Source organism: Lycorma delicatula, chromosome 5, assembly GCF_047948215.1.
Source record: "Lycorma delicatula isolate Av1 chromosome 5, ASM4794821v1, whole genome shotgun sequence".
In the NCBI taxonomy this organism is placed as follows: domain Eukaryota; kingdom Metazoa; phylum Arthropoda; class Insecta; order Hemiptera; family Fulgoridae; genus Lycorma; species Lycorma delicatula.
The window spans coordinates 118,366,463-118,438,551 of NC_134459.1; the positions used below are offsets into that span (position 1 = coordinate 118,366,463).

The 72,089-nt window shown below is 27.9% G+C and overlaps 1 protein-coding gene across 1 annotated transcript; it reads right to left on the reverse strand.

Moving 5' to 3' along the window:
- Positions 1 to 6,594: 6,594 nt before the first annotated feature.
- On the reverse strand, positions 6,595 to 33,283 carry LOC142325329 (uncharacterized). Its single transcript, XM_075366943.1, has 5 exons — positions 33,057 to 33,283; positions 22,855 to 23,037; positions 19,921 to 20,103; positions 13,202 to 13,380; positions 6,595 to 6,799 (listed from the first exon to the last, which is right to left on the reverse strand). Exons 1-5 carry the CDS (start codon positions 33,241 to 33,243, stop codon positions 6,788 to 6,790), a joined length of 744 nt encoding a protein of 247 aa, XP_075223058.1. The 5' UTR covers positions 33,244 to 33,283; the 3' UTR covers positions 6,595 to 6,787.
- Between the last annotated feature and the right edge of the window lie 38,806 nt (positions 33,284 to 72,089).

Genomic DNA, 72,089 nt, shown 5'->3' on the forward strand with positions numbered 1-72,089 from the left:
GTAGACAATATGGTGTAGGATTTTAAGAGTTTGTAATATATCTGAATATTACTTATTGGATACATACTAATAAAAATAATAAAAGTTAATTAAAAGTTTATTTTTATTTATGATGAATCATTTTTAAATCTGTTATAACTCTAATGACCGTCAGATTGTAATTAGTCATACAAAGTTTGTTGTGAGATATTGTATGTATATATGTTACTGACATAACATAGTGGCTGTATGCGACTTGATATAAAACACCTGTCACCTATGACAGTCATTCGCAGATGCAAAATAAAAATTAGATGCCAGGGTAAATAAGGAAAATGAGAAGTGATATGATTTCCCGCTACCTTATTCTCTGAGAAAAATTTATAGTTGCTTACCAAATTTCCAATTCCATTAAAATGTAAATGATACTCATTCTTACAAGTCACACTTTCACTTTATTCTGGTATAAAGGAACTGGCTTTATAATTAACATAGGAACTGGCTTTATAATTAACATTAATAATTTCAGAGCATGTTTCAAAAGTGTAAAAGAAATTATGCCCCTGAAATTTCAATAAGTTTAGTGTCTGTAAAAAATGGGTTTTCCACCACCTAACTTCAAAGAACAAAGAAAAATAATTACCCAAATTACTTAACTTCAAAATTTTGAAATAAAAGTAAAACTTTTTAAGTTTATTTTTAACTGTGATTTGACTTGAGTCTACCAATTTACTTCTGAATTTAATTAAGAAAGTATGCAATGGAAAAAGGTCTTTCCTATACAAAGCAAAAATAAAAGTAATTTTTTCAGTAGATAAGGATTATCACTATTGTTTTTCAGAATTTAAAAATAATTTTTTATCATGAACTCCCTACTACTTAAAAAAATGTTCAATTTTAATAATTAGCATAAACAAATAATAAATCAAAATTCAGTTTTGTTCTAAAAAACAATCACTTTCATGTTTTTGGTCTTTCAGTGTCAACTCTGCCAACTTGATGAGTACAGTGAAACTGTACAGAGAATTAATATATTTATTTGTTTTATATTTTGAAGATCAATGATCAACACCAGTAAAATATCAAAATTAAAATTAAACTTTTTACTTAAAAAAAAAATAATAAAATAATAACCATAGTGATAATCTTTTTCCACATTTATAAAATCTATAAATTAATTTTAATATAAGAAAATACTTGTTTGTGCGATAAAATGGCCAAAAATAAAATTGTTCGGAAAAAACTTTCAAAAAGAAAGTTGCCCAAAAGTAGAAGGTTACATCCAGGAAGCGATAGAAGTACTATTTCAAGGCAGTCATTATTTTCAAAAAGAGATCTTTTAAGAGATGTAGGCAATTCAACCAGTTCTGAAACATCTGTTAATTATAATTTAATCAAATTCAAAAGAAATCTCAATAACATAGAATGTAAAAATAACAATACATTTCCAGCTTGGGGAAGAAATTCAGAAATTGTTCTCAAACGAACTATTCCATTACATCATTTGAAATATTTTGAATTGGCTAATAAAATGGATGTTGATGAAACAGATAGTTCATCAGTGGAAGATTCTAATCCAGAATATTGGAGTTTTCAACAAGTAACAATACTGAAACCATGTCCATCAGAATATATAACTAGTACCGAATCAAGCACAATAAGTCTAGATGGCAATAGCAGTGTAACGAATACTACTAGTCTTGATTCATCACTACATTATTGAATTATATAATTTAAAAAATATGCAACTGCATTATTGAAACTGATATAAATTATAGTTGGTGAAAAAATGTATATAATGTTTTATGTAATTTTATTGTTTACAGATTCTGTTTTGACTGTCATCTGCTTGATAATTAAATATATATATTATTTTATAAACTATTTGTTTCTTGTCACAATCTTAATTGCTAAATAAATAAACAAACAATAAAGTAACTGCCATAATAAGCTGCCACATTGCTGTAACAATAAAGTTAACTGTCTGCTTACATTCTCTAAAAAAAAAAAGCACAAAATTTTACTTGTCTTTCAATATTAATTTTGTTTTAGCTTAAAATTTTCTTTTTTAGAAAGATGATATAATCTTGTTAATCATTTTATATGATAAGCAGCAAAAGATTTTATGTAATTAAAAAAACTTTCCTTATTTCAATTGCATATATTGTGACTGAAATTAAAATAGGGATTAATATTTTAAGATTAATAATATTTTAGTTTATTCTGTGTTATGTTACATCTGGATATGACATTAGATTTGAGAATAATACTGAGAAACAATAAGAGTAGCGTATCAAAACTAACTAAAATGTTTAATTCAGTATGGAAGTTATATATATTGTTAGCCTAAAGATAAAGTGAGATAAATACCATTTACTATAAAATTACCGTGTGATACAGAATTAATTTTGTATTGTGAAGATAGCACAAACATATCAGTCAACATTATACAAGTAAACTTAGATTTGAGAAGAGTTCTTCAGTATTTAAAAAACTAGCTGTTTTGCAAAATTAAGTTTGTTCACAGATATAGCCTAAGAATATAATCAAGGTTATAGTTCTAGCAAGTTTCCATAGCTTTGAGCTTGTTGTGTGACTAGAATTAAAGTCACCTTGGTGAAATTTCTTTATCAAGTTACTGATCTCCATTAAGATAAATATTAACCATTCTTGAGGTACAATGATGTGCATGTGATTATACAAACAAGCACTCATGGCAAAATAAAGGAAAATTTTGTAAAAAACTGCTATAGTAGAAATTAATAACCTTACATAATTAAAAGAAATAAAATTCTTTTATTTCTTTTAAAATAAATTAAATAATTTCTAAAAAATAAAAGAAAAGAAACAAGAAAAGAACATAAAAAAATAAATATATATAATAAAGCTTCACATTTCGTTACCATTGAAGAAATAAGTGCATGAAGAGATCTCCTCAATGGCCTACAATTTTTCTACTCTGCTCTTGATAGCAAAAATTTGGAAAGCAGTCTAGTAGTGTTGTTTTGCATTCTTTTGGAAACAAATCATACAATGGAGGATGGGTGGAATACACCGCATGTTAGCTATCATGCAGTGAATTGCTAGATAAATGCATAAAAAAGAAATAGAGATAAAGAAGTACATAAATATAAAATAAATTATATTGTAATGTGTTAAGTAAGTAGATTTAAATAGATAAAACTTAAAAATGAATAAATTTTAAGTCATTTTATCAAACAAATTTGAATAAAATAAAATGCTATACTAAATCGCAGAATACCCAAAAGTTTTTAAATTTTGTTTGATGATAAATATTATAAAAGTGCTTGAACAAAATTTATTTCAATAAATTTTTAATACCAAAGGTGATTAACCCAGAAGTATTTTACATAATAAGATTCTTTCATCTTCTTCTTCTTTGATCCCTAGCTGGCGACTGGAGGGGGGCTGGCTGCACAAACAATACCCTGCTGTGGGTGCCGCAGGATCTTAAATAACTTGGTTCAAAATGCTTTTTCATGCTCTATGGTTTATAACGATGATCCTGGTCTGGTCAATTTGCTGATTTCTCAGGTCATCTCCAACTTGTTTCACCCAAGTTTTTTTTGGCGCAAATCTAATCTTTCACTGAGTAGGACATTGCCTACCAAAGAGTCAGTGCGGCAAGCGATCTGGGTCCATCCGGTACACATGAACAAACCATCTCAGCCTCTGAGTTTGTATCTGCTCTTCTACTGTTGGTTGCTGCCTGCATCTGGATCTGATGATTTCATTTCAGATATGGTCATAAAGTGAGACCTGTATGATCTAGCACAGGCATCACATTTTAAAACCTCTAGCCAGTTCAAGTCTGTTTGGAGGAGGGTCCAAGTTTCTGATCCATAGAGAAGAATTGGGATAAGTGTGTGGAAGAGGCAGATTTTTGTCTGGATTGTAATGTTTGTCTGCTTCCACAGGCACCATTTTAGTGAGACGAAAGCTGTAGCCCAATCCTGGCATAGATTTCAGCTGTAGATGCCACTTTCTTTTCTTGAACCAGTGCAGTAATCCAAGATATTTGAATTCTTGAACTTATTCAATCAGAGCTCCTCAAAGGTAAACAATGGATTGTGAGCTGTTATATATTACAAACTAATATAACATTATATATTAATTAGCCATATATTTATATGATTGATTAATATTAATAAATGTTTATAAATATGTATGTATGTCCCGTGTTTGCAGGACAAAGATATTGATATACTAACAAACTAAAAATTTCTTATATGAGTAAATACAATTTATTATTCTTGAGACATATAAACAAATAAATAAGAAAAGTAATAATAATAAATAGATATAACATACAGAATAGTAATTCAAATAAAAAGGAAAAGATTTGTTTAATGACAGTTAAGTTGTAAAAATCTGATTACAGTCCAAATTCAAAAAATGTTATAATGACTGATGGAAGCTAATATTGCATTAATAAGATAACACTAGAAAAATCTAAAGTTAATTTAATTCAATTTTTGAAAGTATAATTAATTCTATTGTTTACAATAGAACTACTCTACACTTTATGAGTAAATGGAATACTGTCACTTTCACTATGTCCTGCATTCACCCACTGTCTACTCTGGAATACTCAAGACATACTCTTCACTCGTTATTACCACACGCTTAACGGACATCGCCGTCATCGTAACCGTGTGGAACTCAGGCTTGCAAAACTATTCCATCATCACTTGTTATCACAAATACCCCGAACATGGCCTCACAAAACTAGTAACCCTCTCTGCTGGTTCCTGGCAGGATTATACATCCTGGCCTGTAAAACCAGCCTCACCCCTTTAATTGTACTAATTTTCGTGTCTGCCAGGGAATCCAGATGAACCATGATCTTCTTCATTCTTGAACTGCGTTGATTTCTGTAGATTTTGTCATTGATTCTATTCAATATGGTGTAAGATTCATCCCAATAGATCTACTCAATCTATTCGGACATCTTCCGATTGTCTTTACAGCCAGACTTAGAAGGTTTTTAATTGAGCAGCTATGAGATTGCTGATTGATCAGTGCGAAATGTGAAATGCCTTCATTATAGATATTAGTAGACATGTTCTTCTGTTTTTACTTCAGCAAGTAATTCTTGACAAGTCACACAGTAGTGACTCAAGTCACTAAAGAACAATACTTATTAAATAATCTGTTGATTGAATAAAAAGAAGTTATAAGGTCACAGAACTCTTTAAAATACAAAATAAATCTTTACATGTATTCATGTCTGTACTATTATACAAGATTAAAATCAAAATTATTAGTTTTGAAAGAAGGAATGTGCTTATTTTCATCGTTTTCAACCATTTCAAGATCATACAGTAGTTGAAAGAGCTGTTCTTTAGTTTAATAAGACCTTTTCAGTTAGAATTTCATTCATCTCTTACTGTTAAAACACACATGGAAAAATTTAAACCACACCCAAAGTTGACCTCAAAGATGTTAAGTACCCAAAGTTAAGGCACTTGACTTCTAATTAGGCTTGAAGACGTTTTTAAAACATCATCTTCTTTATGGAATGGATTTGAGGCAAAATCTCAAGTATTTTAATTCTAGTTAGTTGTTTTACTATATATATAGATAGATAGATAGATAATAGTACTACATAAATAAAAAACTAGTGTTAACATTCACATATTGGTTTGCAGGAGGCCAAGATTCATAATGGACTATAGCGCTGGTGAAAGAAATAGAAGAGTACTATATAATAAAATAATATATCAAAAATATATTTAATTATGTATATTTTTTTGTCCTAATTTTAAAATTATTCTTGCATTGAAAGTTGATTTTCATCTATTCAAGAAATCTAGGTGTTAAGTTTAATAATACTTTATTAAATTATATATTTTGTTTTTGAGTTTTTTATACTTGTATTGTTGTGTAGTATTTAAGAATATAGTGATTATAATGTTATATCTCCTTATGAAAAATTAAAACAAGATGTAAATTTTATAAAAATTGACTTTTTCTGAGTACATAGAAATACACTTTCAGAAGATCTTATGAAAGTATGATACAATTCCTACTGCCATTGAAGATAATACAGGCATCATAGGTACCAATAAGGTCTTCTAGAAGCATATTCAGATACTGAAAAATAAACTGCCTTTTAACATCTTTTATGAGAAAAGTTTATTCCTGTAAATTAGGTTGTATTCTCAAAAGTAGACAATATATACAATTGATTTTAGGAATTTTTAAATTTATCTCAATATTACTTATTGGATACATATTAATTTGAATAAAAAGTTAATTAAAATTCTATTTTTATTCATGATGAATCATTTTTAAATCTCTTCTTACTCCGAACATAATCATAATCTGTAGAAAATAGAGTCTAAAGCTTAAGAATTTCCCTTTTATACACAACATAATTTATGTGGTGCTCACTACCTCATTGATGACGGAAAAACGAGAAACTCTTATTTACAAAGATTTATTTTTAAAAGAAGTTTGATGAAAGAAAATAAAGGAACAATTATTTGTTAAGAGGCAAGTATTTTCAGGATAAATAATAAATTATAAAAACAAAAAATGAAAATGTATTTTATGGCATAAAAAATATTTTTACATAATTCGTATACAAAATAATTCACAACTAATTTTTATGTTAATTCTGTCTTTATGCCAATAATTTTACCTTGTAGAGTTAAATTTTAGTTCTCTATTGGTATTTCAAAAATGTTATGGTCCATAAATGATAATAGCATTTTTCATAATAATGTTCATAAAATAGTAAAAGAAGATTTTTGTAGTATAGCTGTGAAAAGGCATTTTTATATTATGGCCTTCCCTGTAACAGAAAATTTTATTCACATCATATTAAAGACTACATTTTTTCAGATAGCCATTGTCTGGAATCAATAGAGAAACAATCACTGCACTAGATTTTGGTATGCCTATCTGTCTATTTATCAAACACACATTGTGTAGTAATTTACTACACAACATTTACGTGTTCTGTAATTTTTTAATACCATTTTTAAAGTATTTACAGACATCAGACTTTATATTTAACATTAATGCTTTCATAGAAAGTAGTCTGGTTAATATGTCTGTACCTTAGTTGCTTATACACTGTATATCTGTTTCAAGCTAAAAAACATAATAAATAAGATTCCCATGGATTTCTGTATTATCCTAAGATATTACAGTATTTTCCAGTTCCAGATCATAAAACAAATTGAAATTTACCTTTATTAAATAAAATAAAAACTAAAATATAATTCAGCTTAAAAATTAACATAATTCCTTTTCTGTTAAAAATACTTAATCAAGATAACATCAGCATTATCCTCAGTCAATTTAAACACAATTCTCATAATTTCAGATCATATTTTAGTTTGAAGAATAAACTTAATTTTTGGGAATAAATAAATCTAAAGTTTTCTGCGATTTAATTCATGCATTCATCATATACAGATTCAGGATAGGCTATTTTGAATTATATACAAGGGCCTAATGTTTTAAACACAATATTATTATTTTTAAAAACTTATACTTGAAAATGATTTACAGTAAAATTAATTATCACTATTGAACCAGTTATATCTATTTAATCTGCTTGATAGTCAATCCATGCATTGAAAATAAATTTTTATACAGGTTTTTTTTTTACTTTTGGCCAGATCTCTCTTTCATGTCTATAGTAAAAGCAATTAATTGTATTCAGAATTATTTGCTGCATAAATTGTTTGGAAAGGAATCAGAAGCTACTTTGTATGTTTCCATTCACTTCCATTTATACTGAGAAAAATTTGGATGGAGAAGACATTATTATTCACCAGAGTTTGGATAGCATGAAGATGCAGTTGGAAGAGTATTTCCCAGAAGATAAAAATGATTTCTCGTAGAGATGGGTACATAATCCATTTACTGAAAACATTGTTGCAGCTGCTAACCGGTGGAGATTCATGACCAGTTCATTGATATATCTGTTATATTCTGTATCACTGAAATAATGTTACAACTGCAATTCACATCTGAATAATTAGATACATTTGGCTTGCTGTTTTTCATCTTTGGTTCCGTTAAAAATTAAAACTAAATATGTTATCTTTTATTACTTGAAAAATATCTGCTTTTGTGTGTTTCTAACGTATTTATACAGGTTTTTTTTTTACTTTTGGCCAGATCTCTCTTTCATGTCTATAGTAAAAGCAATTAATTGTATTCAGAATTATTTGCTGCATAAATTGTTTGGAAAGGAATCAGAAGCTACTTTGAAGTAAAGTTGAAAAATTCCCATAACTATAGAAAAAATGCATTACAATCAATGGGTGCTAGTTTGAAAAGTAATAGGTGGGAAATTAAAATTATGTTAATAAAATTTATAGAAACAAATTGTTCTTTATATTTAAAACATTTAAATGTTTATTAAACAATTAATCATATTAAACTGCTGAGTACAGTGAAAATCTATAAAGAATTATGTGTATTTTATTGTTTTCATATTTTTTAAACATTAATGAAAGATCAACAAACCAGCAAAATATTTTGTATAAAATATCAAAATTAAACTTTTTACAAACAAAATTAAGTAATAACCATTGTAATATTTTTTCCCAAATTTATAAAATAATTCTAATGAAGGAAATTATTTTTTCTATTCAATAAAATGGCCAAAAAAATGGAAAATTGTTCAAAAAGATTGCCCAAAAATAGAAAATTACATCTAGGAAGAAAAAAAGCTGTGCTATTTCATGGCAATTATTATTTTCAATAAAAGACCTACTAAGAGATGTAGGTATTTAACCAGTTCTTAAATGTCTGAAAATTATATTTTAAACAAACTCAAGACTCTTTTTAAGTATATAAAAATGAGAAATAACACTAAAGTTCCAACTTTGGGAACAAATTCAGAGATTGTTCTTTAAAAAACTATCCCTATCTAACTATTACATCATTTGAAATGTTTTGAATTGGCTAATAAAATGAATGTTTTTGAAACAGAATCATCAGTTGAAAATCTTAATTCTTCAGTTGGATATCAGTTGAAAATTTGAATCCATAATACTGAAGTATTCAACAAATAACAATATTGAAACCTTGTCCATCAGCATTTATAACAACTAGAAAAGTTTTAAACCCTGTTAGTCTAGATGACTTCAGCAGTATAATGTATAAAATAGTCTTGATTCAAGTTACATTGTCAAATTATATAATTAAAAGATATATGTGTACAACTGCATCACTGCAATAGATATAAATTATAGTTGGTGAAAAAAAAGAAAATTTTATATGTAATTTTACTGTTTACAGATTTTATCTTAATTGTCATCTGCTTGATAATTAAATATATTTATTATTTTATAAATTATTTATTTATTGTCACTATTTTAATTACTAAGTAAGTAAGAAATAATAAAGTATTATTAACTGCTTGCTTACAGTCTCCAATTTAGTGATTCTCAACCTTTTCAGCTCCATGATACCCAAAAATTAAAAAAAACTGTAACCACCATCCCAAATCCAGTGAAATCTAGTTAAAACTATTTAGTTGCATCAATGATGGCTATGAACATACGTGTATGAAGTGTACAAACATGAGTAATGTACAAGTTCAAACTTGATGTGTACATGTTTCTTGTAATTTGGTCTGCTTCCATAATATTTGCTGTGAGAGCATCATATTTGAACATGGATATGATATGTTTGAACACGTTGTGCTCTCAGTAATACAAAAGAGACTTACAGGATTGCAGAACATAAGTTTAGTTTTGAATGTGATGCGTGCATCTGGTACCTTTATTTAAATTTTTAAAAACGTAGTTTCATTGAAAATATTAATAATTAAGATTTCGGTTTTTTAGTGTGAAGTCAAATAGTGTAATTGTTTTTTTTTAAATTAGATTCATAAGCAAAATGTATAAATTTGTGAAAAAATAAAGTGAGCCATCTATATCCATGAACTGATTAGTAAAAAGACAAGATTGTACAATGACAATTATTTAAATTCTGGTTTTACCTCATTGATGGAAAGCCATAGTTCGTTGTTTGGTTTCAAGACCTTCTCAACGAAAGCATGAACCTATCAAAATTAATTCTTTTTTTTCTATTTAGCCTATGGAACCACTGTAAGGTATTGATGATGTGGACCACTGTAAGAGGATGATGTGTATGAATGTAAATTAAGTGTAGTCTTGTACAGTCCCAGGTCAACCGTTCCTGAGAAGTGTGATTAACTGAAACCCATCCACTAAAGAACAACAGTATCCAGGATCTAGTATTCAGATCTATATGAGAGTAACTGCCTTTACTAGGATTTGAACCTTAGAACTCTCAACTTCAAAATCAGCTGATCAATACCCATCGGATTGGTCTAGTGATGAACTCATCATCGTAAATCAGCTATTTTCAAAGTCGAGAGTTCCAAGGTTCAAATTCTAGTAAAGACAGTTACTTTTATATGGATTTGAATACTAAATCATGGATACCAATATTCTTTGGTGGTTGAGTTTCAATTAACCACACATCTCAGAAATGGTCGACCTGAGACTGTACAAGACTACACTTCACTTACATTCAAGCATATCATTCTCATGCATCCTCTCAAGTAATACCTTATGGTGGTTCCAGAGGCTTTACAGAAAAAGAGAGTATCAAAATTAATTCAGTACTTGTAAATTAAACATGCAGATCATAAAAGCAAATCCTTAGAATATTTTGAAAGAAGACAACATTCTTTGAGAAACCAAAATGATTCTATTTGTAAATCAAGCCATACTGATAAAAGTACACTTGAAGCATCTTATCTCATAGCATTAAGATATCCAAAACCCATAAAATTGTAAAAAAAACTGTCTGTTGCAATTGTTATGGCCATTGTTTTAATAGGTGTGGAAGAAGCAAAAAAACTGAAAAAAATTCTGCTTTCTAAAGAACCAGTATCAAGGTGAATCAATGACATGACTACTAATGTTTGCGATCAGATAATTCAGCAGTGATTTCAAGTGTATTTTTTAATATTCAAATTGATGAATCAACAGATGTGGCAGTTCTTATGTTTTGTGACATATAAATGTGATAGGGACATATAAATGTGATTGATGTATCAATCAAAGAAAATATGTTGTTTTGTAAATCAATACCTTGTCATGTAAACTCAATGTCTTTTTGATATTTTTTTATGAAACTACTAAAAACTATAACAGATTGGAAAAAATGTATTGCAGTCTGTAATGATGATGCAAAGAAGGTAGTAAAAGAAAAGAACAATGAATTTTTGTAAATATTAAAAGAACATTATATACCAAGAGCGGAATGGGTGAATTGTCCTTCACAGACATGCTCTTGCCACAAAAAATATGCCAGAAAATATCAAACAAACTCTTTGTGAAGCTGTAAGAATGGATAATTTTATTAAAAGTTGATCATAATAGAATAGGCTGTTTGCAAAACTATGCAATGAAGTTGGCAAAAAGAAAAATTTCTTCTTTTCCATGCAGATATCAGATGGTTATCACGAGGAAAAATGTTAAAAATTGTTAACCCAGTTATTGGAATTGCAAGATGAATTAACAATACTTTTCCAGGATAAACAAATATCATTCTCAATGTTTTTACAGAACAATGAGCTTATGTTGGTTTTGGCTTACTCAGCTGATATATTTTTGCATTTAAACGAGCTGAATGTGAATTTACAAGGATGTGATAAAAACATTTCTTTAATGACAGACAAACTTCATGCTTTCATTAACAAGCTTGATATCTGGATTAATCGCCTTCAAACAAAAAATATTATATGTTTCCATTCACTTCCATTTATACTGAGAAAAATTTGGATGGAGAAGACATTATTATTCACCAGAGTTTGGATAGCATGAAGATGCATTTGCACGAGCTAAAAATTCAGTTGGAAGAGTATTTCCCAGAAGATAAAAATGATTTCTCGTAGAGATGGGTACATAATCCATTTACTGAAAACATTGTTGCAGCTGCTAACCGGTGGAGATTCATGACCAGTTCATTGATATATCTGTTATATTCTGTATCACTGAAATAATGTTACAACTGCAATTCACATCTGAATAATTAGATACATTTGGCTTGCTGTTTTTCATCTTTGGTTCCGTTAAAAATTAAAACTAAATATGTTATCTTTTATTACTTGAAAAATATCTGCTTTTGTGTGTTTCTAACGTAGATCAATGTATGGAGATCATTTAATTGAAAACCAAACACTACCATCTCATTAAATTATTTTCTTTATATGTGTACTTATAAGTGTAAGTTAAATGTTCATAATAATTTTTTTTTCTACATAAAATGATTTCATTATTGTTTACATATCATGTTGTAGGTTAATTTCACAACCCTCCCCAGGTTGAGAAACACTGCTCTAAGCTAACAAAACACAAAATAATCATTAAGTTTTACTTGTCTTTCAATATTTATTTTGTTTTAGTAAGATAATAATTGTTTAATAATAGTTAATGCAATAACCAACAAAAGCTTTTTACATAATTAAGAGAATTTCTCTATTATATACATTATGACTGAAACTAAAGTAGGGATTAATATTTCAGTTTATTCAGTTTTATTTTACTCATGCATAAAGTATCAAAACCATCTAAAATATTTAATTAAATGTGGAAGTTACAAATATTTAAACATAAAGAAAAAAGTGAAATAAATACCATTTACTAAAGAATTACAATGTGATAGAAAATTAATTTTGCATTCCGAGATAATACAAACATAACTGACACATTATACAAGTAAACTTAGATTTGAGAAGAGTTCATTATTTAAAAAACTAGTTGTTTTGCAAAATTAAGTTCATTCATAAACACATCCTAAGAATAATTCTCATGGGTATAGTTCTAGCAAGTTTCCATAGCACTGAGTTGTATAACTACAGTGAAAGTCATCCTTGGTGAAATCTTTTTATCAAAATATTGATCTTCATTAAGATTGTGTGATAATCTTCACAATTGAAAGGCTCTCATCGGATAAAATTGCTACAGGCTTGAAAAGCTCTGTTCAAGTTTCCACTCAATCAACTTTAACCATTCTTTAAATATAATGATGTGCATGTGATTGTACAAACATTCAAGCACCCAGGGCAATATAAAGAAAAATTTTGTAACAGAAACTGCTCTAGTTGAAATAATAACCTCAACAAATACTTAAAAAAGTAAAATTAAGAAGAAAAAACAAAAAATAAATTAAATAAAGCTTCACATTTCCTTACCAATGAAGAAATCAGTGCAAGAAGAGATCTCCTTGGTGGCCTACAAATCTTTCTATTCTGTTCTTGACAGCAAAGATTTGGAAAGCAGTCTAGTGTTGTTCTGCATTCTTTTGGAAACAAATCATACAACGGTGGAGGGGGTGGAGTACATTGCATGTAAGCCATCATGCTGCGTATTGCTAGATTAATGCATAAAAAAGTAATAGAAATAAAGAAGTACATAAATATAAAATATGTAATCAAATAATTATGTTGTAATGTATAAAAAAATTAGATTTAATAGATAAAATTTAAAACATGAATAAATCTTAAGCCGTTATGCCAAAAAAAGATTTAATGAAATATAAATCACAGAATACCCAACAGTTTTTAAGTTTTACTTGATGATAAATATTTTTAAAACATTATTTTTTAATTATAAATTTGAACAAAATTCATTTCAATAAATTTTTATGGCAAAGTGAGATTAAAAGCGCTATGATGTGAATTTTGAAAAAATTAGTTTTGATTTCTCATTTAAAATTAATATTTTTGTGCAATTTTCATTAGCTACCATTACGGAAAAAGTATTCTTGACAATTGATGTAATAATTACCAAATTCTCCTGTCCAATTTACATCTGATTAGGTCAGCTGGAGTAAACAGCAGACTTTTTGAAAATAGTTACTGGCTCACACAATATCATTCATTGTTATGTTTTAGTTGGTGTAGTACATATAGTAAAATCTGAATAATGGTTATGGTTACAATATAATGATTACATTCTTAAACAACCATATTTTGTTGAACAGAGTTATTTTATGAAAGACAAATGCATATTTTCCCTGTAATTAATAGTTTATTTTTCCATATCTTTGTTGCTTCTATATTTTGAAGTACTGAAATGATCTAAAAATAGACTTTAAAATACTTTAATTTGTTATGTAAGCCTTTTCTTTTCAAACAATTTAGAATTTTTAATCTTCACTCAGTAAAAATAGCACCTAATACAGTCTAGCTAATCTATCTAATAGAATCTTAGTCTTCATAATTTTTAACAAATTGCATCTACACTGTGTTTGCTACTATACCTGGCAAATAATACTGATAAATTATTTTGGAAAATATTAAAATCTTGTTACCTTCTGCAGTTGAGCCAGGAATGTTATAGGCTGAGTGTAAGAAAGCCTTATACCTTGCCCTTTTCTTGTTTGCATGCATAAGTGATGTGACTGATTAATATTAATAAATGTTTATCTATATATATTGCATATACATATGCAATATATCAAAAAAAGATTTCTCTCTATATATTCTAGATAATTAGATTAAATTTTAAGAGAAGTAGGAGACCCAGCTTTATCCAATAAGTATCTCAGACATATATTTGGATTTTTTTTTTAATTACTTGATATGAAATAAACCATAAAGTCTCTGAAAAGAATCCATTCTGCATGCAGAATTGCTTCCTAATTGAACATGTCTTAGATCCCCAATAAATAACTAATTTTATGAAAATGATAGTATAATTGTAACCACAGAGCCAGGGCACTAATTGAAATAGTTTCCATAACATTCATTCAATGAAGACGCAATGAAGGATAAAAAGGAAGAAAGCAGAGTAGTAGGAGATAAACTCATAAGGGAACTACTGATAACTAAGATAAATTATTTTCTGGCTTAGAACGAATTTACTATTTATACCCCTCCTCCAACAATATATAACTTTACATTTTATAGTGTGCATAATTAATGTATATCATGGTATGTATAAAAAATAGAAATTTATAGGCATAGTGTGTGAAATAATACACAATAGTATTATTATTAATCTTTTATATTACTGAGCTTAGGCTTCCACTTTTATGTTCTTGACAAATATAGCTAGAATAATTATTTTAAATGGGAAAGTAAGGTGATCATGTCAAAAATGTGAATCAGGTTTTTTGAAAATTTTGAGATATTAGGGACCAACTAATTCAGCTAGACTAATAAAACATATATATATATATATATATATATATATGATATATAGAAATAATATATATAAAACAATACACATTTTACTTAAAAATATTACCTTTATTAATCTCCTGGGTTAACCAATCAACTATACAAACTTATAAATTAAATACACTACTACATTTCACTTAGAATTCTCTAAGCTTCCTCAGGTGGCAACACACATTCATACACATATAAAAAATTTTGTTGTAATAGATCCCCCTACTCATACCTGACTCATCTTATTTTTAGATAATTATCTCTTTATATAACCTGATTGCTATTTCCTGGGTACTGAAACTTTTACAATGCTCATATTTTTCTCAAAAGTTACAAACATTAAACATTATTTTCTTTAAAACTAAATTTACAATATAAATATGATTTTTTAAATTAGATTAACAAATATGTTGCTTAATCCGGCTATGTCCATTCTATTATTGACAGCGTTTGTATTTTTCTTGATATATGTCATTTCTGGAGCAGTCCTTTTATATGTATTTTGTTCTTTGACTAATATTTTGGTGCTGTTGAAATTGAAAGAATGTTCATGTTCTATTGTACGTTTTATGAGCACTGTCACTTCCTCTTTTCTATATTTATGGGTTTGTATTCTTCTTTTAAGGTATTGAGATGTTTGTCAAATGTACAATGCATTACAATCTTTACACGTAATGCTGTATACGACGCTGGCTTGTTGATTTTTTTCTATTGGCGATTTTCATTTAGAAAACATGATTCAGAACTCCATCTAGTGTTTTTATTTTTGATACTCAATTGTTACATTATTTTAACTTTTAAATTTTCTATTAGATGTTTCAATTGTTACAGTAATTATACTTTATCTTCTCTAGAATATCTTGATCAAGAGAGTGGATGTGGTGGTTGCAGTAGGCAGGAAGAAAAGAAAATGGACATTACACTAATTAGCTTACTTTAATTTGAATGAGAAGGATCCATTATATAATCTCAACTGTAATGTACCTCATCACTAATTGATGAGAGTACCTCATTCCTATCAATACAAGTGTATCTTCAACAGTACTTCTGTATTAAATGAAGTAGTCCTCTTTATTTATTATAATTTTTATATTTATTATTCTGTTTATGATGTTAATATTAATTAATAAATGGAGGATGAACAATGTTGAAAAACTTTACATTCTTTTATGTGAAAATTATTTTATGCATTCAAATAATTAGTTTTAATAATTTCAGACAAAGTAAGATAATTTATGTAAAACTCAATAATTACATTCAGTATTTATACATATCAACTGCATATATTTACGATAAAATTGTAAAATTATCATTACCAACAGATGTTAAAAGGGAATGTTATAAACTCACACATCACCTTTGTGAAAAAAAATTTAACCTAAAAAAAAATTAAATGTTTTTGACTCACTTTCTAAATACCATTAATCTTCAGTTGGTGAGGTGATGTTTCACCAACACATACAGTGAAGTGACGTCATCTTGACATCCCTTAATTTTTTGTTACTTTTTACATAATTTTCAAGCAAATTTTTAATTATCATTATTGTTAAGTGAATAAAGGTTTTAAAACACCTTTAACACTTTAAACCACTTTTTAATACAGCAAAACACTGTAAAATAGGAAATAGGAAAATAGTTTATTCCATACTCCAATTTCACTTTCGTTTAGAATATTACGCCAGTTACCAATTTGTAATATATTATGTACCACAACTCAAAACTTTCTTCTCGGTTCTATTTTAGACCACCTAAAATTGGATTTACTCAGATAAATGCTTTCATCTACTTCCCCATGTTTATCAATCCCTTCATTTTCACCACCTCCTGAAACTTCGACCTCAGAATCAGTATCATGTTCACTGACAGTACAGTCATTCTGATCAACAGCCTGTTCCTCATTTCCTACAGCAACCAGCTCTCAATTTGCATCTGCAGCCTATTATTGATTACCATTTGCACCTTGTTCCCTGTTTTGACCCATAATTGGTCCATCAATATCAAAATCCTCGCTTTCCCATCCATCCAGTTCATGAAGAACTGCTTCTTCTAAATTCTGATCATTCACATACATTTTTACACTGAAAAAATGAATACAATTTTCTAATAAAATTGAAACAACTATATGCAAAGAAATGTATATCTGCATTATTTTATCATTTTAAAAAAGGAAACTGTACTTACATAAATAGTGAGCACACGTCAGTTTGACGTCAGACACTTTATTGAGAAAAAACAGACACTATAAAAACTCTTAGTGCATGGCAATCTAACTAACTAAAAAAGAACCAGCTACTGCACCTCACTAGTTGAAAGTTAAATATGTTTCAGAACTAGAATTCTGTTCTTCCTCAGTGGTTTGCCACATGACACTGTTGCAAGTGGTGTTGATAACTAAGATCATAAGTCCATGATAAATACCAGATATTAATGGCGTATAATTAATTAAATTCTATCTCAGCTGTCAACCATGCTGAAGAACTCAATCCAAAAGTTAAATTAAATTTATAAACAGCAAAATTTGAAAAAAAAAAAACAGTTTATTAAACATACAAATATAATATTTTTCCACACATCAAATGGTTTTCTAATGACTTCAAGATGAACAACATCAATAGCAGCTCCACCTACCACATTACTTAGTAAAGAAATGAATAAAAAAGATAATTAATTTTTTATAAATAATATTTTTTAGAAAAAAATCTTCTAGAAGCATATTTCCATAGAGTAGTTTTTAAAATTTTATAAAATAAAAATAGCTTGTATTCTCACCTTGAAAAAGTACAGTATTAGTGTACAGAAATTCTGTAGTACATTATAATACATTTTATTATGCTATCCAAAAGATTTTGACATATAATTCTTTAATGTTTTTTCACAAGTTTACCTTTTTGAGTTGAGTATTCTTTATGCTTGGCAAAATTAATGATGTAAGTAGTAGTGACATTCAAAAAATTATCTAAGTAAAAAAAAATTAATTTTTCTTCATTTATAACTAAGTTATTACAAACATTTACTAGACTATTACAAAAATATATATACAAAAGATAAATTATAACAAGTAATAACAATATAATAATATCTACAATCCCTGTAAACAAAATATTACTGTAAATTATCTAAATGCCTACTCTTTCATTGTCAACAATATTAAGCTAAAATGCATCCAATAATCATTTACTTCAGAGCCTCCCATTGTTCTTCAAGAACCCAGTGACATAAGAAAAGATAATCAACTTTCTTTAACTGATGATTCTTTATACAAATTTAATTGTTAAAAGGAATTTTATAGAATTTTTTATTACATTCATCTTATTTTTGTTTGTAGAGCCAAACATTTACAAGAATTTTTCAAATAATTTTATTTTGTAGTTTTTAAAACCTTATTTCAAAGTTATTCAATTACAAAGAAAAAGCTGTAAAGAAATTTAAAGTAAGGAAATAGCATGACAAACTTAATTCCAGAACTTAAACTGATGAAGTACACTGACACTGATTAAAATCTGCTAAATCTAGTAATACTAAATTACTTAATTGTTTATTATTAGAAAGCAAAGCAATTATTATGATTTTATTAGTTTAAAAATATGTAGTAAATTATAGAGTAGAAATGAAACATGTTATTTTATATAACAGGTAAGCATGGATGATGTGAGCAAGAAGTGCAGCATTTGAAAAGACTGAGTAGGTAGCGGAAGTAATAATTTGTTCAAAAAAAGATAAAAAGGAAATATTTGGCTCACAAAGAAACTGCATGAAAGAAAAATAGAATTTATTAAACTTATTATAGTAATATTTTAGAAATTTAACAAAGGAAGTAATTACATAATGATGAACACAAAATAATGGCCTCATAGAAATACTAAATTTACAATAATATTCATCAAATAAGGATATTTAGCTACAAAACAATACAAATCACAGCAAATGTCTAAATTACTAAACTAAATTTTTTAAGAAGAAATATATCAACATTTATCGTGTCAACAAAATAAATGACATTTATCACATATTAGTTTATATAAAGAATACCATATCAACCCAATATTGAGGGAGTATGAATTATAAAATAAAAATATTATAATATTCAAACAAAAGATCTCCCATCAAATATTTCAGTCTTGCGCAAGACTGAAAATATTTGTCAGCCAACATTGAAAATTATTAAATACAAGAAGCAAACATGGACATAAATCTCTTTAAGGAGCAGAGATGTTCCATAAATAAGAACATTAAAAATAAGAAGTAAAGGCACTTGCTGTAATCTTTAAAAATTTGAGTTGTTGCATCAGCTGTTGTTTATGCAAACAAATATTTATTTTATATAGACATTAAAGAGATCAACAAAGAGGCAGAAATGTCCAATCTTACAAGCATTCAGGATAGCCGATAGATAATATATAATAATTCCAAATTAATAACTTTTACTAACAAATACAGAGGTTTAAATCAAGCCAGCTGAAGCATATGTAAAAAACTAGCCAGGAACTAGCTAGTTTTACACCTGAGGCAAACAACTAAAAACTATGAGTTCTTATGTAAGTACTTATGAGTTGGAAAATAACTACAGGAAAAGAACATGGTGAAAAGACTTGAAAGAAAGGAGAAAGAGATAATATAATAAAAAAAGGAATGAATAAAAACTGTGAATTCACAAAGGAAAACAAAATGTAGACATGAAACATTGTGTATAATAAACCCATTGACAAACTCTAATGGCAGTAGATGTATAAACTTACGAGCAACTATCCTTTGAGCTGGAAGTCTTTGCCAAGGAGGTTGCGGAGTTCGACAATAACTTGAATTACCATCTGGACAGCATATTCGTGGCCAACAATCAGCATCAGTTGCACACTTTCTGACTGCAAATGGCTCTGGTATTGGCTCGCCCGGACACTCCCTCGGGATTACACCCAGTAATGCTTCAATCAACCAACATTTCTGTCAGAATTTATGGCTGAAACATTATAAGTGTTCGGCAAAACAACTATAACATCAAATATTATTAATATATTTTCTGTTACCATTTTAATGCCACACGAATGTATATCTTTAATTGAACAAACATAAAAATAATTTTAAAATATTATTTTATTTCTTCAAAGATAATGAAACTTTTAATTTTAGACATAACTGTTTTCTTTTTAAAGTTTTGCCTTTGAATTAACTCTTATAATTTTTATTTTTATTTATAGAAACTTTTCCCCACTTATGAAACATAGTAGTGTTTTTCTTTATATTTAATGATTATCAATTATTATATTTAACATAAATCTAACAATCGTCATTTATGGAATAGTAGTTTCCTGACGTTAATAAAAGAGAAAGGATAAAAATAACAAATTTGTATAAAGGTGAAACTGAAACAGTTACACAGAGATAACCATTCAACAAAGTATTTAAAAAGCACTGCTTTACTTTGTTATGTAAGGTCATTACCTGCTTTCTTGCAACTGATAATTTTATTGAAACTGTTACACTTCATTTTGTGATATACTGTATATGATAATTTACTTGGATTTTGTTACTTAATCAAATATCAGGAATTAAATTTCATGCACAGTTTCTGTACTATGCTACTGTTTCATGACTTTGTTACCTTTAAATGTATGTAATATTTATATTTATCATGTAATATATTTAAATCAAACACTCTGTATAAGAAGTCACCATGATTTTCAAATAGGAGATTATAGAACTACAACATGGATGTCTCAAAGTAGTTTTACTTCAATGTTTTAGTTTCAACCCTGAATTATTTTAATGGTTTTCCTACAACCAATCATGAAACTTCAACGGTACAACATTGCTGAAGGCTCAAGGCAGTTTTTCTTTGACACTGCAGTTGCTATCCCCGTTTTGAAGTTAGGGTTTTTGTAGATTATCATTCCACAACTATTTCAGTAATACTGTTGCGTTTATTTTGACCTTTATCTTCAATAAATATACAGAAAATTACAAAATACATTACTTCTAACAATAGTCTGAATCTACTGGGTCTTTATGTAGGAAGAGATTGGAATTTTAATAATCTTGATCCAATATACTTGTACTTTGTTAAGAAATTTTCAGGAATAAGGCAGAACATAATATAATAAAAACCTAATAATCCGGACTTGATAGATCTGCTGTTGGTCCTGTAAAAGTACAGATTAACCAGAATTTACTTTTAATGATTTAATTTTTACTTACATTGCAAAATTAAAAATTAAAAAGTTTTTCAATTAATTTTTTTTTTCAATTTTTTTCCTTTATTTAACTATTTAAGAAAATTGTAAGTGTACCTACTTGTTTATTCTCTCTATAAATTAATCTGAACCAAATTCAACAGTAGAATATTTATGTTCAAAAAGTTAAAAAACAATTTTTAAAAACTTACTTAAACAATGGTATGCATAAGAATGGCAAAAATAAAATTAAACTGTGTACAAAGCATTCACATGGGAGTTGTTATCTTTATATTTCTGTTTGTAATTAAAAATTTTAACAAATTTTTCTCAAACATGATGTTAGAAATGTCATACAAGATCTCGGTCAGTAAATCATAAAACAAAACCTACATTCTGCAAAGTAATTCTCATTCATTTTACGTCTAGGAATTGCTAAAGAGATAGTATTCTTAATAAAAAATATTATTATTTATCCTGCAACTTCAAAGAAATTTAAAATGAACATAAAGTTAATCAATTTATGAAAGTAAAATGAAATGATATTTGGATGTGATGAAAAATTTTATTTTTTTAATAGAAGCTATCAAATTGTTAAGCTAGTAAATTGCAGATGGTATCATTAGTTTTATTTACTCAGACTGAACTAACAGTAACTAGCTTAATTTACAGGTCTGCTGTACTCAGATTTTGTTACCCAGTCACTCAGGTATAATAACAAAGATTTTCACACTTTGTAATGCACATTGCATATTACTGAATACACTTTTAACAATTCACTAAAAGAACAAGTAAATGCATACTTGCATAATTTTTTCTTTGTACTTGAATAAGTATTAAATTGTGATGTTAATGACATATTATGATATAACAGAGTTCCTTATCATAGTCACCCAGATGACAAAACTTTAGGTTATGTTACTAAAAAGTCTTATTAGAAATAAGGACTCAACCTGGATATCTGGATACTAGAATCACAGAATTGTAGTACTAGTAGAACGCATTGTTTCAAATTCGCATAAAACATAGACCACACCTCCTGAAATTTTTTTAAATTATCACATAGTTTTGGCCATAGAAATGTAACAGTCTGTAGAAGCTGCTATAGTCTACATGGTAAAGGCACAGTTTATACATTTTCTTCAAAAAATAATTAATTAGAAAACTTATTTTACATTGTCATTCAGCTGTTACATTCTTTTTTTATTACTAAACCACTATCACAACCTTTTGTAAGTTTTACCAATGTACAAGTACATTTTTATTTGTTTTTCAAAAAATCAAAATTTTGATATACTAATGCAGTACTTGTACAACATAACGAGTCCTACTGCTATCTTTCCATCTGCATAATGTTAAAGAGGAAAAGTCTGAACTGTAGGAAGTAATGTTTTGCATTCAAAGTCAAAAATATTGTAAATATACGTAATTTCTGTACTTTATTAAACTTACTAAGGATATATATACTAATTTAAGTTTATTAATACAAGTGTATATTGTACTTACGCTGATGTGTTGATGGATATATTTTTGATGGTGGTTTTACACAAACTTTTCTATTCTTTACCTCACAACAATACTGGCTAAAACTCTGACAGTCAGAATGTGATCTACACAAAATTCCATCAGCCTCTCTCTCTCTGTAATGATGTTCATTAACATCATTACAGGGATCATTATCCACTCCAACTGAAACATTAATTCATTTGCTAAAGACATGACTTGAAATTCAGTTTCAAATACAAGGTGTGAAGTTGAACATAAAAAAGTATACTCTGAATTTCTGGCACCATATTATTATTAATTCTAATTCCTCCTGACCCTCAATCCAGGGATGTAAGAAGCTACACATGCACTCTCTAAATGAACAAGAAAGTCAGCTGCCTGTCGAGCTTGATTCAACAAAACTGCATTACACAGCTGTAGACTTCTGTAATACCATTTTGTAAAAAATCACAGATTAAGAAATTACCTAATTATCCACCTTGATTCAGAAATGAAGTAAATAATTAGCAATTGCTTACTCAAAATCAATTACAAAAAGTAAGTATCAATATTAGGCACAATATTTATTTACATATTATTTAGCTATATTAATAGAACATTGAAAGCACTTTTAAAATTCACTTAATTATTTCTATGTTAATCAGATAGCTACATTTCAATTATTTCACCTATACTGAATTTTTAGATCTTTTGAACAAATTTGAAATGAAATATAGAGTTAAAAATTTAATATCTGTTTTAGGATATGGCTTTCTTTTTACTGGGATCTCAGAAGGTAGTTCTATCTCTCCTTGAAAATTCACACCTTTGCCTGGAATCTAATCTGATAGCTACAGATGTAGTGCAATATAAATGTAAATGTACCAGTAACCATGTTTACTGGTACATTTATTATTACTGTTTATATTTTTACAATTAATTTTTTTTTTTTAATTTTTACATATATTTACATAAAAATGGTAGGTCACTTATGCCTATCGTTGTTGCCCCTTTGCTGCACAGGGACAGGGACAAGTTATGAATTTAAGTCAAACAGAACATATTTTCCTGACTAGGTGACAAGAAAATATCCTGCCAACTTTTTGGCAGGGCTCTGTAGAATTACATTACCAACCCCAATTGAACACTATATAGTTCAAGAAACAAAATAAAAAATATAAATTTTAAGTAAAATGTTGAAATAGATAATATGGAAAAATACTTATTTTTTAATAAACAATACAAGCAAAAAAAATATGAAGCCAAACTGAGCTTTAAAAAAAAACTGAGCATATTTCATTTCTACACACAAATTTATTTACATTGTTGTTTATTATTATGAACAGCTACAAGATTGCCATTTCATCTCATCCTTTGAAGCAATACCTAATGGTGGCTATAAAAAAAAAAAAACTGGACAGCTGCTTTAACAAGTAAATTTATTTGGAAATATCTTTTTTTAATTTAATTCCCAGGACATGGAAATACGTAAAAACATTAAATATTATGAAGAAAAAGATAACAGATTTTAAGCAACTGAATTTCTAAACAATGCAAAAGAAGAAGGTTTGATTTAGGTCACTATACTTTTAAATGGTTGAACCATTCAGAGATTAATTATTAATCAAGATTTATACAGTTTACCGACAGGTAGTATATATTATTTGTTTAACTTTTCTTTCCTTTTATTTTCTCAAAACTATCAAAATATTAATCTCATAAAAATCATATTTTTTAATAGGAAAATTATTTTCTTTTTACAAAATGGTAATAATTTAAAGCACTTATTATAACATGATAATGTAACAAAAAAGTTAACAAAAAACACATAGCTATTATTATTATTAATGTTATAGATAAACTCTAATTAAAATAAAATCTTTTCAAATTATTTTTGTCTAATTAAAATAAAAGCAGTGATAACTTCTATAACAGTACAGGTTGTGTAACCTTGAATGAGTGGATTTTATATAATACTGACATTGCTCTGTAATAATACCTAGAGGTCAAAGCGCTTTCACTTCCAGATTAACTGTTATACAGGAAACTAATAATAACAGTACAATGAAAACAAACTAACTACACATGTCTAACAGATAAATGATGTACTAAATGATATAAAGTTAAATTAATACTGCATTCTTAAACTAAACCATTCTAATTTAACAAATTAAAAATTTTAGTGGTAATTTATAAGGTTTTGTTCTCATTTCTTAGATTCCTTTCTCACATAGTTAATACTGGAAGATATAATCCGATAAGTTGTTTTCACTCATTTTTTCTTGTAATAATTGATTTAATATGATTAATCTATATGTATAAAAATTAATGTTTGTTTGTCCCGTATGCGTTCCTACACATCCATATGTTTGCGATGGAATTTGTGGATGGCGATGAAAGTTGTGCGCACGCCTGCGAAGATTTCTGGACCCGCTAGGTGGCGCTAGGATTAAGATATTTAGAAAAATTGAATTTATGGAACGATTTGGTTCATATTGAGAATATATATTAGTTACGTGAAAAGAAAAATTTTTGCAAAAACTATATCCGCTAGATAGCGCCGGTGTCGAGATATTTACGAAACAAACAAATTTACAGACTTTCTTCTTTATATATATATATATATATGTAAGATAGAAGATTACCCGTGCGGACAAGATACATATTAGAAAATTTTACATTTTTTAAATTCGTTCGGAAGATCTTGCAAGCAAAAAAGTACCTAAGCAAAAAGAAAAAACCTAAAGATTTCGCAGCCAAAGTCAAAAGTATCTAAGCTCTGATACTTTTTCTTAAGTGGGACCCTTGATACTGCTATGGAATATGCTCTTTCTAACTGTGTAATTATTTCTTTCTCCGTTGATCACAAAAGTTTTAATTAAATAAATTACAAGCCTGTTTCCATGGCCAAATGGATATTTACTCCGTGTAAAATACGAAATTCAGTAACTTGTATCCCACGAATGAAAAAGTATAGAAATAAGAATATTTCGCTATTTTAAACCTATTTTTTTATTATATTTACTTCACATTTCATCCTACAGGCTACGCCACTTTGAAGTTCATAGGACATTGCTAAAACCATGCAATACAATCGGCAGCTGCTATGGTATATTGCAATCTTTAATTTCTGTTTTCCAAAAACTTTAATTTCTCTGTTCTGTTAAAACTAAAAAAAAAATAAATTTAGCTATAATTGTGATAATTACATGAATTTTTTTTTTACATTATACAAAAAATTTTTGTCTAGATGCATGTGTATGCATGTGATAATTCTCTTTATAGATATGAGAGGGGTTGAAATTAAGATAGGGATGTTTTTTTTGTTTAAAAAATTTGTAACAAAAATTCTACAAGATGTATTTTTTTGTGTATACACAAGGCACTAGACGATTATTTTCTCTTTATTTTAACTTGCTATTACTAATTCTAAAGAAAAAAACTTTTTGTGTAGTCTCCCCCAAAAAAGTGCATTAAAAAGTGTATTAGTGTATAAAGTGTAAAAAATAAATAAAAAACTTGCATTTGGTAGCATATTTAAGGTAATAAGATTTTATTAAAAGTTTATGAGTTGTGTGCACACCCATTTCTGAAGTAGTTTGGATCCGCTAGATGGCACTGGGGTCGAGGTATTTCAAAAACTTGTATTTATGGTCTGATTTAGCTCATTATTTGTCTAAAATAACAAAGTATTGGTTGACACCAATACATATGGTTACATGTGATTAATCGTATGTACCCATATACCGAGGGTGAGCCACAATGGGATGTGCTAGTAATTAACAAATTAGAATATTATTACTACTGAATACTACACAAAAATATAACATTAAATTTTTGCTTTGAGATTGCATACAGTGCCTCATAAAAATAAGCCATCAAGCCCAGTTTGGTAGTTGATGCTGCCCAATCTTAAATTACTCATTTTTTAGACATTATGTTAACTATCTAGACTCCAGTGATTAATGTATACCTATAAAGTCGCAAATTAACCCCATTTAAATGGTTTGAACCATTGAGAAAGTAGATTAGTTACTAATAAAAATCTTATGTAGTCTATATATATATATATATATATATATATATATATATATATATATATATGAGAGAGAGAGAGAGAGTAGATATACTATATATCAACATGTGATTTTTCTTTCCTAAAATAACATTTTCTTTCCTTATAACTTCTAAAAGTTACCTTACCCATCATATGAGAATTGTTAAAATACTGATAAATTTTAACTGTGATTATTTTTCTTTATATGTAAAATTGTTCATAAATAAAATAAATATATAGTGATGTAAAAGATTTTTTTAATTTTTTTTATGTATTAAGTTATTAATCCGAATTAAAATCTACTGAAGAATTAGTATTCTACTTGAATCGGATAGTTCTGATACAAGTAATGTTTTAAAAATATCTAATGAAATTAACAAAAAGGATAGCTGTTAACATTCAAGAGAATAAAACAAACATGTAATGTAATGCAATTTAGGAGTAGAGAGTTCATTACTAAATACCTCTTGAATTAATTAAATTTTAATGTATTAAAGATTAAAAAAATAATTATAATTATAATTATCTTATATTATTATCAAAAAATTTTCAAAAGGTATAGTATAGCAGATTAGAATCTCATTTGAATGAAAACAATACACACATACATGTGTATTAACAAGAGCATAACTATCTGAGTTCAGACAAGAGAAACCTGATGTGCAAAAGTAGTAACTTATAAAATAATAAGTATGCAATAAATAAATAAACATACCACATATAAAGCATATTTGTATATATGCAAATATCCATCTTAGTCCTAATATAAATACAATTATTACATTGACAACATAGTTTAATCTTATCTTAAGACTCACATACATGGCTAGTTTAATATAAAAACCTAAAATACAACAAATTTTCCTCTGTAAAAAACTGAAAAGGTAATTAAAAACCTTTTAATGCAAATATCCATCTTGGTCCTAATATAAATACAATTATTACATTGACAACATAGTTTAATCTTATCTTAAGACTCACATACATGGCTCACTTTTTAATTGATGAACTCCATAAAAAAAATAAGTATAAAGAAATTAATTGTAATATATAAAATATATTTTATTATTACCACAAAGTTCAAAACCATTTTTACAAAAAAAATAAAAATTAGCTACTATCAATGATTAAATAGTTAAATAATACTTCCTGAGGATGATTCAATTCATAGATCCAGTACAATCTCGACTTGAAAAACACTAAGACAGAATGCAGATGAATCAGTGAAATAAACGAGGATCTGAAGAAGAAATTGTCCTTCCACCAGAAGACACAACAAAAATGATAAAATTAAACAAAAAATTAAAGCCAAAAACACTCACTTCACAGTTAAAAGAAAGAAACTTGCAACATGAACATTATCAACATCAGAAAGGAAACGGAGATTGGAACATATGAAAAAGTACTGGGAGGACCACAAGGCCTGAACAGTCCCTTCAAAGAGACTTGGACAATGGACTGACTAAAGTGATCTTATGCGATTATAAAAGATGAAGAAAAAAACTGTTGAAAATGTACTCCTGTTTTGTCAAACCTATATTCAACCATAAGATAAACTTGGCGTCAAGTTTTAAATCACTTAGCACAAAAAGTGATCTTTTCAATTTCTGTTTTACTTATTTAAATCCACTTATTTATACAAAAACATTTCCTTATTTTAGTTTGACATTTTTAAATTAAAAATATTTTGATTACTTATTAACACAACATTTTTAGATTAAATTGTTTGCTATGATTTAACTGCAAAAATATTTTCTAATTCTTCCAGTGCCATTTGATATTTTTTTTTAACCTCAGGGACCACCAAGGTATTGCTTCAGAGAATGAGATGAATGACAAGTAGCATATGAAAATGCCATGCCTGACCGGGATTCAAACCCGTTACCTCAGGATGAAAGGACAAGCGTTACCTCTCACGCCACAGGCCGGTGCCATTTGATACTGTTGTTTTCATACATCACTAATAAACAGATATTATATTATAATATGTTTATTAATGTGACATATCTGACCTCACTCAAATAGTATAATATTGATGATTATTGATTATAGAACATCAAACAATTATTTTTAAAATAATGAACTTTAATTCTACTGAAGTTTTAGGGGGTGCTAATTAGTTTTAAAAGATCCTTTGAAAAAAGGAAAAATAAAATAATTTTAAAAGCAAATAGTATAATATTTATTAATCTCAAAGTACTATCACATTTCATCATACTGTTCAAAGAATAGCATGATGTAACTGTTGTTGATGTGTTGTATCGGTGACATAATGTAAAATATCATTTAACTTAAAATTTTCTTGTTATATATTACTAGCCATTAAAATATAAGATTAATAAATTTTATCCATAAAAAACTATGAAGATCTTAAAAACATCTGATCTGTAACTCGGTAATGTGAGCTACAAATATAAGAAAATATGTATACATTAATAACCAATGAGAAATATATCCTATCTTCCAGATAAAAAGTTACAGAAGTCCTTCTGACTAAAAAAAATATAATATGATAACTAAAAAACTGAAATATCACATGAATTAATCATTAAATAATTAATTAGAATGGTCAATTATATAGAAAAATAATAATAAATTAATTTATACACAGCAATAATTTCACTTTTGAAAACATATTTTACTAATAAGATTGTTCAATATAATTGTTAATGTAATAACAACTTTCACATTATATTATTAAGTTTAGCTTAGTATAAAAGAGGGGTGATAATAATTAATGAAAACAGCTGTACAATTTTTAACTACCAACATCTCGATGAAAGTGTGATGGAGCAATATCTTGTTGGAAATTGAAGCCTGCAGGAATCTGAAGTAATAGCAAAGTTTTCAAGCATGTCGAGAGATGCATGTGTTGCCACAGTTCTAATCAGATTGATTTTCGGTATGTCCCTTTCATTTTTGATTAATGGGGTTTTTGAAAATCAGGGTTTTCAGTACCCAAATTTGACAATTGTGTCTGTTAACTTTCCCAATGTATGAAAGGTTGCCTGATCACTAAATAACAATTTAAGATAATTAGGATTGTTTTCGACATGGTAAAATAACTCTGCAGCAACCTGAGGTATCATAGGTGGCAACCATTTGGTTTAATGTGATGAAGGACTTGTAACTTTTACACTCGCAAATGGAGCCGCTTATGAACAATGAAATTTGCAGTTCATAATTAGCCCACCTAATAGACTTTTCAGGACTGGCAGTGAATGATCCACAGTCTCGTCAGTTACTGAAACTTTTAGATGATTTCCACAGTTTGTCAAAGCAAGCTTCCAGTCTCTCTTAAAGCTGTATCCCACTGAAGAACTGTCGAAACTGTCGAAACTGAAGAACTGTAGAAAAATCGATATTCCATCCAGTTTGTACACACCGTTGAACAGTCCTAATTGATTGAAACTTCGCTAACCAAAGCACACATTGAACCTTCTGTTGTGGGGTTCAACATCTCGACTAACTACTACTGACTACAATTGCATAACGTGTCGGCTAACCTGTGCATGAGTATTCCGCTGACCTTGAGTGTATACAGAATAAATCTTGGCGATATTTCCTGTTGATTGAGCCTATGTCTAAGAGATTATGACGATAGGTTTTCTAAATACAGGCCGTTACTTTTGAATACCTTTAGCCCAGACACTCTACATAAAAATACTATACACTACAACCAATCTCCATGACATAAATTCTTTTGGAAAATTCTGGGTTTGAATCCCGATCAGGCTTGTTACAAGTTAATACATCTATTATCATCCGTAAATGTATGCATACATGTACTTGTATTTACTTAAAGAATATTTAAGTACTAAATACATATTTTTACTGAATTGTTTTACAGCATTGCAGTACAGTTTATAAACATTCTATTTATTTTAAATAATCTCTTCTCTATCATAATTCATTTCACTGTGTAATTTCCTTTCTCTTCATTCCTTCGACACGAAATCCAGTTAATGAACATAATAATAACCCGACCCCACATTTATCTTAAATATTTTTTACTGTTCAATAAGCAATTTTACTTTCTCAATAAATAACAGGATGGATATAAAGGGCTCACGTAAAACGAAATGTGGTTTTGACAAATACTCAATATTTTGTAGAAATACAAAATACCTCAATCTATTGTTAATTAGGACAATTGGTTCTACCTAAAAAAAGGGTAAAATTTCATAAATATAAATATGAGTATTATTTATTTATTTATTTATTATTATTAATAACTTAGTAAATTATTCAAATTAGAATAAAAATCTATAGATTGTAAGCCTTTCTATAGATTTGTAAGTGTAAGTGATTTCTATAGATTGTAAGTGTAAGAAGATCACCAAGTAATTGATTTTCATCATATCTTCCTTCGGAAATTAAACATAGTCAGTAATACCTAAAATTCTGTAATTGTTTATAAGCTATAAACTACCATAACAAGTAGCCTCCCCAAGTACAAATTTTTATGTATGAAAAATCTATGGCTAAAAAAATATTTAATAATTAATTAATAATTAAAAATATTTTAATTTATTTTTTACATAAATTAATATAGTAACCACATATTATTTTCATCATCTTTAATATTACACACATATATTAAAGACTACGTGCAAGAAGTGTATTTATTTATCGGATTATAATAAAATTTAAGCACCGCCATACAAGAAAATAACATTATAAAAGAGGTGATAACTATTCCTAGCTACTTATTGGAAATACTTTTATTAATCCATAATTTAGCTGAGACAAAATACAGAAAAAATACAACAATTTAAAAAAAATAAACAACCAATCTACAGAAGTTAGAAGGGTTTATAAATTTGATTTAATTTACAGATAAATATATTTTTATGAATATTTACGTATTATTAGGTATTTCTTTTAATTTATTTGGAAAAATATTAAATACACTCCACGCAAGTTCAATTTTTATCATGTATAATTTTATACATCATGCTTCATTAAAATATATTTAAAGCATGTTCAAGCTCATAATACTGAAAACAGAAATGTATTATTTATACAACACGTCAATATATGTTAAACATACGTAAATGAATAAATGTTTTATTCATATCTGTAAACATTATTATTCAGTACATAAATCACGTTCGAAATGAATAGGTATATGTCTTTTTAGATAAAAAAAGAAAAACAGCTGCATCTAACTGGAAAGATCAAGGGAAATCACAGGAAAACGTTGATCAGATCAGCGTCAAAAAGTACAAAATTAATAATAAGAAATTATTGTTTCAAAATTAAAAAAATATTTAATTAAAATTATCTCAATAAGTTGAAAATAGTTACAATTTGCCTATCTCCGTGGCCGAGTGGTAGCGTCTCGACCTTTCATTCAGAGATCCCGAGTTCGAATCCTGGTCGGGCATGGCATTTTTCACACGCTACAAGATTCTATTTCCATACACCACGCACAAGCTTCAAGCTTATGTGTAGATATCATCAAGCAAAAAAAGAATTATAACAAAAACAAAACGAACAAATAGAAGTTTGGATAATCAAATTATATGCACAATAATTCTGTATAATAATATACTATAAATAATACAAACTTGCAAAAAGTAAACAAATTTCTGTCTATATGCACTTCTGTGGGCGTTCATCTGGTACTTACGTATTAACGCCACCGCAGCTACAGCTTCATTTAAAAATAAAGAAGTGAATCGGATTTCGGTGGAAAATGGGCCGATATAGAGTTTAACATAGATTCAAAACAGTCTCTTTATTAATTTTAATAAATGGTTATTTATATATTATTTTATAAATATAATTTAACCAAACTAAACCTACGCTCGCTAACATTGACTAATTAACAGGAGTGTTTTGATTATTTAAATAATAAATAATTGCAATAATTACTGAATTTATTAAATAAATACTCAAAAAATTACGGTTTAAGTAGTCAAGGTTAGCGAGCGTAGGTTTGGTTAAATTATATTTATAAAATAAATAAATATAAATTACCATTTATTATAATTATTAAAGAGACTGTTCATTTTCCACCGAATCCGATTGACTACTTTGTTTTTAAATAAAGCTGTAGCTGCGGTGGCGTTAATACGTAAGTACCGTTCATTTTACATAGAAAACACCAATTAAAACTCTTAACATCTAAATTCTATAAAATCCTTTTTAAAAATCTTACCTAAGTTTGATTCAGTTGTTGGATTGTCTGTAGTGACGGTAAAAGAAGTAGTATCATTTGTAACAAGAGTACTAGTAGTAGTTTTACAACTAATTAACGGCACATTTAATAAAAAAAGTTTTAACAGTAAAAATAAAGATAAAAAACAATAATGTAAACAGTAATGGAGCTCTTTTCTGTTGTACATCTTAACGCTCCAACGACCGCACTCCGACTGACTAAATGATCATAGTAAATGTATTACAAAACCGACTGAATGTAATATGAAAGAGCCTGACAAAAGTATTTACATCTTGTAAAGTAACTGGTCGTACAAGTGGCAGTATAGTAGGTAAAGGTTACGCCGAGATTATGAAATTTTTATTATTGCTATCATTAGTGTGTTACTTCAGTATCAGTAAAGTAATAACCGGTTGTTTCTTCTAATGCATTATAAATCTCTCAGAAAAATAATTAATGACCACCCACTAAACAATACAATAAGTAAGATCCAGCGTAATATCCATGCGCATATAATATACAAGTAATAATAACGGTGAGTAGAATTCCTGTATTTCTTAATATTTACAATGTCGGATGCTCATCTTTGCTTAACATCATGTTAATTAAAATAATTTCTCTGTTAAGTAAATAATTTTTCATGCTTGCGATTAGGTTAATGATGTAAAAATTTCGAAAGAAAGAAAAATTAATATAAATGTAAAAATTATTTTATATCTTTAACTGCTACAAAATATTAAATTGAATTTTAAAAATTAGCCGAGTAACAACAATTAATTCCTTTACGGTATTAATAATTAATTATTTTTCATGAGAATAATAAATTCTTATCAACATTTTCTCCTTCAGTTCTTATTTCAAAATTCAGATTAAAATAGAGAATAACCAATGATGGAAAACGATTTAATTTTTTTTACAAGGAAATTAACTGGTAGAACAGAAGACATAAATTAATCAAATAAAATATTTTAATTTCATGATTTCTGTTTATTAACAAAAACTAACTTCAACATTAAAAATTAATTTTTTTTTTTTTTTAGAATAAATAGCTAGCTAATTTCTTAAAAACATAATTTAATCATTCCTTTTACCTACAGAAAGTGATAATACTCGTACCTAAATAAGCACATAATTATATAACAGATTCACAGTTTATCGTGATATGTTTATAAAATACAAATTTAGCATAATTTGTAGTCGATTCTATCAACTACTATTGTATAATTTGTATTATTTTTTTTTTCTTTCCCTGACATCTCGAAACAAGCACTGTAACTCCTATTTCGAAGAAAGGACCGAGTGACCTAAAGAACTTCAGTCCTGTATCTGTCCTTGGAGTTTTCCTAAAGTTTTTGAGAAAGTCCTATCCAAATATATTTATCATAAAGTTCAACATCTTATTAATCCTCATCAGCATGGTTTCCTGTCTGGTCGTTCCGTTACCTCAAATTTGAGATCCTTTCTTACCACCGTCGGTCTTATTGTCGAAAATCAAGGCCAGGTCGACGCTTTGTATCTAGATTTTGAAAAGGTCTTCGATAAGCTTCCTCATAATGTCTTTCTTCGAAAATTACCATCTTTTGGCTTTCATCCAGATTTTATCGCCTAGATTGTTTCTTATCTTAGCTATCGTCGTTTCAGAGTAAGATATGGTGGAGCAGTGTCTAATGATTTCTCCATAACATCTGGTGTGCCACAAGGCTCAAATTTGGGTCCACTTTTCTTCATCATATTTATCAACGACGTTTCTTATAATTTTGCCAGTATGAGAAATTTGCTGATGATGTGAAAATTTTCTCTCCGATATGTAAATATGAGGATCATTTGCGACTTCAGAATTCTCTTGAGGTGGTCGTCGCTTGGTCTATGAATAATCATATGTCTCTAAATATTAATAAGACGTCGATGATATCCTTCTCAATCAATCAGTTCTTGTTCAGATACAACGTTAATGGTTCTCCTGTTAGTCGAGTGAGCAGTGTACTAGATCTTGGAGTTTCACTTGATGACAAGTTGTTACTTGTTGAACATTTTAACAGTAATGTGTCAAAGGCACGGAGGAATCTGGGATTAAGTGAATCTGCCAGCGGTTTTCTTCTGTTGATGCATGTGTGACTTTGTACAAATTATTAGTTAGGTCATACCTTGAATGTTGCACAGTTATTTGTAACAGAAAGCGTCCCTACATCGGTAACATGATTGAGAATGTTCAGAGAAACTTTATTTCCCGATGTCTTACAAGTTCCCGTTTCTTGGAAATATCAACGATGGATTTCAAGAGTTGAAGCTAGAGCCTTTAATGTGAAAAGAAAGCGAACTGATCTTTTACTCTTTTATGATTTTCTGCATGGTCGCAGTAATATAAATTTTGAAATTGGATTAAGAGTACCAGCATATTCTTTACGAACAGTAAACGTCTTTTTGCATCCGACGGATAATTCTACTGCACCCGATTCTAGATGTCTCAAAATTGCCAATCGCTTTGTACACGAGCTGGATTTCTTTACAGGAAAGAAGAGTTTCAGTAGGATGGTAAAGTGGTGGTCTAATTCTCTTGGCCGCAAGTTCGTTTCTTGTACTTTTTTACTTATTTATTTTTACCCAGTAAGGTTTGTTCTTCTCCCACTGCTTGCTATTTACTCCTTTCACGGCTAGCGTAAAATACCTTGGCCTCTTGGCCGTTCTTTTGCGGAAGGTCCCTGTGCCTCTAGACGCCATGTCTTCTGTCCCCTTATGAGGTTGGATCGTGGCATAATTATTATTATTATCATGTTTTGATCAGAGGTTGCCTTTGCCTCTAACCTACCGAGACCCTGCGGGATCCGGCTATGCCGTTCACCCAGTAGGTCGGAACCGGGTCTTTTATATGCCTGCCTCTAAACGTATCCCCTCCCTAGGGAGGAATCTAGCTGGGCCTCGGTCTTCTTTTTTATCACCCACGAACTCAGGGGTTCCCCGGTCAGTCATCAAGAGTGGTTCACTTCAGCGAACCACCCTCTCATGAGCAGAGCTGCTCCTGTAAGACCCTACCTACCTCTAGGTTACCCTGTGACATCCACTTATGTGTTCGATGGATTCGCTTTTCATATTACATAGTCGGCATAAGCCCGATGTGACGTTCTGATTCCGAATATGCTGATTGTTAATATGCTTTCTGCAACATATTGTAAGAGATGTAATAGTAATGTATTATTGTAATAATAGAAATTGATGGCCTTGGATTATTGTAATAATACACAACTAGTATTATTACTTTTATTGTTATTATTATTATTATTATTATTGTTGTTGTTACTTGATCAAAGCGAGCTCCAGTTTTAATTTGATCTTTTGTTATTTCATTTGTTAGCGTATTTGTGGTACAGTTGCGGTCAAACACGCTTTAAAGTTATTACGAAATTTTGTGATTGCTTGATATTAAGTGGAATGAAATATATCTAACGATTTTTCATAAAATAATTTTCTGCTTTAAAATGGCGGCCAGTACAGACACTCTTGTGAAGAGTTCACTCTTGTGAAGAGTGCACGCAGATTTTAGTTCTCGCTGAGTTGTCACCAAGTGGTCGGAAGTTCTTTGTACACACTATATTTTATATATTTATTAACTTTGTAGAACATAATGACGTTACCGAAATTGGAAAAATAAGATAAAAAAGTGACATGAAGGTAAAGTGAAAGTACTACTTCTTCGACAATCATCAGTCATTGATGTCCATTGAATTGGAAAGTGTTTACGCTTACAATTTATTAATATAATAAAATTGCTTATGAAACAGGCTAAACTTTCAAAAATTAATTACGATCGGTAGCTTTTATTTTAATTTTATTTTAGTATTCCAATTTCATTATAGCGTAAAATTTGTTAAAGTTCAATTCGAAGTGAACCTATAATATATATACATATATATTAATCAGGTAATTTGTAAAAGTATCATTGTTTTGATTGTAGCTCTTTGGAGGAGGGAGATACAATGACTTATTGTTTAAGATTGGATATATTATGAATATACTGGTGAACCGCCTATCTTAAATACCATTATATCAGTGTTCATCCCAATGGGAATATTAAAGTCTGATTTTATTACTTTTGTATTGAAGTCTCTACTAAAATTTAAAGCATATGCATGTAAGTTTTTATGTTTATTACGTAAGAAATTAAAATTATTCGTTTTTAAATTTTAGTTAGATACTGTTACCCACAAACCTTTGTGTAAGGGTCTGCATGAGTGTCGTATCTAAAAACTTTCTTAAGTAAAATAATTCTTTATATTAACTATGGCAAACGTATTAAATAATAATGAAATCAGTGATAATGAGGCAATAAAAGCTGGAGCGCATATAACATTGCCAAGTGGATTACTGAAATTCTGCGAAGAAGCGACCGATGGATTGTAAAAACTGCAAGAATGAATTAGTAAAGAACGTACGGAAAAACTTTCAAATTAGAGTAAAGGAATAATCGAAGCCAGTAATAACCAATAATTTAATTATGAATTAACTGTTTTACAGAAACAGGCAAAACATGTTACCTGTCAATCTCAAAGAGATAGACAATGACATACTGTCATTGAATTGAGTTAAATCAATTTCATGTTATCCCCAAACTTATGAAGTCAGCGTTAAAAATTGATGATGGTCAGATATTCCTTTTGTAATTAATTACCTTTTTAAAACTGAGGATTTCACTCTATTGCGTAGTGAAAAATTCTTTAACCGAACAATCAAAATAATATAATATGGGAATTCTCTCAACATTTCTCTCTTAAACATTTCGGACAAAAAGTTTCTCAAAAAAGCTCTAAGGTCCCGGAGTATGTCAAAATATTCATCTGCTTCATAACTAAGAAAATGATAATCCTATTTATAAAGAGATGGAAGAATCATAAGTTGGTGAGTATTTCAGAAACGTTGTTTTACAAGAAAAAATATCCATTTTTAGAATTTACCAACAATACTATCCAATCAAATGATGTTAAATATTTTTCCAAGTCAAAGTTCAATATTTTAAACTAAGTACAGCACAGGAATTTTTTTCAAAATAGTGGCACTGATTTTCAATCCCTATGGATCAGATTCAATTCAATTCTGATTCAATTTCTGAATTCAATTCCGAATGACCAGGTGAATATTCTTGTCTATGTGTACCTTGGTTGAAGATTTTGGATTTATTTTCAAGGATGTTGTTTAGATTCTGATCATTATGGAACGTGACGATAACTGGAAGATCATCCTTGGGAGATCCTTACAGTTATATCACAGCTCTTCTTCATGATATACTCGTACATAGGATACGAACTTTTTGAAGCACTTATTAGCAAATTTTTATACAAAAAAATGCATGCTGTTAGAAAACCGATTGTTTATACTTTACGTTAGTAGGAAAAAATGGTTATTAAATTAAAAAAAAAAAATTATTGTTATATTCTCTTGGTGGTTTACTGATAGAATTATAGAAAAGGTTTTATACAACCCTGAACTATAATCACACAGAGTAAAACTCCATGATCAAAGATTAAATCTGTAGACAGTATGAATTAACTTTTTAATATTTTGACTGTTTTTTGAACTTGAAATTTTTCATGATAAATAAAAATGAAATTCATAATCTTTTTGCGTTTAAAAAGACGTCATTTAATGAGTGTTTGTACATCCTTATCGTTTTATTTTCTGAAGTTATATTTTATACTGAATTAATATTTAAATTATACTTATTATTTATATACTGAATTAATATTTTAAGAAATTAAATTAACCTAAGTCGTTCAGAAACTTTTCATAACGTACACATACTTTTTAAAATTCTGTAACAATGATCTCATCAGTAATAGTGTTGGACTAAGTAAACATATAAATGTAGGACTAAGTTTAAATGCTTAATTAAGGCTAATGTTTTAACTACATTTAAAAGGATTTTATTATAAATGATCCCAAAATATGTTAACACTTGTAACAAATACAAATGATTATTCTCAAACTTTTCTGTCTAAGTTATTGAACGAGATATAAAATTAAATTTAAATGAAATTAAGCATGTTAAGAATTACCAATAAAAAAAAATAATACGAAGTTAAGATTTGTTAAAAAAATTTAATTTACAATTAATTAGAAAACTGTTACGGTGAAATTAGTCTTTCATGAACTGTTAACAAAAAGATAAGTGAATACACATAAGAAGGAAATAGATTTGATCAAATTATAGATAACCAGACAAAAAAATTAAATAAATTAACGTACATCATTTGGTGTAAATAAATTACTGGGAACTGCAAAGGCTATGCAGTTTTAGATAGCTTAAAGCTACAAGACTGTAATTCACAGTTAAAAGAATTAGATTAAGAAATTCCTCCTTAGAACTGTACATGCCTACCTACTTACAATTTTACTTTCGCAAAAAATCAATCAATAATTATTTTAATTTGAATATAATAATAACATTCTTAGGCTTATTGCTCGTTTATTATCGATTTATATGCAATATTTTTGTTTATCTAACAGAAAATGTATTTTATTGAGGTAACCTAATTCATGTTTGTTTTGAACTAGCAATGCTGGCAACATTTAGCAATATTTAAAATGTACACAGAAAGTTACGTGTTGTGAAAAAAAATTCAAGGTGCAATGCGCACGAACGCGAGCGCAGACGAACACACACACACGAAATCATACACACAAAACATGTACATTTTATACAGTTTAGGACTAAGTTTAAATGCTTAAAGCGCTATGTTTTAACTATATTAACAAGAATTTTATTAAAACTGATTGACAAAACCAGTTAATATTTTTTCTAAAAAAAAATTATTAATGCAATTAAAAAAATTAATAACTATATACCGAAAATTTAGCAGATTTATCAGATTTATAAAATGATAATTAGTCTACTTTCGTAATGATAATATTTATACATCTTTCCATAAAAGGATAAAAAGATTCATTTTTATTAATGAAAAATAATAAGGAATGATTTCAACATTTCTCTTTTTAAATGTGAATTAACAAATTAAACACAAAGGTTAAGTTTTACTTCGTATTACATGAAATAATTTATAATGTACGGAAATTAATTTCAAAACAAAATAAGATCCGTTACTGTGATGACGTTAAAAACACTGATAAACATAATTTTTGTTTCCTAACATGCGATACATGATTTTAATCTGTTTTTTGATGCTGAAAATGAATATTATCTCCTACCATTTTTGAAAAATGTAAAATTTTAATTAAAGGATTTTTTTAATTTTTCAACGTATAGTTAGCATTTTAAGCTCCTATATTGTATTTTACTAGCTTTTTTTTATTGTTTAACTTTGTTAACATAATTTGTAATCTATAAAGAAACAATACTAGACAAAAATTAAATATCATAGTCACATATTATGGCATCACATCTGATACCGAGAGTGTGTCTTCATGGACAAGATTAATCATGTCTGTGCAGGTCAAACATGTAGCTGAAAAAACAGCTGTGTTGTTTTTATTAAGCACTAGATTTAAGAATGAATTAATTTTGTCCCGTCTTATTGCTGTTTTAAGTTTGTTAACAGTGCAGTATCGTAATGCCTTGAAATTGTGTAAATAATGTGGATGCCTTTTGTTATATAAGTGGTGAGATTACAGTAAAATCAAATAGATAAAACATTCATTACACCTTTAATTAAAAAAGCATATCATTTGTACTTTCAGTGTAAAATTGATGATCAGGATAAGACGTGGGCTCCTCATATAGTATGCACTAATTGTTCTGTATATTTCAGAGGATGCCTGAAAGGTACAAGGAAGGCTTTGCCATTTGGTGTACCTATGGTTTGGTGTGAACCAAAAGATCATAACCGATTGTTACTTTTGTTTAACAATTGTGTCTGAAATTTTTAAAAAGCTAAACATGCTGTAAAATATTCATTCCAATCTGCAATCAGGCCTGTACCTCACAGTGAAATTATTCCAGTTCCTCAGCCATCTGTGAATGTATGTTTCGAAGACAGCGATGAGGAATCAGACAGTACTGAAGAAGAAAATAATGATTTTGATCTTGAATTATCTTTCAATAAGCCACATCTTAAATCACAAGGTGAATTAAATGACTTGGTTAGGGATTTAAATTTATCATAAAACCAAGCTGAATTGTTAGGATCAAGACTGCAAGGTGGAATTTACTTCAAAAAAATATAAAAATTTCGGGTTTTCGAAGCAAACCAAAACGAACTTTCAAAATCAGACAAAAAGAACTTCCTCAGTACTTTATTGATGAAAATAATTTGGTTTATTGAACAAATATTGATGAGCTTATGTTGCACGTAGGACAAATGCACAAACCTGAGGACTTGCGCCTTTTCATAGATTCGTTCAAGTATAGTTTAAAAGTGTTTCTACTACACAACGGTAACAAATATCCTTCGATGTCAATAGCTTATGGTATTAACTTGAAAGAGACATACGATGTGATGAAAGATGTTCTTGAAAAAATAAATTATAAAAACATCTCTGGAACATATGTGGTCATTTGAAAATTATAGCTTTTTTCTTAGAAATAAGTTAGGCTATCCTAAGTACATGTGTTTTCTTTGCGAATGGGACAGCCGAGCTAGAAATACACATTATGTTACCAAAGAATGGAGGAAACGAGACGACTTAACTCCAAATGGGAAAAATATTATTCATGAGCCCTTAGTTGAACCCAAAAAAATATTTTTATCCCCTCTCCATATCAAGCTAGGACTAATGAAAAAATTTGTAAAAGCAATGAAGAACGATAGTCCCGAATTTTTGTACATCAGGCAGAAATTTTCGAATGTAAGTGAAGGAAAAATTAAAGAAGGAATATTTGTTGTCCTCAAATAAGAAAGTTTGTCAAAGATGATTTATTTAACTCAATGTTAAATAATGTAGAAAGTGCATCTTAGGCTTCATTTAAAGAGGTTAGCAAAAATTTTCTCGGCAAGCAAAAATCCAACAATTACCACGATATTGTTAATCAACTTCTTACTTCATACAGAGCTATGGGATGTAATATGTCTTTGAAAATACATTTCCTCCAATCACATCTGGATTTTTCCCGGAAAACCTCGGAGACGTAAGTGACGAACACGGTGAACGTTTCCACAAAGACATTTCGGTGATGGAAAACGCTATAAAAGGAAATTGAATGCTAACACGCTAGCCGATTACTGTTTGACGTTAATTCGTGATGTGCCTGAGCGTATTCATAAAAGAAAAGCATGTCCATAACAAAACATATAATATAACACAGCACAGGTATGTCCATGCAAAATTATACATTTTACAGATTTAAATTATGTTTTTCCTTATTTTTTTATTATTATTTTTTTTTTTTTGAAGCGTAATTTATTTAAAACTAAGGGTGACGGAAAATTGTATTTACAGATCTGCAACATAAAAAAGCAATTCAAGAAATGGCATCGCACTTAGAAAAACATTAAAAATATTTATTTTTTTTATCAGTGATTATAAGGATTTTTTTTATATTTAATTGGGATCTTTTATTTGAGTTAAATTTATGGATAATTCCGCGCGTTAATATTCCAACTGGTAAATATTTTAATTAATCTAATTTAATTAAATTAGTAAAGCACTACGAATTAAATTAATTATTGTTTTATTTTATAAATTCAGGAAGGGTACATGATGTATTTAATTACAAATACAAGAAATTTAAACGTAAAACCAGATCATCAATAAATAGGCTATAAATCGTGCTTAAAAACTACCCTTTTGTACAATTTATTGTCCAACCTTTTGTTCAGTTAACAAAGTAGTAAATCACCAATACCTATTCACACAAAGTATATTAATTGAATTTCAGATGACAGAAATACAAGGTAAAACTAATCAATCGAATCCTTCATCTATTATAGTGCTTATTTAATACTGAGCCTTTCATATTTATTTTTATTGTTATTCAGTGTACTTCAGGAATACGCAAAAATAAACCACGATTATTATTTCATATAAAATAATTTATTAAAAAATTAATGGCACTCGAACCATCACCAAATTGTCAGTAACATAATACCTATAGTGAAAGTATAATAACAATACGGAATAAATCGTAAAAAAATATTCGTAGATTATCGCCTGGTTGTTTAAGCTTCTGAGAAAGGTAAAAAAAAAAACGAAACCTTTCTGAGAAAGGTTTCCTAGAAGTATAGTAAAACGTTCATATCAGTTTAGTAATACGCGTAGAAACAAAATTTTGATTTTGAGTGTTGCTAAGAGAAAAATACATAAAGTGAACACATATTTACTTAATTTTGAACTTGTAAACTATAATTAATAATTTTTATCCAGTCCTTTTACAAAAATTAATATTCACATCCCCCAGACCCCAAAACGACCGTCAGTTAAAACGCTTATAAATATATATATATATATATATATATATTTCATTTTCTTGTGGACACGATAACTGCCGTAATTTTGCGCCAATCACTTTCAAAATGATACATAAAATATAACGACCCAAAATCTTGGTCGAGTTCTTTAATAGGAAAAATCGGACCAATCGGGCCAGGGTGGAAATGAGGGCTTTTTCGAAAACATAAAATATTCCTATAACTTTGTTATTGGTAAAATTTTGAACACGTTTAGAGTTCCTACTATTCTTTGGATAAGGGCCTAAAAATTATCTAAGTAACGTCTTTTGATATTACCATATATTGATATACCATATATTTGATATTGGTCCAGGGGGTTTTGAAAAAATGGGGTTTTGAAGACAAAAAAAATTATACCTCCCTTAATAGTCACAGCATCGAATCGGTTTAAACTGGTCGTTAGTTCTCTAAACATGACCTAAAACCTTTGTCTGAAACAATTTTTAATATGATCAACCCTTACGGAAAGGGATGACCAAAAAATGCTGGAACTGTACGAAGATTAAGGTTGTCGTATGCTAAACATGTGAAACTTTTTTCACATACAACCGTTGTCGTATTGAGTAAATTTGAATTTTTTTTTAACAAGTTTTTCTTAAGGTACAAATCTTTTTTATCCCCTCCGCCTGCCGGCGAGCCGAAAGGAATTTTTTTTTATATTGTTTCGTGTAACAAATTAAACATTTTCATTTTCATTCATTTATGTTTATGCTACTACTGCCAAACAAAATATTAATTTTTTCATCAGAAATGTCAGTATTTATTTCAACAAACCAAGAAACAGAATATTATATAAACTCTGCTTCGGTCTGAAGGAAAGGTATTTATTTTTCTGTTACCTTTTTCTTTTTCTTCTTTTAAGTTAGTTCACAACTTAAGTTCGAAACTTAAGCTGTGGGAATGTGAAATGGAAAAAAATTGTAGCACGTATCACAAATGCTATGCCTGACCGACATTTGAATCCGGAACCTCAGGATAGAAGGCAGAGGCGTTCCCGTCTTCCTTAAGAGCGTTCTGCCTGTCTTAAGAGATCAACGTAATAATGCCAAATATAATACTACTTATTTTACAGAAGTTTATATTAACAAAATTTTATATTTTCATATTCTATAATATGAAAATAAATTAGAACTTTATTTTCTTATTTTGTAATATATTATAAAATTACAATTTTTGTAAATTAATATATATTTTTAAGTCTTGTAAAAAAAACAATATTTTCATAGGTTATAGAACCATCTTCCAAGTGATTTCCATGCAATTTAGAATCACTCTGTATATGGTAGCGGTTCAGCTTTTCATCCGTAAGTTCCGGGTTTGAATCCCGATTAGACACCGCATTTTTCATACTGTAAAAAATTTGTTATCATCCATTGTCAGGTTTATAAAGCTTCAGCTTGATGTTGTAATAAGTAAATAGATTTTAGGTATCGAAACAAAATTGTTTGGTTTAAAAACGAATTGTAGGTCCACAAAATTGCGTAAAAACGCAAATATAGACGAATAATAAAACATCAGTGGTATGTATAACTAAACATTTGATGTTATTTCAATAAAATAAAAAATTGTAAAGAAAAAATATTAAAATAAAACTATAATTATATTTAATATAATTTAAACTTACGTTAGAAATCACCACATCATAACAATTTAGGTACTGTAAATAACTAATTAAATTTAAAGAAAAGAAAAGTAAGAACAACGGTAAAAAAAATGAAATATTTTAATGCAGGCTAGTTAAGAAAGAGAAAACTAAACAAGCATAGAGAGGTATTACAAAATAAAATTGTCGGCAAAGTAGTAAACAATAAAATATTTTCAGTTTTAATTAAACATAATACAAAGATAATGATATAAAACAATATACATTTTAATGCGAAAAAGTAATTAGATCCAAGGGTCATATGAAGAAAGAAAAGTTGAAATTATCGTTTGAAGAATCCGGAATATAATTAAGACGGAAAAAAAATTAAAAATGGAGTTACAGACCTAACTATGAGCAAATCGCCTTCTATTAATTGCAAAATAAAAAACAAAATTACAAAATCATTTTATACTACGTTAATATAAAATGTACTAAAACCAAAAAAAAATCTTTTATATAAACACGTTTTCGACAAAAAAAAGCAACTGTGACGTCTTGAATTGAATACAATATACGAGTGATTTAAATAAATAAACAATAATTGTTTTTGCATATTTATATACTATTTAGACATTCTGATTACAGCAGTAAAGTTTACAAAATTTTATAATATCGTTTAATTGTCTACTTTGCAATTGTCACATACTTTCACTCAAAAATATTGATACATTCATTCCCTTAACACTTTATAATATAAAAATAGTTATTTGAAAACTAAAAGTTTATTTTCTACTTAAATTAATGTTGATTAAAAAAAATTAATTTTAATCAACACGTTAGTCTGAGATTCTTTTTATTCTGTTATCTAGCGACTACTTACGTTGGCATAAAAGGATTTTTTCCCATATTGATACGACTAAGTGTAGATTGTCTCGCAAAAAAAAAAATGATTTCTAATCCTCAATCCTTAATTATTTACTTATAAGTACAGAAATAGTAAATTAAATTATTGTGTACTTGTATCTGACATCTCATTAATCTTCTATAAATCTTTCATCCAATTATATTTACTTTCTTAAAATTAATAATAAAATTATTCAATTGTAAAATGGTTATAAACAGGAAATTAGCTTTTGTTTTTATTGCTACTATTGTTATTAGTTTTAACCGATTTCAAAAAGAAGAGGTTCTCAATTCGATTTTACATTTGTTTAGGCGTTAATTTTTATCAAAGATAGATTATTTTATATTTGATAAAGAATGCTCCTCTAGTTAATTTATTTATTTTGTTTTTATTTACAACCTTGAACATGCTACATGTATTTATTAACAAAGAGATGAGAATGAATGAAATAAAAAGTGATAAAAATGTTAGATCCTTGTCAGGAATCGAATCAGGGTATAACTAATTTAAAGTCAGCATACTAATCACTATAACTATTTCCCGACCCGTAGGATCTTTAGACATACGCTAGAACGAAGAATTTTTAAACGCCTAAATTTGATTAGAAAAATGAGAAAATAATAATTATTAAGTAATTAATAGGGTATATTTAAAAAAATAATAATTTACTTTAAAAAATAAAAATAAAAAATTTGAAAAATCTTGGGAACTCCTTTACTCTAAGGAAAGCAGATAAAATTAATTTAAAAAAAGTTGGTATGAATTGGCAACACGAAATTTAAAGAAAAATTGTTGAAAAATATTGAAAAAAAAAGATACCGTCATATTTAGAAATAAATTCAAATGTGTGTTTTAGGAAGGAGGTGAAAATTATTTCCAATCTTTACTTCCTTGTACGAAGTAAAGGAAGTAGAATGATCGCGAAATATTACGGTTTTCAGACATCAAAGGAAATATCCATTTTTACTATCCCTGAATCGATTTTGACTAGTTTCGGCGTGACGTCTGTACGTACTTATGTATGTACGTACGTAGGTATGTATCTCGCATAACTCAAAAACTATTAGCCGTAGGATGCTGAAATTTTGGATTTCGGACTGTTGTACATCTAATTGTGCACCTTCCCTTTTGATTGCAATCAACTGAACCAAAGTGCCCAAAATCCAAAAACATTTGGATTTTGGACTTTTTCTTAAATTCAGTAATAAGCCCTCACTGAGAGCATTTCAACGATATATAATAAGTGGTACTTAATGTCATTGGTTCCAGAATTATAGCCAAATAAAATTTTAATTACTGAAATACTTGTATCTTAGGGGAAGGCACATCGGTTTGAATTAGACTTCATCTCCTTTTTTTACGTTTTTTTTTTTTTTAATTTAAATATATTGGTTTATTAATAATTATTAATCTCTGTTTATAAAAAAAAATTTACGATAAACAATAGTTCAATAATAACAATAAAAAAAATATATATACATAAAAACTATCAGAAGTTATTAATGAAATAGAATTTTATTTACTTTTCATTTTAAAAAAATGTGCATATGGAATTTAATACGTTACAAGGAAGTCATGTGGTGTCCACATCAGATTATTTTTTTATAAATATACTAGATATATGGGTATAATGAAATATCATTAAATGCAATGGGTATTATACTTTGAACTTTTAATTTCTTAAAAAATTGAACAAATTATTTTTCGTTGACAGACTACAGGAATAAATTAGGAAAACGTTTTAGTCATATTAAGGCTCATTGATGTAGAAAGTATTTACGTAGAAATTTCTAATTAACTCCTTTTCTGAAGTGAGGAATAATTTTAAAAAATTTAACTAATTTTTTGGGATGGAGGTGAATATTAAAAAAAATTTGGTGAATTTGTTAAACTGGAAAAAGGGCCTTTAACTTTTTTAAGAAAATTTTTTTTGAAAAATGTAAAAATTTTAAATGTTATTTTGGTCAAAATCCCTACTCCTTTTTCCAATTGTAATATAATAAATCCCCCTGAAGACGACATCTTCCTACCAAGTTTGAAGAAAATTGGTTTACGCAGTCCTTAATTATTAAGGTTCAAATCAACTCAACATACATAAATAAAAATTCACTTATAAAAACGGTTATTTTTGGTTTAGAAATAAGGTTTAAAATCTTCTTTTTTACAATTCTAATATAAAAAATTACGATCTTTTTTTGTGAAAAAATTGTTTTTCTAAAATACCCCCTTGAGGCACAATTTAAAAAAAGAATGTTTTTTTATAATTTTTTAGAATACTATACTTTCCTTTTAGTATAGCTATACTTGTTATGTTACCCAGGAAATAAATAAATTATTGCACATTTCACATATCGATAAATTTTTGTTTTAGTTGATTTCACGTGGCTATAAAGTTAACTAAAATAAAAAAGTAATTGAAATTGGTAATTTTTCGTGCTTTTTTAAGGTTAAATTAAAAAATGAAATGAAATTACAATTTGAATCGAAAACAACATTTTAAATAAAATACCTCCCTTGTTTTTTTTTTTTTTATTAATTATGAAACGAGTTATGTAGTTGAAGCTATATGGATATGAAACTAATGAGAAAAGAGAATATGCTACTTGTGTACAAAGATTTGCGAGCGACTAAATCTTTCTTTGATTTTTTCATTCAATAACCGTTTTAAATAAATCATTTATTCGCGTCAGATCATAATTATGCATTACACCGATTGCATCAGTACTGGATATGCTTATTCACGAGTAAGTAAAAATAGCTGTTCTAGCATTTGCCTGGAAGGAAATATTGAAAGAAGAAGAAAAATATTATCAGAAGAACGCTATAAAATAAAAGATTAAATAGTTAGAGAGAAATGTTTAAGGCCAATATCAAAATATAAATTAAATAGTAATATGAAATAATAATGATATATCTATTTGTATATAATCTGATAAATTTATAAAAATTTAATGGCCTCTGTAAGTCTCTTTCATGCAAAAATTACAGGACCGATTAAGCTGAAATTTTGCAAGTACATACTTTTTAACTAAAAAGAACATTCAACTATTGCCATTACCAAATGTTTCATCGTTTCAAAATGGTAGCTGTTTTAATTGCTTGCGGTAACAATCTAATAATGTTGCATATCGATATTCAACTTGACTATGGCCAAACCGTTGGTCAAATCGAATTCACAAAGCAGTATTTAAAATTTCTACAAAAAATCTGACAACAAAGTAGTAGGACTTTCCTGCTAAAGCCGCATCCGGAAAATTCCTACAACTGTGGGTTGTTTCTGATGCACGAGTTAGATACATGTACAAAAAAATTTTAAATATTTATAATTATATTTAAATATAATATTTTTTCGTTTATTTAATTCAATGATTCTAACTAAAGTACGCGCGCATAACGTTTTTCATTCGGGCGGGTGTGGCGGTACTGCCGGCAACGATCGGCATTAATTAAACTAATAAAATTTCATAACTTACATAGAACAAATACACTTGTACGATCGGAAGACTGGTGTAGCCGCGAGGCTTAACGCAGCAGGTATCGATTTTACCGGGCGATCGAGTTCGAAACCCCCCCAGACCGAGTTACTTTTTTACACTTTAAATATTGTTGATTTATTTAATTCTACCGCTCACCCGTAAAGTCGCAACAAAACAGGCGACTACAACAGCATTTTTTGGGGTGGAGGTGCGATATTGCCAAAAAAGTTTTGCAATTATTGTTATTTTTTAATTAACAAATTTGCCTGAAAAAAATATGGCCTTAATTAGGCAAAATCTCGAGATACCCCTTGATCTTTTAAGGTGAAAATTTAATGACATCAGTGCCCCATATATAGAAGTAATCTACCAAAGTTTCGTCAAAATCGAGCCAGTAGTTTTAGAAATATAAGGTGATTTAAAAGCCAACAACAAGCACACGTAACATCTGGAAAATTTCCATCCAGTCTTTTGGGTTCCTTGGGTGGCAAATGTCAAGATCCCGTGAAAACCGCATATACCCAAATTGAACCGATTACAATACGTTTCCTTCTAGTTCTACAGCTTTTCTACAGCTCTCTTTTTCAATAAAAGGTCTCTTTTTCTTTTTCAATATTTCTTTTGGTTATCGAAAAAAGTAGCTTTAAGGTGCAACGGTGTACGGCGCGACGGTTCAAGCAATACAGCCACTGCCACTGTTAATTTGTGTGCGATGCGACATGCCGCGACTGGCTGCACCTGTTTCCGGTAATATAAAATAAGAATAATATTTTTTTATAAGGATATTTTTTTCAAAAGGATATTTCCTCTTATTTCCTCTTAAAAACTTTTAGAATTTTTGACAACAATAACGAATCAATGTCTGTGCATAATTTCAGTAGACATTAATAATATTTACAGAATGGTCTTTTACATTACTTTCGAATAATGTAGTAATAGAACTGCAATCACTCAAGTGGATCCATTTTTCTTCACGCTACTTTTCATACGGTTGTAACATGCTATATTATAAATATGTTAGTTTATTGTACCCGTTTTTTTTTTGTTTTTTTTTTTTTATAGATTAAACTTAATGTTATGGTCTATATTAGTATCAACACTATATAACTGCATAAATTATATTTTAAAAACTCCAATAACGTTAGTAAGATTAACATATTTATTGTACCCTTTTTCGCAATATATATACTTCCATGCACGCTTTAACTTGTGTAAAAAACGATAAATATACGCTCATAAGCGTTGTAGCCAGTCATTTACATACTCCATTGGAATTCTATGTAAAGTATTTTTTTACAAAAAAGAGCAGGTATTAGATATTTTAAACACTATAATAACTAAAAATTATATATTTTTTTTTTTTGTATTACAAACAATAAACCGTTTTTATATTTAAACAAAAACAAAAAAATCCCTCATGCTAAATCATCATTTCTATGAAGTTTACACATGAATAATTACAAGTAAAACCAAATAAAATCATTGTACATAATTTTTTTTTTAATTAGATTTAAAATAGATAAAGCATAATTAAAGCAATAAAGATAGAAGAAAAAAATGGTCTAACAAAATCGTGTCACGAATTAAGATTTTTTAGTTCATTTTCTCACTTCACAGTAATGAGTTTACTATAAAACCATTGTCTAATAATTTATAAGTACATATTAATCAAAATGAACTGTCAAGAATTTTTAAAACATTAAAAACCATGAATAAAATCTGACAAAATGAAGGTTAAATGAATAAAAAAAAATTATACCATGGATTAAATATTATAATTAACCGTATTAATGAATAATTTTAATTATTATTTAATTATTAATATATTATTTTACATTACTATTATTGATTAATTAAATAATAATTTTATAGTAATTAAATTATTACAATCATTATTTATTAAATGTAATGAATATAAGCGTGTCCCAAAAAGAATCATCCGATTTGAACTGTTTATATTTTGAAAAATATTGAATATAAAAACTTAAGATTAATATTGTATTAAAGGTTTATTAATGAAGTTTTTTGCATACGAAGTCATAGGTGTTCAATATGTTTTCCCTTAGTATGCACGGCACATATTCACTGGTAGTCAATTCGTCCCACATATCGTAGCAAGCGTTTCTCTATTCACTGCTACCACAACTGCTGTTATGCGGTCCCGCAGTTTTACCATTGTAGCTAGAAGGACAGGGACATAGACGGAATCTTTTACAAAACCCCACAAATAAAAATCGCACACACTGAGGTCTGGCGTTCTTGGAGACCAGTGATATAAAGCTGAATCGTTAGGTCCTATACGTCAGATCCACGTTGAGAAATCCTATCGTTCAAAAATTCACGAACGTACAGACTCCAGTGAGGTGATGCTCCATCCTGCTGGAAAATTAAATCTTCCGAATCGGCCTCTAACTGAGGAAAAAATCAGTTTTCAAGCATATGGATGATATACTTTGCTCCCGTAACAGTAAAAAAGGGACCATACACCTTTCTCCGATTTTCATTATAACTTTACATAATAAAACAGCTGATTTGGCGTCAACTTCAAAACGTCGACAGTAACAAAAAAAAATAGAAAATACATATATTTTTTCAAGTTTATTTTTGTGAAATAGGTTAATTTTTTAAAAATATTTTAGGATAAATTCCTCTTTGGTAGTCTGGTTTTTCTTTCGGATAACATTGTCATCACAGTGAAATAAAAAAAAAAATGTAGTAGCCAATAAGATGATATGAAATGTTTTTTATATGTTTGTCTTTTAAAAAAAATAAAATTATCTATGTGTTCCAGAATGACAGAATTCATATTTCGTAGTAATCACTTAACCTACTTTTTCTGAATTTCTTCTTTTTTTGACAAAACACAGGTTTTCTGAACTTTATTCGTTTTTTACGAACGTTTTACTATTGACATAACCATATTTTAAATAAAACTAATAAAATCAGTATAAACTTTTTAAAAATATATAAATATAAAACAAATTTAAAAATACGCAGCCAAAAATAAAGAATGAAACTGTATAATTTTGTTTATTAGTTTTTCCTTCAGTCAAGAAGCTCCAAATTAAGGGATAGTAAATATTATTTTTGGTTTGGAAGCTAATAAATTTTTTTTTTTTATTTGCTGCCGACTTCAAAAGTCAAGATTTAAAAATAGATAAAGATTTTTTATCTTTTTTCCTGTGCTTTTTAAACTTGGTTACTAATTTAAAAAAAAGAGTACTTATACCTGAAACTAAATGCAAGAAAATTGAGTACAATAGTGTAAGTGTCAAAAAAATTTAAATATGTTTATTTCAATTTTTAGTTTTAAAATGTTACCATCAATCAAACAATATATATACATATATGTATTTTTTAATTTTTTTTTCATATTAATTTCATTTATTTTTATTACTGCATCAGGGAATTAATGGAAAAGCTGCTTTTTAGTCAAGCGGAATATGGGACTTTTGCCAATACTTTAAGTACTGAAATAACCCAGATTTAAAACGAGGTGATGATAAATCAATTCTAAAAATCCCTTTAAATCGATTCAGCTGAATTTGTTCTACATTACTCTTTTAAAACTGATCGAACTAAAATAATATGTTCTATATTCCTACAGAGAAGGAGATTTTCAGACCTATTATTACATATGAACTCATAATTAAAATATTAAGTGTAAACTGAAGAAAAGTACAGAAACATCTTCTTTTTTTATTATGATGCATAAATCGCATAACTCTACTAATATTCTTAAACATCAAAAATATACATACACAACGTTGTCCATATGGTAACTTAACCAGACGATTAAGCGACCTGACAAGCTATTCTCAAAACTGGTGCAGTCATTCCCAAAAATAATAAGCACCTGTGGGCCAAGCTTATTAAGGACATATAGGAGGGAAGTGATTTTCTATTCTTTTCAACAATGAGCCCAATGTACTTTTGTAAATCGGAATGCTAAATCTACCGAAATGAAAATTTTATTTATTTCTAAAGGTGACTTTATCAAGACTCCTTGTATCGGAATCAAGTGAATCTCCACCAGAAACTCAAATACAAGAGTGAAAAAAACAAAAAAAAAACAACAAACGGGTGTCATTTACATTAATTTTTAAGCTAATAAGCTTAAAAGCTTAAAAAGCTCGAGCCTTTCATAATAATGAAAAGCGCGGTTTTTCGTTCACTAGGAAAACGTACACTTACATAACCGAAAATACTGCTTTGTTACGCTTTTTTTTAATATAAAAGCTATTTTCAATTAAACACTCAAAAATTAACACATTTACATGTTTTTACTCTTTTCTAATCACGAAAAATTAAATCACCATTTTTTATTCTTCCGCGACAGCAAGCAAACGTACGTTTCGTCTATATTTCATCAGATGGCGCTGGCTACAATCACATGTTTTACTCTTATCTCATCAAGAAAAATAAAACCGCCATTTTTCTGTCTATATTTCCTCAGATGCCGCAAGCTACCTGAGTTCAGAAAATACTGGGATATGTAATCAAAAGGTTATTTTAAAAAACTGTTTATTACACATATAAATATAATAGACTCTGAATATAATGTAATAATGATAACGAATTATTATTAATTATTAACAATAATAATAAAGGTAATGATATTTTTTTATGTATTATGATGAAGGGTAAATACAGTAGAATTACAGCTGAGTTACGAACAGCTGGTCTATGATATAGAAATTTGTAGTTAAATTGAAATAATACAAATATGATATTTATTATTAGTAAATAACAAAAATTAATAAATAATCTACATATATGAAATAAATATTTTTACCAGGAAAACAGAGTTTTCGGCTTTGAAGACAACGGTTTTGTTGTTGATGTCAATAGACAATATCGGTCATTGCAAATACTTGGTATATTGCAAAGATAATTTTAATGTATTGTATTGATTGCTTTATTAAATTGATCTAAAAACATTGTTTTTTATTTATTTTATGTAATCATATACAACAGTTTCCCTTTAAAGCTATCGAATCGTATACTTAGGCTTGAAACTGAATGCTAGTTACTTTCTAAGCGATTGGGTAGTATATGTCGTGCAGAAAATGAACGTCACAACATCAGTATCTCGTTAAAGCTATGGAGTCGTATACTTATAGCTGAAACTGACTGTCACAAACTAGTTTTCTCAGCGGAAATTAAAAATCATTGCATTACATTTGAAATACCATATTAATGTTACACGTACCTTGTTGTGAATAATTATCACAACCCCTAAAAAAAAACAATTTCAGTGTTTAAGTGTTAGTAAATCTTCTTATCGCCACAAAAAAACCACCGCCACCTAAAAAACTATTTCGATGTAAAAAATATACCACAAAGATCGTGCAATTTTGCTAACAATTCTTATCAAGCAATTGCAGCAATATTTCATAATCGGCAGAAAGAAATGAACGATCATTACACTTCTTTGTTAAAGGAGAAAACATATTCGGGTAGATGATTTAAGGATTTATAAAGAAAGATGGCCAAGAAATTCAAGAAATGACTATATGTTTTTCCTAGAGAATAAGAAAAATCATCCCACACTTTAACAAAATACAACAAAAATAGCCGATATCACAATTACCAAAAAATCAATTTCATTGTTAAAGTGAATCTTCTGATCAACCCTCCAAAAAAAACCGTTACCTCAAAAAATAAAATCTTTATTGAAAAGAAGCCCAAAAAAGATTGTTTGCCCTGAACACCAACAAAAACAGAATAAAAAAAATGGTGAATAATACAGACCCCCACCCTCCATCGACCAGTATGAAATATATCCGTCAAAAATCAATTGTTTTCCCCGACTCCGAAGAAAATTGATGTGCAAAGAAACTGAATATTACATTTTACTCTCAAACTTCTCTAAACACAATTCATTGCTTCAAATGCGTAAAAAAAGATATTTATTTAATAAGGAGTGAAAAATCTAAAAAATTACAAAAATTCACTCGCTTGGATCTGGTACAGTTACAAAATAATAAATAGCAAAATAATTGTACTCTACATGGATAAGCTCTTTTACACCGTTACTGATCTCCTTTTTTTGAGAATTCTTTACTTGCGTTTTTTTCTGAATTCCTAATATCATTTACAAAAAATTAATGTTCTATTTCAGTATTTTAGTTAATATAATATTTTAATTTTCTTTTTACCTTCACAAAATAAAAAATCCAAGTATTTGTTTAAAAAAGTATTGGTAACCATGATATTTTATGGTTCTAAAAATTACGCACGAACAGAATAAACCCCGTATCTGGGTTCTTGTACCCAAAGAAAAAAAACAATAATGTTTGCTACGTATAAGACAAGAGAAAACAGCCTTCGTAGATGAATATAGAAACAACCAGTTCCGTGGAAAGTGACTTTTTGTAATTTTTGGAAGTTTTTGCATGATATAATTTATTATATGTTTTTCTGCGTTTAACGCAAAGAACTGTGTTTTAGAGAAGTTTCAAAGTAGCAAATACTATTCAGTTTCTATACATATTAATTTCATTTGGATTCAGGACAAACAATTTTTTTTTTTGAGGGATACCTTCACACTGTTTTCGAGGGTTTGTATTATTTACCATTTTTTTTATGTAATTCTCTTTTTGTGATAAGGAGATTCTCTAAAAAATTAAGAATGAGATTTTTTTGGTGATTTTGATCATTCATTACACACAATGATCGATGGATTATAATATAAATGATAATTTTAAAAAAGCAACTTTTGTTCTAAAAGTTCATGTGGTTTATATACGTCATAATAAGATGAAAGAATTAGAGAGAGAGAGAGAGAGATATTGTAAATAAAATTTTTTCTATTCGTATCTATTGTAAAATAATGGATAACATAACTACATTTAAACAGCGTTGAAAGAAATGTATACCGTATAATTTATCAATAAAGTGAAATAGCTATAAAGAGAATGTTACTGAAATAAACCTTGAGAAACAACTATGGAACTTGTTTATCTTTTTTCACATCAAATAACTGTTTCATAAAATTCTTAATGGTTGAACTCTCCTTAACAATATAATAATAATGGAGCTTTTATTACACTGCTCGTCTCGCTAAAAACATTTTCTTAATAAATTAAGAATTTAAAATTTTCTTAATAATTTAAAAATTTGCTTGAATAAAATAAGGTTAAATATGTTACATTGTTGAACTACACGAGTATCGTAATATTGAACAATACTTGAACTGATAACAAATTATTAATGATTTTAATTCCTCGTAAGATATTAAAAGGAATAACAACCTCATTAATATTCATTATATTCAAAGTTGTAGTTATGTTTAATTAATACTAAAAGCAAAAAAAAAAAATGTAACAATTGTTTATATACGTATATATTTTATGAATTAATAAATTTTATTAAATTTTTAATCTTTTTTTTAAAAAAAACTTTCCTTAAATAAAGGTAATTTTATTTCACAAAATCAGCTCACCATAAAAACACTGAACATAATTATATTAATTTTTTTTGCAAGATTAATCGTTTCCACAGTAAAATCTCATTGGTAGAAGAAAAGCTCTATAGATTAGAAATTTTATTATGAATAATTAAATTGGAATATTTTTGTAACCCTTTTAAAATTAAAAAGTATTTAATTTTTTTTCTTTTAAACTTGAGAAAAAATAATAAATTTAATTGGTCTATATAATTTTAATTTGTTTTTTTAAAATATGTCTTTAACTGTGCGTTTTTTTGTCAGTAATCTTGAGCTTTTTTCTTTAGTTGTATATTAAAACACACACACACACACACCGATATATATATATATATAATAATAATAATTGTCTTTATTGATCTCACAACAAAAATACATTACAGAAAAAAAGAATAACATTATACTTACAAATGGACAATACTTATGGTCCATGGACCGTCTGATGGTTGTATGTATATTTCACACTAAAACAATAACAAATAATAATGTTAAGATAATTTCGTGTACAAAATTTATTAATTATTTTTTTTTTTTTAATAATTTTCATATAGAAAATTTAAATATACTACTTGAAATAAATTCATCAAAAAAGTGAAGGGTCATAATCACAATTCAAGAATTTATTAACCCACCGGGTTGGTCTAGTGGTGAACGCGTCTTCCCAAATCAGCTGATTTTATAGTCGAGGTTCCAGCGTTCAAGTCCTAGTAAAGTCAGTTATTTTAACGGATTTGAATACTAGATCGTGGATACCGGTGTTCTTTCGTGGTTGGATTTCAATTAACCACACATCTCAGGAATGGTCGAACTGAGACTGTACAAGACTATACTTCATTTACACTCATACATATCATCCTCTGAAGTAAAATCTGAACGGTAATTACCGGAAGCTAAGCAGGAAAAAGAAAAAGAGTCCCAGAGTTTACAAAAACCTCCAATTTCAAGATCTTCATGAATATGATAAGTTATACTAATGCAAACCAAAGGAAGACCAATAAACAATTACACCTTATCTCTTCGCCTAATTGTAAATTAGATCTAAATTGATAAAATCTTCCTACTTCAATCAAACTAATGTGTGTGTGTTTGCGCGCGCGCGTATTTGTCTATTTGAAAGTGTAAGTAAGCTGTATAAAATCCTCAGCTTGACAAAAAGAAGTTTGCAATAATCATTACATCTGGCGTAGACATTAATCTAATCGTCTTCTTTAATCAGAAGATTATATATTCCAGATAAATTTCCACAAGTCAAAATTACCTAGAAGAAATAGTTTTGAAATAATGTAAAATAAATTATTCTTAACACGTAATGTAAGAAGTCTTTCCCAGTTTACGTTAAAGATAAAAATATATGAGAAAGTTTATATCATACAAAATTTTTAAACTTATTCCGTAAAAATTAAATTAAAACGTAATTAACAAGATATTAATAAGATATTTGATATCATCAATGAAGAACAATGTTTTAAACAAAACAATATAGTCTGAATTTGTTTTTGGCTTAATGTAATAATAAGTTATTGGTTGAAAACCGATGATTAGCATCAAAAAATACATAATTAAAGAATGTTACATCTAATTTCCTTCAAAGGAGTTTCCCTCTGCACCTACAAACTACTGAATTTTTTTAAACCAGTCTTTATGGTACCCAATCTTAAAAACTTTCTATAGGAGATTCATCACGTTGATATGACATCAAGGGCCTCTTTTTTATGCTTTTCTTTTAGATTATTTTAATCTAGGGAACAAATAAAAATTAGCAGATGTAAAATCTGGGATGTAAGTTGATCAGTCCAAATATCCAGCAAAGTACTTTAACATTATGAATATGAGCTGGCAACATATCTAGAAACATTGTAAGCTGGAAAAAATATGAATTTTCAAATCAGTATGGGAAGTAGAGTAGCAATTATGCATTCCAACTTCTAACTCTATTTTCCTAAAATATCTTCTTTTATCACTTCGTATTCGTTCAGCATTTTGGTCACCTATGTCGGTAAACAGGCGCCCAATACGAATATCATCATCTGCATGAATCTCACAGAAACGTTTGTTACGTTCAAAAATCTATTTATTTTTTATTCCCATTTCATAATCATGCGCTTCAAACAAGCGACGTAATTGTTAACGAAGATGAATTTCAAAACATTACAACATTAATTTTAGTTTACATTTTTATAAATATTTTGAACCGTGACGATAATTCACAATCACACAGATGAAAAAAGAAAAGATTAACACTGCCGGCTTCATTGTAACGTCATGTATGTACCAACAAGTGAAACAATAATTTCCTTGGAATAATTACATTCAATCAGAATACAGTGATATATCCTTTCCTTTCTTGTTCTTGTTTAGCTTCCCGGTAATTACCGTTCAGATTTTACTTCAGAGGATGATATGTATGAGTGTAAATGAAGTGTAGTCTTGCACAGTCTCAGTTCGACCATCCCTGAGATGCGTGGTTAATTGAAATCCAACACTACCAAAGAACACCGATATCCACGATCTAATATTCAAATTCGTATAAAAATAACTTTTACTAGGAATTGAACGCTGGAACTCTCGAGTTCCAAATCAGCTAATTTGAGAAGATGCGTTCACCACTAGACCAACCCGATGGGTTAAGCGATACCGGGAACATTATTACGTTAGGTGTGAAGACAATACAAACACACGCCCTTACGCGCGCGCGCAAACACACACATACACACTTTTTTTTAGTTTTTACTGTTTATATTAAATAAAAACTAAACAAAACTTATAAAAAAAGTAACCTATACATCCTACGCTAAATATTTTCCGATAATATTACATTTCTTCATAAAATGTTTATTTGAAAATCACTCTATTATTTAAATTTTCAAAATGATTGCTAATTTATTACAAAATTATAAATACATTGTTGAACTATAGTCGATACATTATCTATATTCATAAATAATCAAAATACTAAAGTCATTTAACGGGTTTAAGTGTATGACGTCCATAATGGGAAGCAATAATGGAATATTTATACACAACTATGTCATTATTTTAAAAAGGGAAAACGATTTAGACATTCCTTATAAGTATCAAATTAAGTACGTTCATTTGTTGAAGAAGAAACAAAAAAAAATGATGTATCAAAAATATTATCACATTTATTTTTTTAAATAGCATCTATTCAATTACATTTTTAATGCGCGTTAATTGATTATTTCATTAAAATAATTAACTTCTTCATATAATAATTACACCGAACAGAGGTGCCAGACTCTCATTAATATATATTTACGCAAGATCAATCATAAACTGATCTAGCATTTAGAACTTTTTTTAACAAAGCTTTTATTTTTTTTTTAACGCTCTGACAAACATTTTTATCATCCACGCTTTATTTGGTGCAGCTTTATTTTTGTAAGGACCAAAAGATCTTTAAAAAAGAAACCCTTTTGATTGCTTTTAAAATTACTTGACTTCATGCTCGTGTGAAAAAATGTAAAAACGTATCTACCTGTAGTGAATGTAAATATCCTATTAAACATATGTAAAAGATTTTTTTTTATAATCAATACTTTAACTATCTTGAAGAGAAAAGTATATTTACTAGAAGTACTCGGTATTGTGAGTGCTGCTGATAAGACAAGGCGCTGGTTAATAAATGTTTCGTGAAAGTTATTTTACACCATCCTTATTAATATGAAATATATTGTTATGTTTGATCTTCAAATAGCATTTCATCCATTGTATAATGGATGAAATGCTATTTGAAGACCATTAATTATAACCATTGAAGACCATTGATTTAATTATAACGCATATTCTCTTACTCAGTAAAACGAAAATATAACTTTTGCTCTTTTTATTATTTTTTTTTTATTAATAACCCCTACAGACTCTAATAGCAGTTATTAGAAAAATGATCGATAATTGAAAATAGATAGTTCTGAAACATCTGATTGTGCGAGAGAATAAGAAAAGATTAGTTATTTGAAATTTGATAAGACTTTTTTTTGGAGTTTACTTATGCGTTTAATATACTTTTAAAGTCTTGTTAGATTAAAAAGTACGTAAAAAATTTTTTTTTCTTTATTATTTTTTTTTAAGAGAAATTTTTTGTAATGAAATGAATTTCATAATTAAGAGAGAAAAAAGTGGGAATAAATTTGGTCCAACTACAGGACTTCTTATAGTTGTAAAACCAGTTATCAATCTTTAACCTTATCAACAAACATATAGTGCGATTACATAGTAGAATTTTGTATGCTATACATTTGCCTATAGCGAACATACTACTAGTTTATTACTTATCCAATAAGTTTACCAACATTAGTTTAAAAACACGGTTTTCTGTCTTGTCCCATTTTTTTTTTTTTTAATGTACTTTTTACGAACGTTAAGAATATTCAGTGAAATGAAATGTTTAAAAACTAATAATTAAAACTAAAAGTCAGGTTATAATGATGGTTGTTTTTATATATATATATATATATATCAAGATTTATTGAATATCATTTAAAAGTTAATTAACAGATAAATAAAATTTAGCTTCCATTTCTGTAAGATATCATAAATTTATAACCTTTTTAATTTTTTTTTAAAGTAAGAACATAAGAAATTGCTAAACTTTTATGGTGATTTCCTAACTGTTAAAATACAAATAATTTTTTTTATTTACGGACTTTCACAAGTCCTCTTTGAAGGATGTGTTTTCGTGATGTACTGTTCATTCATATTGTTTCTATAAAAAACTTTCTTTTATAATTGTATTGTTTTTTTTTGTTTTTTTTATTAAGTAAAAATTAATAGAATAAATTACTTTAAATAGTTATATTATTAAAGTTTGTGATTTTTACAGAACCAGACATATTAATAAAATTTTTATATCAGAAAAGTTTTGATATTTTAAAAAAAAAGAAATATTTTGTAGTTCGATCTTTCATTTAACATTTTGATAATATTATTAATAACATAAACTAATTCCCTCTTAGTAAACTTACTCTAAAATATTATTTTTATTTGCATGTTATTCAGTGTTGTTGAAACGTAATGGATAATCGATGTTAAAGTGTGCGTAGGTTACATAGGCTGCAAATCAAGTCCTGGATTAACGAATACGTTAATTTTAACCTGTAAGATGAGAAGTTTTGGGTAAAAACTAAAACCAAATAAAACAGTTTGAAAAAATATTGAAAATAGTTTGTAATCAATCACGCTTAAACCAAAAATAAGATCTGAATGAAGTTTTCAAGTCATATATTATTTGTAATTTACATACATACATACACAAAACCTGTTCATAAATATAAAAACATATTATTAATTTAACAATGTACAAAAGTAAGCATTGAACTATTTGACTTTAAAATTTAAAAAGTTAAATAAATTCTTTAAAAAACCTTTCGTTTCCGAAGATTTAATTTAACAACATAAACATTAAATATCTTGAAATATTACTCAGACAGTTTGCAATTACAAAAAATAACGAAAGTTGTTTAATTAAAAAATTTGCCCTTAATAGTCGATTCTACATGAACTATTAACAAATATTTTTCTTGATTTTTTTTTACTTCAGCTCATTCAGATTTAAATAAAAAATGTCTGCTTCTTTAAAAACTTATATTTTCAGTGAAACCAAGAAGCTAAGATCATTGTTTATATATTTGATCTTGTAAAAAAAAAATACAGAATTCTCCGAATAGAAATTTCATACCATATTTTATATATTACAGGATAAAATTCAATTAAGCTTTTACAATATTTCAAAAATACAATTTAAATTTATTTCTACATTTTCTGTGGTTTTGCTATACGAAAACGTCCATGGTAACTTATTCTTTACTCTGTATTGTATTATTAAAGAAAGACATAAATATCACGAAGTTCGTTAGAACTTCGGTAAGAGTCAGCAGAACTGAACAGCACGGCGAAGTCAACGAACTATGTTTACGGTTCTAAACATGACCTAACCTAAAAGTGAAATTGAAATAAGAAAAAATTAAATGATAAGCATGAAAACGTTATATTTCAGTTCAATTAGATTTGTAATAAAGAATAATTTCAAAAAATACCTCGAATTTTGTTAGACAACGTTTTTTTCTTCCATTTGATGAACTGTGGGACTCGAATATGTCACTTTTTCCTCAAATAGGTGGGTTTACGATTCGCGCCGTTAGGTAGCAGTACTTGATAGTACTATGTAGCGTACAAAAACTTGATAATGTACTTAAAATAATAAAATTTAAAAGAAGATTTAACAGCTTGTTTTAATAGTAAATGCTGTTATGTAAATGAAAGTACTGAAGATGAAACAATTTTTTTAATTCCTATCACTTCATTAAAAAATGATAAACGTATTAATTTACAGGAGATTGTAGCTGCTAATAAAACACAAAAAACATAAATAGTAGGAAAGTGTTGTAAATGTAGCAACAAAGATTTGTTACATAAAACAGAGATTAATAAAATTTTATTCTACAATTAAAATTATTTGAACTAATTGTTTGAAAAATAAAAAAAAGAAGTTAATTTAATAATAATAATATAAAAAGTGTGTCCACGGATACGATAAAAATCGAGGGTTACACTTACAAAGTAATATTACATCACGAATCGAAGATTCGTGAAGGTCATTAGTTTTATTAAAAAAGGAAAAATATGGTTTGAAGTGACCTTCTCTAAAACAGAGGGTTTCACACAAAACCTCTTCCTATATTTAACTTCAGTTAGACTATGCATTCAGATTGTTACTTGTCCAACACCAAAAATCCTAACCTCATACCAGCAAAACATGTGTTGATCGCAACAACGACAATTTTGTCTTTCAAGTCCTCTCCGATGAAAACAAGAAGCCATCAAAATTAATTCGATACTTGGAAACTAAATATCGCATCATAAAAGCAAATCCTTTAAATTTTTCCAAAGAAAATAAATACTTTGAGAAATCAACAATCTTCTATTTGTAAATCAAGTCATACTCATAAAAGTACACTCGTAGCAGCTTATCTCCTAGTATTAAGAGTAGTTAAGATGTGCAAACCATACAATATCAGAAAACCTCAATTGTTTCAATTGAATGGTCAGTGTTTTAATAGTTGTGGAAGAAAATAGCCAAATGTTTTAATAGGCAAAAGATTTTTTTTTAAATCCGCTTTCTAACGACACAGTCTGTATCAAGGCGAATCGATGACATGGCTGCCGATGTCCGCCATCAGATAATTCAGCAAGCGAGTTCAAATGAATTTTTTACTATTCAATTGTGACAAGATGTTGATCAAGAGATGTGGCAAACATTTGTCGGTTTTTATGTTTTGTGAGATATAAATGCGATAGGAACAGATCAATCAAAGAAAATATGTTGTTTTGCAAATCAATACCTGGTCATGCAACCGAACAATATATTTTTGTGTTTTTTTATGAAGCTACTAAAAACTACAAAATAGAACATAGATTGGACAAAATGTACAATACAGAAGACAACAAAGCGTAAATTATCTTTCAAGGTTGCGAAACGTAAAGTTCAAGAAAATTATAAAATATAATAATGTAGTAAAGTGGTTATCTTGTTTTTATTCTGTTTACACGAAATATCATGCAAAGTTGCTTTAAGTATGAAAATAGCACAAGGATGGTTGTTAGATCAATACTTCAGTATAGAGTTTGGCTGCTGCCCTGCCTGCTATTCGAACGACCGTGCACAACGGCGGTCGTGACCGTTAGTTACTTGGTTAAGCGGATAGGAAATCTATATCGTACCGAACTCCAACTGTACGTCGCGACGCCTCCACGACCAATGTAAGCATCGTAGGAACGTCTTGCATTCCGAGAGTTGACGCCAACGTGGCATGGTTACTTATCACCATTCACTTAAAAAAAAATTACCACCGACTCGCAGTGTGTCCAAAGGCTAATCTTTTTTTTAACTTCCCTCCCGGTCAGTTAATATTTTTTTATAACATAAATTAAAAAACGCACAAACTTTCACGAGAAATTAATCATAGCAATGCACTTTTACACAAAAATAATTCATTGTTTTTTCTTCTTTTTAATTACACATTAAAATACGTGAATGTAAAATAACAAAAAGCATTTCACTGAAAAAAGATACCAGAAAAATAAATAAATCCATTATTTACTGTAAGTACAAATATAAAATAAATACAAGACGTTTAAATTTTTAAATACATTGATAAACTGTAGAAAAAACTTTACATTTTTATCAGTTTTCATCTAAAATTATAGATTTAATAATTACTGCATCAAACTTCAAAAATGAACATAATTTCAGAGGAATTTTATTATTTATTCAAAGAAAAACCTATTTTTAATATTAAGATTAATTATAATTAAATACAAAAATAATACTTTGAATAATCTTCACATTTTTTAATTCAATTTTTTAAAGATTTGCCCTTTAAAGAATTATCTAAGAAAATAATTGTTTAAAACTGAATTGCTTAAATAAAATTTTTACCAATGGTCAAAATTTCAAATAATTTAAATTATACTTTTAAATACAGTTTAATAAATTATTGTAGATCAAAAACAAATAAACAAATTTACAAAAAAGAATTTTAGAGTAAAACACGCTTTATTTAAATATTTTTAATAATTTTTTTTATGATTTTTGTGAAATAAATTTTTATTTCTTATCTAATTTTGAATGAATGCCTTTTCTTGGGAAATTTGGCAATAATAACGTTTTCTTAAAGAAAAGAAAATTAAATGCACACTAATTCAAAGGTTTTTCAATTTAATTCAACGTTAATTAGTTTCTTATAAATGAGACCAGCACATAGTAATTAAAAATTTTCTAAGTTAAATTTTATAAATAATGCTAAATTTAATTTACTTATACTTTAATCTCATATTTTGGTATTTTTTTCTCACTTACTCCTTAAATAAAATACTATTTGTTAATAACTACTAAAAAATTGTTTCTACGAGTATTATAAGTTATTTCCACAGACGTTAAATGAAAGTTAATTAAATTAAAGACAAAACATTAATTCAATTAATAAAACATAGTAAATTTTCTACTAGCAATATGATAGAAATGATCTAATTATGCTAAAAAACTATACTTCATATATGTGATGGTACTTTTAAGTACTTTATATAATAGCATTAGTGAACATGTTTAGTTTCAAACGAGATCGTAAAATTGCATAACAGATAATAATTAACAACTCTATAATTAGACTTAAACTAGCATGTAATTTCTTCATCAGAATACTGAAATATAGTTAAAAATTTTCCCTCGTAATGTGATAAAATTACATTAGTTACAACACTTTTGTTTTAGACATTAAGGTAGAATTAATGAAATATTAATTTTATAGAAATTTCCATGAAAAATAACTTTACTAACTTTGTCTAAAAATAAATATATACTGAAATGCAACAACGCAAAACTAATAAATAGACAAATAATTAAATTTATAAACAATAATTTAATGATGTTTAATTATATAAATGAAACATCGTGTTTGTCACTTTTATTTTACTTACAGTGACAAATAAAGCTGTGTATAATTTTCATTTTTTCAAATCTCTTCAAATATATAATACACAGCTAGATGAAATCAAATTAAAAGGCTGCTTGTCAATTAACACTTCATTTTTAAACGGTTAACTCAATTTTTAATGAAGTTTGTAGGTTGATTTGAGCTTGGCTCAAAACCAAATATAGGGCATGTAAGATTTTAAAAGATTTGAGATACCACAACCTTTAGTTTAAAAATCATTAATTGCCTATCTACCTTAAACGCTATATTTGTAAATAATTATAAAAACAAAATTCATAAAATTCTGAATTTTTTTAAAACATTTTTCGATTAATAATACATTTTTCAGGTAATTGGTATTCTGTTTGTAGGTAGAGTTCAAATAGGCCTCCAATACTGACTGCAACATAAAAATATCTATTGAAAGAGTGCGTTTTTTATAATAAAAAACCACAGTTTTAGACAATTTTTAATCATATTTCCAGTCTTTTTTATTGTTTTATTTTTTAATAACCTCATTATTGTCTGATGTATTTAGGACTATTTTCATAAGCTTATCATTATAAAACTGTTGGTTATATCAGTTTCTGACTTACTACAACTAACGATGATACAAAACCAATATGTCTTATTAGGTTAAAATACGCCTTTCTGCAAATACCAGATAGCAGAATATTTGATATTTACAAATCAATTTATAAGTTTGTCATGTTATCTTTAAAGAAATAAAATCATAAATAATTGAACAAATTGAACAAAGAAAACACAATGATTCTTCGACATTTGTGCGAGTTCAGCTAGTATGTCAAAACAAAAACTATAAAATATTTTTTTTTGTTTTTATTGAAATCTACTTAAAATAGTCCTGAATAGATAAAATAATTTAAGAATGTTAGATATCACAATCGTAATAAATGTATATGGTACGTGGTCTGACTTAAGACAAAGTTACTTCCAAAAATTGGATAGTTATTCTTTTTTTTCTGTTCAGCCTCCGGAACCACCGTCAGGATTACTTCAAAGGATGAATGAGGATGACATGTATGAGTGTAAATGAAGTCTTGTACAATCTCAGGTCGACCACTTCTGAGATGTGTGGTTAATTGAAACTCAACCACCAAAGAACACCGGTATCCACGATCTAGTATTCAAATCTGTATAAGTCACTGCCTTTACTAGGACTTAAACCTTAGAACTCTCGACTTCGAAATCAGCTGATTTGCGAAGACGCGTTCACCACTAGACCAACCCAGTGGGTGCATAATTATTCTTTAAAATAATAAGCTAGGCGTACTAAGGAACGTGAGGAATGAAGTGATTTCCTGTCACCCTCCTCGATGGATCAAATATAAGATTGTATATCAGCATGCCAAGTCCAATGAAATGCAGGTGACACCTTCACTCTGTTCACTTAGAGAGTGGTTGTCAAATTTGTATCATTATTCTCAGAAAAAGTAACCCTAATTGCTTCCCACTGCATCTTAGATATGTGAAAATCAAAAGAAGATTATGAGAGATTATATAAAGCAACATAGTAGTAATACGGCCCTCTTTATGTTTTTATTTTTTTTCTGTTTAGCCTCCGGATCACCGTAAGGTATTACTTTACAGGATGAATGAGGATGATATGTATGAATGTGTAGTCTTATACAGTCTCAGACCGACCACTCCTGAGAAATGTGGTTAATTGAGATCCAACCACAAAAGAACACCGGTAACCACGATCTAGTATTCAAATCCGTAAAAAAGTTTTTTTTTCCTTTATTAGGATTTGAACCTCCAGGACCACCGTTAGTGTTTGCTTCAGAGGATGAGATGAATGATTTTTAGCGTGTGGGAAAATGGCATGCCTGACCGGAATTTGAACCCGGGACCTCCGGATGAAAGACAGAGACCCTAATATGTACCTCTTTATACGGAGAAAAGTGCACTATAAACATTGATTCCATTAAGCAGAGGAAGACTAAATAGTAAAAATGTTTTATAAAAAATAAAATAAGTAATTGTTTAAACTACAGTCATTATGTATAAAACACCCGAAAGAGAAACAGCTGAAATACGATATGAAGTCTCCATATTGAAATAATATTAAAATTATATTTTTCATTATGAAAAGTTTTATAATGAAGTGATGTCAAATGAAGTAAAAAATCATATATTTCTGATGGCCCGATTTTCTAGTAACGACTATAGTGTTAGTTTCAAAGCAATAATATTTTGGTTAATTGTTATACATCATTTTGTTACAAATGACTAAGATTATTTATTTTAGTTAGACTACATTTTAATGAATTTTTATTTTTTACTCAGATATTTTTTTAGTTCTTTGTTCATGATTAGTGGTAAACTAATCATTAACTGTTTTATGTTCACCAACATAAAACAGTTAAAAAAAGCCTCTTTTATTGTTTCTGTAGGTAGATTATATTTATTAGTTTGTTCAAGCCGGTTTGTTTTTTACGTGTATTTTAACGTTTTCATAATTACTTGATTTTAATGCAATCAAAAAAAAAAAAATTATTTCTTATGCTCTTCAAAAGAGTTTTCATTTCATTAGTAATAAAGAATTATATTAAAAATATTCGTTGTTTTATTTATTTAACGAAAATTAATAAAATTATGTAAAATTAAAAGTAAAAAATGTTGTAAAAAAATAAAATCGTAAAATATTCTACGAAATTTTAAAACAAAGTAGCCTTAAAAAGTAATATGTTCTTACACACTTTTGAAGTATTAAAAAGACTCTTTTAATAACACTAATATTCACCAAAATTAATTTTATAAATATCAAGGGATTTTTTTTACTGATTATGATGATTCCAAAATAAGATTTTAAGCATCAAAATTCAAAAATTTCGAATAAAAAATTCTTAATTTTAGGAACTTTCCTACTCTGTGGTTAAAATGTATAAAAGAATTTATTTATAAAGAAGCGATCCCTAACAAAAAAAAAAATAAATAAATAATAAAAAGAATAATAATAATAAAATATAGTTAAAAGAAGAGACAGACTTATAGGCCACATACTAAGGCATCCTGGAATAGTCGCTTTAATATTGGAAGGACAGGTAGAAAGGAAAAATTGTGTAGGCAGGCCACGTTTGGAATATGTAAAACAAATTGTTAGGGATGTAGGATGTAGAGGGTATACTGAAATGAAACGACTAGCACTAGATAGGGAATCTTGGAGAGCTGCATCAAACCAGTCAAATGACTGAAGACAAAAAAAAAAAAATAATAAAAGAGAATTTGTTTAAAAATATTGAAAAAAAAGTATTACTTTTATAAAAGTAATAAAATAAATTGCTTCTCATTTTGGGTCCGGAATGTAATTTAGGGGTCAAAATTACTTTTTAATAGCCCTTTAAGCGATGAAGAAAATTACCAAAAAAATAATTTAGTTAGAACCAAAAAACAGAACATATATTTTTAGAGATAAAATAAATTTTTTTAAGTTTTTTTCTGAGCATTTTCATACATAGGTTAAGCTTAAATACAAATCTGCTTAAATAAGTTTTCTCTAAATCTATCACTTCCTTCAATGAAGGCTAAAATAAGAAAAAGAAAGTTTTCAAAAAAATTCTCTGCGTTATAGGTTCGGGGTCTATAATTCAAAATAAAAAGATGACGTATATTTAAATTTTAAGAAATGAGGATTGATTTTTAAAAAAAAAATTTAATTAGTTATATATGCACTGTAGGTAACAAATTCGTTTTAATAACATTTTCTCTAAAATGTCTCTGAAGAAAATCTAAGTTGATTTTTTCGAAATATCCCCCCCAGTCAACAAATTAAAAAAAAAATTGATATGATCTAATATACAGAAATATTTGAGCCAAATTTGAAGAAAATCGCTTGGGTCAATACTGTCAAGCAGTGTCACACACATACAAACGTAAGCACACAGACACATACATGTTTTTTTATTTTGCTTAAATGAACTAGTTGGACTCTTAAAAGGTAAATATTTACAAAAAAACCGATATCTAATTTTTGACATGATCACTATACTTTCCCTTTTAATACAGCCATTCTAGATATATTCGCCGGTAAAGTAATATACATAATGCACGTAACAACTCTACAGTACAATCCTTTTACTTTTTGGAAACTAACATCACAATGTTATTTGTTTTTCTTTCCAAGCACTTTAATTAAATGAAGTTCATTTATATATTAAGCCTACTTCAAAAAAACAAAACAAGTTTTCACTGTATAGAGATGCATTGTTAGATCATTGTTTGGTACTTGTAAATATAAAACATGTATGTTTGTCAAAGGAATACCTTTTTAAATGTATAATTATTTTCATAGAGATACTGATTATTTAAATTTTAGCATTTTCATGTTTTTATTTATTCTTCAGTTTCAAAAAAAAATTCATTCTTACAAAAAAAAAAATAATAATTCCTACTCACATGAACCAGACGGCAGAATTATTTAGCGTCATTAACCCGTAATACTTGGGGCTTATTACACGAGTATATATGTATTCTCATCTAGTTTTCAATAAACAAAATATAAATTTAATAATCAACTCCTAAGTGGATAGAAAAGACAAAAGATACAAAGTATGTTTTCTTTTCGACCTGTTTATTTGTATAACTGTTCACAACTTGAAAATTATTGAAGCGATTAATGATAATGTAACGTATTCACGACTTTACAGAATAGAAATAGTTACAGTCTAAACAATATGATCTGCTTTGACCGTATGAGTTAACCAAATTTAATGATAATATTTATTTTCTCGGATGAAGAAGAGGTACTCTTTGTCTTCTCATTTTTATAACAAAATAAATAAGAAAAAATATTCAAATTCAGCTACATCAGTTAGTACATAGAATACAATTTTTATTTAAAAAAAATATTTGATTTAGTAAATATATTTTGAATAAATTTAGTTAGTATATTTTAACTGATTTAATAAGTATGCAGAAACACAAAGCAACTTCAATATTTTATTTTTGCATTTTTGAAGTCGGTCTGAAGTAATAATCGAAAGTGAATATTTATTGAATAATTAATAAAATAATGGAAGTATTTTTTTACCTGCCATACAATTACATATATATTAAGTGTAGATTTCAAAGGTGTAACAATTAAATAAAAATTACTTTTCATTTGAATGGCGATATGCAGAAAATATACCTAACGTAAATAAATGACAAACTTAAATATTTAAATTTCCATTAGTATAATAAGATTGATATAGTAAAAATAAACGTATACACTTAAAACCTCACAGAAAGCAAAACAGTTTGATTATGGTTTGAATATTTTTTTACATAATGTAAAATATGATATTTTGTGAGAAATAAAGCATTATATCTCAAAGCTCACATTCATTTATTGAGTGGATGTTTCCATCTGGGTAATGTTGTCTAGGTATTTTTTCATCCATTTATAAAATATAATTATTTACTTTGATGTAACCCTATACTTAATTTTTAAGTATTTACTTATACTTATATTAATTTAAGGTACATATTATAGCTTAATATCTCTTATGTAAATAAAATGCGTGTGCATGCGAGTGTGTGAATAAGTAATAAATATCAATTTTATTTATATACGTTTTTTTTTGCCTTAGGTTGAAATTCTGTATCTGATCAAAACAATAACTTACCTTTGAATTGTTATGCCATAGACTGATTATTATATTCAGTATTATCCAGCTGGAATTATTTATAAAAATATATTTCAATTTAAAAGGAAATGGGTTATTATTTGATTTA

What these genes read in the sequence shown, in the direction of transcription:
- LOC142325329 (XM_075366943.1), bottom strand. Translation starts at nt 33,243, where the DNA reads ATGTACAACAGAAAAGAGCTCCATTACTGTTTACATTATTGTTTTTTA. An exon ending in AACAACTGAATCAAACTTAG is followed by an intron (nt 23,038 to 33,056) that starts GTAAGATTTTTA and finishes TTAATGTTTCAG; the next exon opens with TTGGAGTGGATAATGATCCC. An exon ending in ATATCCATCAACACATCAGC is followed by an intron (nt 20,104 to 22,854) that starts GTAAGTACAATA and finishes GGTTGATTGAAG; the next exon opens with CATTACTGGGTGTAATCCCG.